Here is a 72,089-nt window from a genome sequence, read left to right as displayed (position 1 = left end):
AACACACTTCCTCCCTTGGCTTTCAGTTTCAAAAGTCTAAGGAGGAGGTGATTTCAGCGCAATGGGATAGGAAGAGAAATCACAAAGAGTGAGATGTGCTCAGGGGAGGGTCTGCTGAGCAGTGGGGAGAGAGCCCTTCCTGATAGGTGGCGGGCAGACAGCAAAGCCTCAGGGGTATATCTCTGCGATGCCTGCAGGAAGACCATATCCTAAGCTCTGAGGCTCACAGCATTGTCAGAATTGCCTTGCCCACAAAATGGAAGGGTGGCAGAGCCACGAGACATTAGGGGACAGTGAGAGCAGGGACAAAGCATACAAGAGAATGAAGTCCCCCAATGGCTTGGACCACCGAAGACCTTGAAGCTTTAGCACGACCCTAGGGGGAGGAGGAGTCTCACGAAGGACTGAGGCTAAATTTCCCGCCAGCCAGGAAGGAGGTTATCGTGTTAATTGAAAGGAAGAAAAGAAATGTGGTGTTTCTTGCCTGCTTGAATTCGTGGACTGAGAATTCTATTGTTACACCTATAGCCTTCTTGAATGCAAACACTTTCAAAGCCTCATAAGAGCTAATGAAAAAAAAATAGTACCAGAGAACATTAATATCTTTTCTGTCCTTCCCAATAGCAACCCCCCCCCAAAAAAAGGTGTGGGTGTGGGGAGAAAGAAAAAGAAGAAAAAACATGGAAAAGCAAACACTACAATCAGAGCAGAGCGCTATGATAGCAGTTGCCTACAGATTGTGATTTTGAAGAAGAGCAGAGCAGAAACACACTGCAAACAGTTTTCCTACTGTGGCCTACAATTGCATTATTAACAAGTATGCCAGATTCTTAAGCGTTGCCCCCAGTTTGTGCACTTCCAAGTGTAAATACTACCAAGGGCAGTCAAGAATAATAACATTCTCTTTTCTCTGTGACAAGAGGGTTAAATCTTAATGAAATATAAGTCTTGTGTTTAGGGTCCCTGAAACAGGTCAGTGCAGAACAGAACAAAGAACAGAATCAGGCAGCTTAAAAACCAAAGAAAAACTATAACTATATTGTGACTTTGCCTAATGGTGTGATTTTGCTCAGAGATCTCACCAAAACTGAAGTGGCTTTGCCTCACTTGACTCCCAAACATTCCCAGGCTGATGGGACATACTGAAAGGGAAGGGGGAAGCAGCTGGCTTTCCTCCAGATATAAGAAATATAATAGGATTGATACATATTTTTGAAATCATCCCAAATCTTATACCTGCACACAGACATGTAAACCCACATGTTTTCTTGGGGAACACTGCAGCTTTTATGATCAACCCCTTTGTTGAGCTCAATGATCATTGAGGTCCCTGCCAACACTGAGATGCTTTGATTTGGGGAATATTTAACTACCGATAAGTTAGAGGCTTGTTGGGGTCAAGAAAAATTGACAGCAGAGTATACTTTTGAAGGGGAAATAATATCTTTACTGTTGGGCCTGAGTTGGAGAAATACTTAAATGCATTTTGAAGGTATACTTTCACCTAGTAACTTCAGTTAAAAGACTGGGGTAATAACACAGCCATCAGGCCCACTCAAAGGCCCACAAAACAGAACAGAATTACCATCGATAGTAATATAAGTAAAGCATCAGCCCTGTTTGCTCAGGCCTTGCCCTTTCCCATAAGTGCTTGGCCGTGAGCCTTCCCAGCCCAAGTCTGGCCTGGCTTCAGAGAACATTCTCTACCACTCATGCATCTGACAGGCCCAGCACTCTACCATGTCCCTGCGGCAACCATGAAAACATACGACCTAAGCTTCTCTAACTATCTCCTAACACATATGGCCTGCCCTCGGCTGGTTTCTGCCCTGCACCAAGTTTTTACTCCAGTTCTCTGCTGAAGGTGTCTGGATCTTGAGCTCACGTGGAACCTGTGTTGAATTTTGACAGACTGCCCCTCTTGGTTTGGACCAGGCTAGATGTATCTCCCCAAATGCTGACTGATTAATGCAAGAACCTTAGTGGGGGTCCCTGGGTGTGGATCCAAAAGTAAGCATGGTCCTGGACTGCATTATGCCCTGCCCAACCCTGGCCCTGGGCCTCAGCCTGAGTCTGATGCCAGAAGCAGATGAAACCTCAGGGAAGTTTGAAGGAAGCATACCCTCCATACTTTAGCCTGCCCTTTGAGGGAAGGTGAAGTATGTGGAAGGGATCTGTATTATTGTGTTCGGACAGTAAGACTGTGACAAACGGTATTTTCTAAAAACAGCTGCATCTATGTTCTGGATTCCAAATGTTCTTCCATTATGTCGACATCAAGAGTTCAAATCTATTCCACTCCCCTTGAAACTTGGGAGGGCTTTGTAACTGCCTCAGTAAGTAGAATGTGGTGGAAGGGACACCATACGGTCAACTTCAGAGGGTGGGTTGACAAAGGCAATATGGCTCCCACCTGGGTCTCTGTCTTGAGATGCTCACCCTGGAAACCCAGCCACTGTGTGGAATGAATGCCTAGCTTACATGGAGATGGAGTGGGTAGATATTCCAGCCAGTGCTCTCAAGGGTTAAGGTCTCAGCCAACAGCCAGCATCAACCACCAAGCACGTGAGTGACAGAAGAGGAGTCAAGCCCCCAGTTGTCAATCATCCTATCCTTGAATCTTCCATCTGAGGCCCCGGACACCATGGAATGGAGGCAAATTGTCCTTATGTTCCCATCTGAATTCCTGGCCCGCAGAATCCGTGGGCATTAATACATAGCTGTTTTTTGCAGTAAGTTTTGGGGTAATTTGTTACACAGTAATAGATAACTCAAACATCCATAAAGGATGTGGGTGCCCACGGTGTAATCCTCCTTATAATTCCACCATCATGTTGCAAATAAGAGCTAAAATGGGTAGTAAGGAGGGCACGTATTGCATGGTGCACTGGGTGTTATATGCAAGTAATGAATCATGAAACTTTACATCAAAAACTAGGGATGTGCTGTATGGTGACTAACATAATAAAAAATTACTATAAAAAAAAAGAGCTAAAATGAATACCAAAGCAACCTTGAAGGGTGCAAACTATATCAAAAAGCATCCAGATGGCATGAGCACATTTCTCAGCAGTGCTTGCCTGCTTGATACCGAGCCTCGGCCTTCCGCAACACCAGAAGAACAACCTCAGCCTTCCCTTTTCCAAAGACAGAAAGGGCAAGTCCAGGATCACTTCCCACTGTCCAACCTGAGAAGCAGTTCTCCACAGGTACACGCATGCACGCCAAAAGTCACCCAGAACTTCTTTTGATACCCACAATCTTGTATGTAGAGACCTTTACAAACACTCCCAATACCCAGGACAAATTATAAACGGGGCCGCTATTTCACTGAAGACTGTTGCTCTCCTTGCATTAATTCCCCCTCTTGATACCATTACTTCATATTCTCTTTATGGTAGATTGAATGATTGGCCACACTCATTTGCCCCATCCTGTAGCCATTCCCTCTGTCATGTGACTCTGCTCTTCCCGCTGCTGGAGGCAAGACAGACTTCCCAGCCTCGTGGATGTTGGAATTGGCTGTGTGATTTGCTCTGGCAAATGAAGGTGAGTGAAAGGGTCAGTGTGCTGGTCTGAGCTCACGTTTTCAACGGCAGCGCTTACCCCCACTTTACCTTGTATCTCTGCCGCTGAATGGTGTAACCTGACAACGGAAGACTGTTCAAGGTCATTTACGCTGTCAGGAGTACCCTAAAAAAGACTGTTTTCACTGCCTCGATTCCCTGAAACCTCAAAGTTTCTGATACCTGGTTATTCCGCCTTGACACAATGAAAGCAACATGACTAGGAATGTTTGCAACAAATCTGTCCATTGGAAGAAATCTACATGGAATCCTCTTGAAGCAAAAGAGCCTAGTTCGGAAGGAGGCTGCTCTGGGTGAAAAGAAAAGAAAAAAAGAACTGTATGTTAAAAATCTGACCTTTGCAAAGTACTCTGGGAGATGGGGGAGGGGCTCTAAAATGTAAAAGAAACAAAATTTGACCTTCACCAAAAGATCCATGGCGCTTGATATTTATGCAAAAGCCTCCACATTCACAAAATGGGATTTGTACTGTGCTGCGTCAATTAGGAGAAGGAAATACTCTATAAATCAGTTAGAGGCTCTAGCTTTCTGCTTGCCAACCAAAGCAACTGAATCCCTAAGAAGCACACACAGTGCATGCACACATACATAACACACACACACACACACACACACACACACACACACGGCAAGACTTCCTAGCAAATGCAGCCCGGAGACCACATTAATCAGAAATACCTGAGTTATTTCACGCAATGTGACCTGGGCTCAACACTGTGATTATTTCTGGGACTGTTATACGTGATGTTATTTTTATACTGGTTTCAACAAGTCTTGTTATGTTTCCCAAGTGTAATCAATCACATTCATTATTTTCAGGTTTCTCTCAGCTGTTACCCTCCGCATTGGGGTAACCGTGTGGAATTTCACAGCCCAAGCAAGCTCGTTGGCTTGTGTGGCATTTCCATTTCTCAGTTTTGGCAGGCTGCAGAAAATGGGGTTCAGTGGCTGCGTGCAGTCATTCAGCCGGCAGGGACAGCATCCTTCATCTGTTGCTTTTTTTTCCCTTTGCCACGGAAATCTTCCCTTTTATTTTTCTGTACGTTAGAAGATGTGAGATTTTACCAAATCTTAATGTTAATACAAAGCACTCAAGTTTGACCTTATATTCTCATTTTTCATTTCATGAAAAACAGAGCAAAAGAAGCAGAAAATGGATTCTTACTAGTTTCACCTCAAAATACCTCCAGTTCTGAGTTTCGGGATCATCAAATGCATTAAATATTCAAAGCTAACAGGGAAAAAAGATCCTAAACCTAAGTCTATAATAAGAAACATATATTAAGACTGTTTCATAGGACACTGTCCTTAAACCCTTTTTATTCCCCACCAGAAATCACACAGGTTCCCTCTCCCCCCCCCCACCCAAAAGTTAGAGCATTCCTGTGAAACCTTTCATAAGCAGAAATGGCATAAAGCGAAGTTGCAGTTACCATTAATTTATGTGGAAACTTTTTTGAGCATTCCCAGACCCCAAAAATCACCTATGTTAAGCTCTTCTGATATCTTAGAACACATCTTGCTAACAGATGCATAAAATAAATCCAGATTAAGCACAGATGCTCACAGACACAGCCCAAAGCTATGGTGGCTTGATGCTGAGACCCTGAGTGCAGCTCCCAGGGAAGGAATTGGGCAAAGCCACTCTTGCCTCTATCACACTTCATTGCCATCAGCAAAAATCCTCTTCGGATTTCTCTGCATTAGCAAAAACGGGTACTTACATAGGTCATTCATAAAAGCAAAAGTACGTACGGCAAACTTTGGAAAAGCGGGAGAAATAGGTAAATTTGCCCTCTCTACAATGATAAAGCTTAACAATGGAAATTTTAAACTACTTTTCCTATATAGGAGACCAGAATCTAAATGTACTGGAAAAAATTCATAGACCTGGGGGGGAAAATGAATGGGAAGTATGTTCTAAGTAGGAGAATTCCTACCTAGAGTAAGGGGGCATTCCTGGGCTATGAAAAACCAAGTACAAAATATTGGTGGTGGGGTGGGGGCAAGGATTAGGAAGTTGATATACATTTTCATCACCTAATAGGTACAGTCTGGCCCATTATTAGGTCCCAATTATCAGAAGTATATAATGCAAGGTTACCACTATATAGTTCATTTAAAAATGTACCTACTAACACAGGCCTAATATATGCAAAACATCATTCCAATTTCTGGCTGAGACAGAGTTGAGCAAGATACAGACTCAGTTTTCAAGGAGGTTGCTTGGTAAGCGACCACCTACATACAAAGCAAATAAGTGCCACAGTGCTAGATAGGCAAAGGGTTATGTGGTGTCAAAGTGAGAAGGGAGGATGCATGAGAAGGGAGAACCAGGGAATGCTTCAGATATGGCTGGATTCTGCATTGCCAGTGCATACCTGCTGGCTAAATGGGGCCCATGGATTCTGCTCAGCTCCTGTGATATCTTAAAAATATTTTATGTAAATTTGTTCCCAACACTGAAACTTTGGAATATTGCTTGTTAATATCTGGAATTCTGGCTTCTGTTGCAAAACAAGATGATGTGAAAATTCTGGGTCCATGTGCCAGCCTGGCAATAATTACCTAGAGTGGAATGGAAACCAACACAGCTCTCCACTTTGCTACAGTCCCCACCACTCCCTGTTGGACCAATCCCAGGCCTGCTTCATTCCTTTCTTTTGTCTGCTTTGATCCTACACACTCCTGTCTGCTTTAAAGAACAGACAGAATATCAACAGACACAGCTGGACCGGGAAGATCAGAGCAAAGGGACGGAGGCAGAAGAGTTTAGGCTATGCTCAGGGAACTGTGAACAATCTGCTCACAGAATAAGCTTAAGAATGAGATGAGTTTGGGGCATTCGGGTGTCTCACTTGGTTGAGCACCCAACTCTTGGTTTCCACTCAAGTCATGATCTCCTGGTCATGAGATCAAGCCGCTCGTAGGACTCGGGCTCCATGCTCAGCAGGGAATCTGCTTGGGATTCTCTCCCTCTCCCTCTGCCCCTCCCCCTGCTCATGTCCTCTCTTCCTCTCTCTCTTCCTCTCTTTCTCTCTCATAAATAAATCTTTTTTTTTTTTAAAGATTTTATTTATTTATTCGACAGAGATAGAGACAGCCAGCAAGAGAGGGAACACAAGCAGGAGGAGTGGGAGAGGAAGAAGCAGGCTCATAGCGGAGGAGCCTGATGTGGGGCTCGATCCCAGAATGCCGGGATCACGCCCTGAGCCGAAGGCAGACGCTTAACCGCTGTGCCACCCAGGCGCCCCTCATAAATAAATCTTTAAAAAAAAAAAAAAGAATGAGATGAATTTAAAAATAGACAAATGGACAAGTGAATGGGGGGATTCCATGTACTTTTTCTCAGGCCAGGATGAAGCAGACTGACTTAATTCAGTCAGAATGTGAAGCCAATTCAGAATGTTAGATCCGGGCATTGGCACCATCTGAGGCAGCTTTCAGACTGATTAACCACAGGTGAGCGGAGCAGAGCTGGGGTCCTACTGTAGATGTTCGGGTATAGGAGGAAAGGAAAGGGGGGCACAGGCTGGGGGGACACTGAGGAGACGGTATAAATCAGGCTTGGTAACTGCTTAGATAGGGTGATGGGGAAAGAATAAAGCAGGCAGGGAGAAAGAAAAATCAAGAAGGCCTCTATGGCTGGAGTCCCAAGCTCAAATGTCTTCAGGGACAGGCATGTAGCAGAAAGAGCTAACTGGCAGGGATAAATGTCAAGGACTGATGGAGACTTTGGTGAGCAGGGGAAAGCGTATTCAAAATCAAATTATAAACTCAAAAAACAGGAAGTGGTGCCCCCATCAAGCACAATATGTCAATGCAACAGTATCAGCGAGCTGCCCACCACAAGCCTGGAAATTGATTAGCAAACATGAAAAGGCATAGTTATAGGGGGTCCTCCCAGTAGAGATGTCCACCAGGCCAGGGTAAGCACACATCCGAAGGTTAAGAGAGGGCAAAAGGCATGAGTTTTGATTTGCAAATTGATGGACAAATGATAGGATCTCAGGATTGGGGAGCATAAAGTTCAGGGCTTCATCCATGTGCTGATGACAGCTGAAGATATGGATGAAGGTAAGAGAACCAAGGCAGAGAACCAGAGGAGGGGAAGAGAATGGAAGATTCCCCGCATGGGTCTTTAGAAGCACCTGTTCCCTGGGAGCCAGACGAGAAAGCGGAGGCTGAGACAAGGAGGCAGAAGCAGGAAGTGAACTGGGATAACACAGTGTCATGAGAAATAGAGAAGGAAAAATGTTCGAGAAAGAGGAAAGGATCTCAGCATGAAATTCCCAATTCCCTTCTGTCCCCTTCTGAAAGACTCGTTTGATTAAAATACCTTTCTCCCAAAATTGATGATTTCTGCAATAACTTTTTACAGTGAAGGTAAATGGAATTCTACCTGTTCTTGGCTCTTCCTTGCTGTTCCTTTTGCCCCAGGGCAAGGCCCCATACCTGCATCAGGATTAATATGCAAAGCGATGTTTTCAAGGTAAGAGCTTGCCCCTGATGTGTGCAGATGAGGAGAGACAGTGTCTTTTATGTGATCTCTCAAATCCCTGTCCCCTGCCTTCTTTGATGACATTTGGGACTCCCCAGAGGAGCCAGATTTTCCTGTGCGTCACTTTCCTCTTTCCGGGCAGCTGGGAAGCGAGCTGTGAGTACGAAGATGCCCCCATAAGCGGAAATCCTTCCCTGGGTGAAGAAGTAGAGCTGAAATCAGGATATATGACAGAGGACCACGAACCTCCTCATCCCAGCCGTAAATCTGGACTCAAAGCCACTTTATGGGTTCCAACATCATCGCTGAAGCCGAAATTACTCTTAAATCATCCAACTTGTGTCCCAGATGACAACCTGCAGGCTTAGTGATTTTGCTTTAAAAATAAATAAATAATCGTTCTCCGCGCTTCCCTGAAAAGATGAAACCGCAAATCGGCAGGGGATACTATATTTTAATTCAGGGAACATCTGTTACCCAGCTGGCTTCAGCCCTTTTATGAGGCCCTGAATCGCAGAATGGCAGGAGCTCCTGAGATGTCCTTAATGTCAGGGCTCCCTATAACTTTAATCATGAGAGATGCCATTGCCCCATCCCATCCCACACCGGGTGACCTCCCTCACTGAGCTAGTTTTGAAAGGGATTCAGAAAGCTGGTATCTTCCACTTTTTCCGCCACTGGCAGTGAAGTTCCAATATGGATGATGGAGGCCAAAGTCACATCCCTGAGACAAGAAAGTGCTCCATCTACACCTAGAAAAGGGAGGGTTCTGTGATTTACAGACGGTGCCTTTGCTCAAAGGCAAAAAGTGTCTAAGACAAGAAAAGCTCCAACTTAACAACAAAAATTTGAAAAGGAAATTAGATGGCAAAGTCCACCATGAGAAGTGGTATTTCTAAAGGGCCCGGAGAAGCAATTGCTTCAACCCTGTTGCCACGGCCAAAGACAGAGTACCTTGCTCTCCTGGTCCCTCGGACTCACCAGGCATTTCCGCCTTCGCAACTGAGTCATGCTGTCCCTCCTCCCCAGGTCTCTGTGCCAGCAAAATCTCATCTTTCTTTCATGGCGTGGGGCAAACCCTGCCTTCCTTACAAGGCTTTCTTTCCTCTCTGGGCTACCTGCATCACTTTCTCTGAATCCCTACAGTATTTTTAAACTACAGTATTCATTTTGACTCTTAACGCCACTGTCTTAGATGCTGCAAGGGAAAGTCTTGTCTCCCCAGCCAGATGACAAACTTGATGACGTGAACTCTCCTTGGATGGCTTCATGTCTTCTGCAGTGGCAGCACCATGGCGTGCCACCAAACCCACCTAGGAACCACCCCTGAACACAGGACATTATGCAGAGATATACGGCAAGGTACAAGCCACAGAAAAACAAGAGGTTCAAAGAATTTTCTTTTATTATTTGAAAGAAATATGTAATTACATGCAAAATACTTTGCCAATTAAATTCATGCTGCTGCTTTCTGTGTAGCGAGAAACCCCATTTGAGGAAAGATTATTTTCTCGAGTCTTTCACAAAATCCAAGAAAGAGTCTCTTAACAGAGAACTCCCTTTTCCTTAATCACCAGAATTACCATAATTTCAACCAGAAGCTGTTTATCAGATCAGATCACCTGTCATTCTAAGTAAGCTGCAGATGTGCTTGCCTGCCTTCCTTCCTTCCTTCCTTCCTTCCTACAACAGTGCCACATACTCTCCTAGATCCTGAGAATACTGTGCTGAATAGGACAAAAACCCTGCTCTCATGGAGCTAACGTTCTAATAGGAGAAACAGACAATAAATGTATGAATAAGTAATAATTATCAGGATATGATCTATACTATATAGGAAAAAATAAATTAGGAAAAGGAGCTAGAGAATAATGGGGGAATACAGAGACAGAGTGATCAAGGAGGACTGGAGAGATGGCATTTGAATGGAAACGAAAAAAATGAGAGAACAAGCCAAGCTCAAGAGCATGCAGATGGAGAGGAGAGCAAGTGCAAAGTCCCTGGGGCAAAGCTAGTGTGGAGTATTCAGGGAATAATAACGAGACCAGTGAGCCTGGAGCAATGATTCTGGAGCAGAATAAGCAAGGAGAAGGGTAGATCCCTCACCGGGAACTGAATCAGATGGCACCTTGATCTTAGTCTTCGAAGTTCAGAACTGGGAGAAGTCAATGCCTGTTGTTTAAGCCATCCAATCTGTGATATTCGGTGATAGCAGCCTGAGCTGACTAATATAGGTAGTAAGGAAATAAGTTCAAAATACCAAGGGTGGGGGTGCCTGGGCGGCTCAGATGGTTAAGCATCTGCCTTCAGCTCAGGTCGTGATCTCCTGGTCCTGATATCGAGCCCCACGTCGGGCTCCCAGCTCAGCAGAGAGTCTGCTTTTCCCTCTGCCTCTCCCCTTGCTTGTGCTCTGTCAATCTCTCTCTCTCTCTCTCTCTCAAATGAATAAGTAAAATCTGGGAAAAAAAAATACGAGGGTGCCTGAAAGATGCTGTGACTGGTGGAGAAGAAGGTGACCGTTAGCAGACCCTCTTAGTTGCTTCTATCTCCAAAATAAAATTTTTTAAAAGATCTTATTAGTAACTAGTGATGTACTGTAAGGTGACTAACATATCACAATAAAAAAATAATAAATAAAATAAAATAAAAATCTTATTTATTTATTTGCAAGAGAGGAGAGACAGAAAGAGCACAAGCGGGGAGAGGGGCAGAGGCAGAGGGAGAAGACTGAAGTGGGGCTCAATCCCAGGACCCCGGGATCATGACCTGATCTGAAGGCAGATGCTTAACCGACTGAGCCACCCAGGTGCCCCTCCAAAATAAATTTCTACCATTTTCATGTAAGTGCTGGTTGAGACTGCTTAGTGTGAGTTCATTGTTCTTCCCAATGGTGATATTCTTATCGATATATTTTTAGATATTTTATACATTCTGAATGAACTCCCAGAATCCACACATCTGGTTCCATTACATATTTTTGCATCTCTTTTCATTCCCTAAATAAATAGCATTTCTTTGAACTTCAACTAAGTCAGTGATCATTGAATCTACCTCTTTTATAAGCTAAGAGTTGCATGAGTCTGCTCTTCTGGGGGAAAACTCTCCGAGCACATCTATCACTACACCGTATATTTTGTTCCACATTCATTTTGTTGATTCATCTGCCTAAATCCCATAAGCCCTGTAAATCCTAAGAAGAGAAAAAGGGGTCAAAATCCTTCTGTGAATATTTACTTTCAGCTCCTCCAATTCTGGTCCATGCGGTAGGAGCCTAAACATGCATACAGGTAAAGTCAATCTTCCATCATACACTACCAAAATATTTTCTCTCCCTGAAATTCAATAGCCTTCTTAGCGAGTAAGACTGAACAAAAAGGAATACATTCATCTTCTCCAAAATAAAGAAGCAGGAGAGGAAAAAAAAAAAAAAAAGCAGCAGGAGAGGAAGCACCCAAGTGGGCTTGCTTCTGGAGCCTTCTGGAACTGAAGTTTATATTGCAGAGATTTACAGATTTTGGAGGTGCTGTTTATGGTTTATAGTTTCACTTTGTGATCCTGTTCCACGGTAGGAAAAGTCACACCGCTTGCAAAACTGAGAAACTTATTAGAATCCTGTGGTGTTTGCCTGCTTCGATTTTCACACAGCAGAGCCAACATGAAATGAAGGATAGTGTTGCAAAGGGAAATGTGGAAGACTTGCAAAAACTCACAGCTGGAGATGGCATCACCTCGGCTGTGCAGAGTCTTCCAACGTCGGCAGCCTCCTTCTTCTCAAACAAAGGCAATGTTAAGTTAGATTTTGCTTGAAAACTTGCATCTAGAGGTGAGGTCTCAAGCGGGGGTTGGAACTATACAGTATAATTAAGAAAACCATGGTGAAAAATGCCCAGAGAGATTTATATTTGTTTTAATGATTTCAGCTCACCTCAAAGGGGCTTTGAATCATCAGGTGGTTCTAAATGCCAAGTAGGACTGCTGGGCAATTGGGCTGAAGTGATAAAAGGCTGTGCCCAGTCAATAAATGTGTTTGTTTTTTATTCAATTCTTTGTGAGACATCTTGGCCAATATTCCTAACAGGCACTCCAGGAAAAACTAGTACAAAAATCACAGAGGTGCAAAAATCACACCAAAAATCAATTAGAGAAATAAGCTTTGGGAAATGTAAATTGGAGCAGATGAAAAATTAGATAAAAATTTCCAGAAGCACTACAGAATGTGACAGATCTTAGCCAAAGAGAGAAGCCAGTGCATAACCAGGAAATTCATCTGACAATTAAAGGAAACATATGCTTAAAGTAACATATTTCTTTTTATTAAAAACTAAGCAAAAAAAAAAAAGGGGGGGGGGGCACTTGGGTGGCTTTTAAACATCTGCCTTCAGCTCAGCTCATGATCCCAGAGTCCTGGGATTGAGTCCCCAAGTCAGTCTCCCTGCTCAGTGGGGAGCCTGCTTCTCCTCCTCCCTCTGACCCCCACCTCCCCCTTGTGCTCTCTGGCTCTCTATCTCTCTCTGTCAAATAAATAGATAAGAAACAAAACAAAACAACAACAACAAAGAACCACCTCTCTAGCATGAGTCTGTCCAAATGGTAAAACTAGGACACTAGGCACAGAGAATATCACGAATGAATATTCTGAGTTTCCTAATAACACTTATCTGTTCTGTTGGGTTACTAAGTCTCCAAGGAGAGGAATATATGCTTATGAATGACAAATCTGTGTTGTTTGGCAAAGGAAAGCTGCCTTTTCTTTCACTTCCTTTGATTGGCTATTTCAACCTAAGGATGCAAGATTGGGATCCTTGGGGCACCTGGGTGGCACAGCGGTTAAGCGTCTGCCTTCGGCTCAGGGCGTGATCCCGGCGTTATGGGATCGAGCCCCACATCAGGCTCCTCTGCTATGAGCCTGCTTCTTCCTCTCCCACTCCCCCTGCTTGTGTTCCCTCTCTCGCTGGCTGTCTCTATCTCTGTCAAATAAATAAATAAAATCTTAAAAAAAAAAAAAAGATTGGGATCCTTTTCGAAGTGTCAACCTGATTCAGAACAGAAACTCTGACTCAGTCAATATCTGCCTTCATTAATTCCTGCTAAAACGGACCCTAGTGTCTCCTTGGAAAACATGCTCATTAACAAAACTTTGACAAAGCTTGTACATTCTCCTATTCTATTTTAAATAAATAACAGTAACATTTGAAAACCTTCTCTTTGCTAAAAAAATTAGAACCTTATAAAAATGCCTAAACAACTCTTTGGCCTTGAGCTCCAAACCTGGCTCCTCCCACTTCCTTACAGTTTGCCTGCTTTCTCCAATCCCTTGTCTCTAGAATATACACATTAGAGCACATACATTTTTGTGGTGTTTGTGTTTCATAAATTGAATGATATCATACACACCTTTCAGAATATTTGTTCTTGTTCACTGAACAACGAGAACTGGAACTTTCTATGGTAGTACAAATAGACCTGCCTCAATTTTTTTGATCAGCTGTATAGTATTCCTTGAGAAGTTTAGTATTTGTTTTGCCATTCTCCATTGGTAGATACTTAGGTTGTTTCTAACTATTTGCTTTTATAAAAACTCTTTAGTGAGCAGCTTTTCACAATACACCCTTGGGTACTCCTCAACATGTTTTTAAGTACTGTACTAAAATAGTAGGGAATAAAGAATGGAATAGAATGCACCTGTCATACACCATTCAGAATGGCTAAAATTAACAAGTCAGGAAATGACAGATGTTGGTGAGGATGTGGAGAAAGGGGAACTTTCTTACACTGTTGGTGGGAATGCAAGCTGGTACAGCCACTCTAGAAAACAGTATGGAGTTTCCTCAAGAAGTTAAAAATAGAGCTACCCTCTGACCCAGAAATTGCACTACTAGGGATTTACCCCAAAGATACAAATATAGTGATCCGAAGGGGCACCTGCACCCCAGTGTTTATAGCAGCAATGTCCACAATAGCGAAACTGTGGAAAGAGCCCAGATGTCCATCAACAGATGAATGGATAAAAAAGATGTGGCCCATATATACAATGGAGTATTACTCAACCATCAGAAAGGATTAATACTTACCATTTACATCAACTTGGATGGAACTGGAGGGTATTATGCTAAGCAAAATAAGTCAGAGAAAGAAAATTATCATGTGGTGTCACTCATATGTGGAATATAAGAAACAGTGCAGAGGATCACAGGGGAAGAGAGGGAAAAGTGAATGGGAAGTCATCAGAGGGGGAGAAAAACCATGGGAGACTCTTAACTCTAGGAAAAAACTGAGGGTTTCTGGAGGGGAGTTGGGTGGGGGAATGGGGTAATTGGGGGATGGGCATTAAGGAGGGCACATGATGTAATGAGCCCTGGCTGTTATATGCAACTGATGAATTATTGGACTCTACATTTGAAACTAATGATGTATGTTGGCTAATTGAATTTAAAATAAATAAATAAATAAATTGCACCTGTCACACTAAAAGAAATAAAGTTAGAACTTTCCCAAAGAAAACGAGAAAGCCACAGCAGGTTGGTTTAGAACAGATTCTTAAAAGTCAGAGACTCCTAGGTTCAAATCCTAGTCCCAGTTCCAACCTGAAAACAATCTTAGCATCCTTCTATGGGAATGGCAAAACACACATAAGTAATACTATATTGCTGATTTTTTAAAAATGAGGCAGGTCTAGATATATTAACATAAAAGAGTGTAACTTAGTATAACTTTTAAAAATTTACCTTTTTGTCAAGCTTTAGTCTCCCCATCAAAATGTGGAAATAACCATTTTAAAATGAATCTACAGCACAAATTAAATGACTGAATACTTGTTAAGCACTTAGTATACCACATGACACGGAGTAGGTGCTCAATAGACACCGGTTCCCACTATAATTTTTGATCTGTCCCAAGATGGTGGAGAAATTTCAACAACCCAAGGCCATTTGTTAATTTGTCAGTCATTTACTAAGCATCTATTAGTAGCAATGTTTTATGCTACCTGAGTTGAAGAAAATACAGATGAATGAAATAATATTTGCCCTCAAGAATTTTGGGCGGGGGGGGGGGTGCCTGGTGGCTCAGTTGGTTAAGCGTCTGCCTTCGGCTCAGGTCATGACCCCAGGGTCCTGGGATCAAGTCCCGCACTGGGCTGCTTGCTCAGCAGGGAGTCTCCTTCTCCCTCTCCCTCTGCTGTTGTGCTCTCTCTCTCTCTCTGTCAAATAAATAAAATCTTTACCAAAAAAATCTTGGAAATATACCTAGGAATATAAATCATGTCCCAAGTAACCTTAATTTAAAAAAAAGGATATGATAGCATAACAGATGTCATAATAGAGCAGAGAAGAAAAAATAGATGCAGATCTCAGTCTAGAGACTTAGACTCTAGCATATGGCTAAGACATGTCCAATTGTCAGGTGCAACCAATCCAGGACAAAAGTCCACCCACATGGGATCCAGCCATGATGAAGAGTGTCAGGTGAGAAAAATGTCAGAGTAAGGGCTTCATCAGCTGTTGAGGAAACAGCTTCTTTTCAACTCTCTCTCATGCTACCTTGACCATGACCTCCCATGCCCGGTCTAGCCATGGCTTTTGACTATTTTTTTCTTCTTCTTCTTAAGTCAAGGCACCTCTTCATGGCTTCTATAAACAACATTTACTGGCCTATAATGTAGTCACTTGGCTATTAACATAGCCTGCCCTGGGCAGGCTGCTCTCAGGTACATACCGCCTCTGGGACCATTTATTTGGCGTATCCTAGCCATAAGAATTACTGGCACCTACATTAATCTAAATACAAGGTAGAATGAACCATGAATGGACACTACAACAATTCTCATCAGCTGAATTAAATGGGCTTTGGTTTTGTTTATACAAAGTTCTAAAAGAGTACATTGCCAGTTATATGACATATATATGTATACGTGTATATCCATTTTATATGCACTTATCTATGGGCTTATAAACATGTGTTATGTTTATGTTATGTGTATGTTATAAACATACAGTTTATGTTATAAACATACAGTTTATGTTGTTGATCGTCCTGTGTGCCGATCAGTACTGTGGAAGGAAAACCAACCTACTGTGTTTATTGTGTATCTGCTCTGTATTTATTAGTCTACTTCTTTACCTATAGCCCCAAAATATTTCTTCCTATTTTGTTCCAATGAATTACCAATGAGAAAGAGAGAAACTGTACAATTATATTTCATTGTTCTTTTTCTCTTCTGGATCTTATCCCAAAAACCTTCTCCTAACTTTCTACCTGCAAATAAAGACACACTGTCTTATAAAGGCTCCAGTAAGTCTAACAAAGTTCAACAAAATAATTATTTAGGAAGCATATTCTTTCACTCTCTGATTCTTTCGACCAACAATAGAATTCAGAGGCAAGTCAAATATAAAATGAGAGACAAATGAAAACATTGGCATATTGCAATCTGCTGAGGAACTGCATACATAGGAAACCCTTGAACTTGTGCTTTAAAACCAGACCTGGAATTGAACTTCTTCAAGTGGGGATCCTTGACCTAGTTTCTATTATTCACTGAATAATTCAATATGATGACCAGTTTATTTAGATGGCCATAGCCCAGTATTTGTGGTCACTATTACCAGAAGGATTCTTCCAAAAGACAACCAGTAGGATCATTTCGTCCACAAGAACAATAAAATGGAGCTCTGCCACACTGGCATGTTGATAGTAGGTCACTGAATACTGATACAGATTAAGCCTAGAGATCATCTTCTAGACCACTGTTCCACAAAGTAAGGTCCTTGCACCAGCGGCATGAGCATCCTCTGGGAACTGGTTAAAAATATAAATTCTTGGCCCTACCCTAGACCAACTGACTCAGAAACTTTGGAGGTACAGTCCATCCATCTGTGTTTTTCCACATCCTCCAAGTGATTATGGTGGACACCCAAGTTTGAGAATTCCTGGTCTAGACAGTTCCTTATTTTGGAGGTGAACAAACTGAACCCCATAGAGGTGAAACGAGTTGCCCAAATGGATGACAAGAACCAAGTGGAAATCTCACACAGCACAAAGTAAGGTTGGTATTGGGATTCTAGAGAACTGACACCTCAAACCTCAGTATTTCTATTAGTCAGGGTCTTGACAGGAATCACTTGGTCCACTCAAATTTGGGTAATGTTTTATGTATTTACACAGGTATGGGTGAAGTATAAAGAAACCACACAGGGTAGACATAGTGGAAGAGCATATTCCACTCACAGGCCTAAAGGGCCAGAGGGCCAGGGCAATGTGGGGGTGGGGGTTGTGGGGGATAGGGGGAAAGAACTATGTAGAAAAGGCAGCCTTGAAAAGTGCAGTGATCTTTATTCATGGCACACAGACAGCCTAGGCCACCATATAAGAGAGAGCCAAGAGCCAATAAATCCCTGACCTCACTCTCCACCTTCTCTCTGATTCTGTGAGGGCTTCCTTTTAGGAAGCCAGAGGGCAAAGAATCTCATATGTACTATCCATACAGGCACCCTCCCCAGGCAGAGTGAGAAGGGCAGACAGTGGATTTAGAAGAGCAAATCGCAGATTTCTGACACAGTAGGAAATCAAGAATGGCCAGAAATTTCTGGAATTCACAACAAATACTAGGAATTCATCCCCCTCTTCTGTGCTCCAGCTACTTTCTTCTCAAGAAAGGATCCCTGAAACCACCCCACATTCAAATTTTTTAAAAAAGATGTATTTTATTATTAATATTCCCTTATTGACTGTTCTTTTTTTTTTTTAAAGATTTTATTTATTTATTTGTCAGAGAGCACACACAAGCAGGGGGAGCAGCAGGCAAAGGGAGAAGCAGGCTCTCCACTGAGCAAGGAGCTCGATGCAGGGCTTGATCCCAGGATTCTAGGATCATGAACCGAGCCACCCAGGCATCCCCTTACTGACTGTTCTTACCTTCTTTATCAGCAGCAGACCTGCTAGATCTTAGCTGGAAATGTGCCCATCACACCTAAAAGATAATATTTCCCAGTCTCACATGCAGTTTGGTATGTAATATGACTAAGTTCTAGCCAAGGGTACCGGTATAAACGATGTCCATAACTTCAGGGAGTTGTTCTTAAGATTCTTCCTTCCAGTTGACTGCAAATTCAGGCAAAATGTCTGGCTTTCCAGGAGCCATCTTGGATCATGAGTTGACATTGAGAAGGAATGACAGGTACAATGCAGCAGCAAGCTGGAAGGTGGCTGAATCTCTGACCCCATGCAATGCTAAGCTAAAGTTGACTGTTTTTAAACAGTCTCCACTTTTTAAACAGGAAAGAGAGGTATGTTTTTATATTTTAAAGCCATAATTACTTGGTGATTTCTATTACCTAGATCTCATTATAACTAACATCACCTATATATAGTGGAAAGATCAGCAAAGGCATGTGTTAAGGGTTAAATCATGCCACTAACACCCACCCAAATTCCTATGTTCAAGTTCTAACACCTAGTACCTCGGAATGTCACTGTATTTGCAGATAGAGACTTTAAAAGAGGTGATTAACTTAAAATGAGGCTGTTAGGGTGGGTCCTAATCCAATCTAACTGGTGTCCTAATAAGAAGAGGAAATTAGGGCACACAGAGACCCCCCCAGGGATGCTAGGCACAAAGGAAGGGACATGTTAGGACACAGAAAGAAGGTTGCCATCTGCAAGGCAAGGGGAGAAGCCTCAAAAGGAAAAACAAACAGACAAAAACCACTGTAGATGCCCCTGCACCGCTAGCCTCCAGAACTGTGAGAAAATAAATTTTTACTGTTTAAACCCCCTATTTATTATGCAGCCCCAGCAAACTAAGACAACATGTTATTAAGTTCAAGAAAAGAGCAGTAAAATGCAGAATGATATTATTTATAGGTAATATGCTTATGTATGCAAATGTATAGACAAAGGTCTGGAAATATACAGGAAAAAAGTAAAAATATTGATGACCAAAACTGGGGAGCTACTGAGGGACTAGGATTGGGGATGGAGGTTAAAGGGGAATTTCACCTTATATCGAAAACGTATTCAAGATTAGATTTTTTTTTTTAATCTATTAACTTCTCCTCTGGTTTTGGCAAACTTTGATTCTGATGAGCAATTAAAATTGAAATCTGTTGTCACTACCCTGCCCATGGTGGTGACATCCAGGGTAAAGAGAATCTCAGAGTGGGTGCTGTGTTTGGCTTTTGCTGTGTTTTCTGTAAGTGAACCATGGTGGCCCAGGCTGCCCCTGATTGTTGAAGTAAATTGTACTCTGGCTACGTGGTCTGCGAAGCTGTGAGAGTCATTAGGGACTGATGTCTATAGGGCTTTGGGGTCATGTTCATAAAGAGCACATGATGAGTTGTCTGGAATCAAACCCAGAATTATAGAGAAATGGCAAGAAATCCAGTGGGATAACATACAATCTGGTTATGAGACCAACAAACAGGAATGTGTTGCAATGTGACTTACACTGGAGAGGGAAAGAAGTCCTCCTGTTGGAAAAAATCATAATATTTTAAAAATTAGAATAACGATTTTGAATGACAGGTCTTAATTACCCCAGGAAGGACACATTTGAAAACCGCATGTGAAATTCTCTTGGTCTAAACAGGGCTGTAGAGAACAGCCCTCCTTGGAATCTGCGTGTCCCCACATCTGTGTTTCCACAGAAGTGGTCCCTAATGGAAGAAATACCCAGGATGTGGCAGATGGAGAACTTCCCTGAGCTCTGGTGCCTATAATAAGAATAGCATAAAGTTATAATTAGAGGAGCCAGTGAATCACAAAGGACCACGGTAACGTGGCAACCCTTGGAACAATGGGATGAGGAAATAGGTCACAGCTCTCTCTGGCAGTGGGACAATGTTATTTCTGAATTCAACACCTGGGCCTGGTTAAAAGGAGATTACCCTGGAAAGAAAGGATGATGGGCTGCAAGTTTACACTGTTTAGTGTGGGGAGTTTTACTAATAGGGGATGCAGCTATTCCTGATAATAACATATCCAAGCTGCTAAGTAATACAAAAGAAAAACGAAACAAGAGAAACAGATGGGGGAGAAAATTACAAATGGGATCTTTTTCATACAGTAAAATTTAGGAAAACACTTATAAAAGGTGAGTAGATGTTGTAAGGGTGGAATTTTGATCTGAAAGAGAATCTGGGAAAGGGAATAAGTCTAGCTAAAAGAAATAGACATTAAATTACTAAATATAGAAGAGATTGTTTAAGTGAGCCAGACCCGATGGTGGAAGAGACAAAATGGAGGAAGAAGGGGGCATCACTTTAGTGACAATACGATGACCTGATAAAGCTAAAGAACTCTAGGTATATTCCATTTCCGGTAGTCATAACAATAGGATACTGACCTTATGGGAATGGCATTGGAATAGAACAACATACAAATAGAGAGTTCTTAGAGGCAGGCCCACACAGTTAGCTGCCTTTTGGAGGAAGGTCTGGGAGGAGCTTCTGTTACCAGACCAAGAATGATGTCAAAGTGAAGAAGGATCCTGACCTAAATATAGAAAGGTTCCCTTGCACCTGGGGTGTAGGAAGAGCTTCCAGGTTCTGCGTACCCCTTGTTCCTGCTGAGTCTGATCGGTGTGAAGGTCAAGCAATAGGTCACATAGTGATACACTCTCAATGTTTCACTAGTTCTCTTCCAGGCTCAATGCTTAGAAGAAAATCCTTAAAATCAAGAGCAAGATCTAGAAAGGGCAGGTACTCATTCAGTCGGTTCCTGGAGCCAGGGCTAGGATTGTTCTTCCTATATTTCCACCACCTTAGAGTTCTAGGCCTGCCCAGAGTGGGGAGTTGGAGCGGAAGTCAGCAACTCTGCACTCACCTCTTCAGAGACTGATTCCACCCAAAACTTCTCCTGAGAATGAAAGATAAAGGGCATCCTCAAGGCAGACCTTCCCCATCACAACCCAACGACTATCCTGGTCAAGTCTCTTCCATCATAACCAAGCAAAATAAAATCATTCCTACTAAAAAAATGTATATCTGGTTGTACACCCCAAAAAGGACCACACCAAAAAAAACTGATGGTAACCAGAATACTGCCCTGTAGGCAGTGCCATGATAGTTTAAGGGATCTGGCAACCAGGGCTAAGAGTTCACATCCAAATGAGACAATCACACCACTTCCTGGGCTGTAGCTGTTTCAGGTAGCTTAAGTTGGCAAACCCATAGCTTTTCAATTCAAATGACAACTTCACTTGTTCCACTTTAATCTTTCACCAAATCTTGTTGCACCTGCCCCTACCCAACAAAAGTTTCTACCCCTCAGTCCCGCATTTGGCCCTATCCATGTTAGATGATACCTCTGAGAAAGTCATGAAAGAAATACTAGAGTCTCACAAACATCATGACTAGTTCCAGAGAGGATGTCAGCTGGAAGGACCAGAAAGGAAACCTGCCTTCTGCTTCCAGAACATGCTAGAATGGTTTAAATCCTTGAAATCCTGTAACTAAGCAAACTTGGAAAAATTTCAGCCTTGATCCCACTCACAGGATAGAGGGCAAGGAAGAAGAGGTATTCATTCTACCCCAGACCCTGTAAATGGATCCAGTCCCATGCACCATGCCACCAGATAGAGACAGAGCTGAAATCCAGTACTATTTGGGATCTCCATCTCAAACTCCCACCTCCAGCTCTTGCTTCTAGCTACTGGAGAACTTCTTTGGCTCTCTATACCCATCCCAGGCTTTTCTTTTTCAGTGTATAATAGGTTTGCACATTCTTTTTCAACTTTGACCCTACACCACTCTCATAGAATGCTGTAGTACACAGGTACACGGACTGTGTTTTGTCCACTTCCACAATGCCATTCATACACTTGTCTTTTAATACTATCGACACAGATTCTCTGGCTTCACACACTCCTAACTACTAATAAGAGGCATTCCCACCTTTTGCCCTGGTTTCATGAGAACGATACAGGCTGGTTTAGCCCCAACAAAGAAAAGTTCAGACATACTTCTCAGAGGTAGAGATCTGAGCCAAGAGAAATAAGCAACACGTGCCCTGTAGGTTACAAGTCGCCTGGCTGGTTTTGAGATGTGGCTGCAGATCAAATTTCAGAATCAAAGATTTCAAAGTTGCCTTTGTATTATTACTTTTCAAACATAGCCATATATTAACATTTTATTAATTCAGAAGTAGTGCCAGTTTTCAACCTCCTTTTTTTTTCTTTTTGCTTCAAATCTTTTATCTTTTCCAGGTTAAAATTTATGAATTCAGCTAAATTATGCCCTGTGACTCTACCTAGATTTATTTTCCTAGCTCCTTTCCTCCACAACACTGCTCTTCTGAAGTAGATGTGTGGCTATCAAGTCCTTGTGTTTATGCTTTCAATTTATATGTGAATCATGAATGATTTATAAGTTTGGGGGGATTATTTTAATTTTATATAATTAACATTACAAGTTGTCATTCTGTATATTGCTCTTTTCATTCAAAGCCAGGTTTTTGAAATTTATCTGTAAGATTCACATCTTTCAGCAGTTTTTTTTTTTTCTTATTCTTAGAGTTCTTTACACATTCTGGAACTGTTTCCTTTCTCAGATATATATGTTCTTCATACATATATACTAGTCTAGTTTTGCTTTTAAATTGTTTATGTTATCTTTTTTCATACATACTGTTAAAGTTTCAATCTAGTCAAATGCATCAATATTTCCTTCTGAATTCTGCCTTTTAAAGGTCTGGTTAAAATACCATTCCCAGTACTATACTTATAACAGTATTCTCTTTTTATCCCAAAAGTTTTATTTTTCTTATTTAGCGATCTTTTTATTCATTCAACTTTCAGTACATGTCAATTTTTGGCAATGATGTGCAATGGCTTCTCTCTTACTACAAAGTTCCCACATATGCAGGGATGTATTTCTGGCTTCTCTATCTTGTTTCTTTGATCAATTTCCATAACATTTCACCAATACCACATTGTCTTAATTACATCTTTTTAAAAACTTTGATATTTGGCAATGTACAGAAATTTGTTCTATTTCTACACACTAATAGTGAAGCAGCAGAAAGTGAAATTAAGAAAACAATCCCATTTACAACTGCACCAAAAATAATTAAATATCTAAGAATAAACTTAACCAAAGAGGTTAAAACCTCTGAAAACTATAAAACACTGATGAAAGAAATTGAACAGAAAGAAATGGGAAAACATTCTATGCTCATGGATTGAAAGAATAAATATTGGTAAAATGTCTATACTACCCAAAGACATCTACACATTCAATGTAATCCCTACCAAAATACCAACAGCATTTTTCCAGAGCTAGGACAACAATCCTAAATTTCGGTGGAACCACAGAAGAACCCGAACAGCTGAAGCAACCTTGAAAATTAAAAAAAACAAAAACAAAAAACTGGAGGTATTACAATTCTAGACTTCAAGTTATATTTAAAAACTATACTAATGAAAACAGTATGGTAACAACACAAAAATAGATATATAGATCAACAGAACAAAATAGAAAACCTAGAAATGAACCCACAACTATATGGTCAATTAATCTTCAACAAAGGAGGAATGAATATATAATGGGAAAAAGACACTCTCTTCAACAAATGGAATTGGGAAAACAAGACAGCAACAGACAAAAGAATGAAACTGGACCACTTTCTTTCACCACACACAAAAATAAATTCAAAATGGATTAAAGACCTAAATGTGAGACCTGAAACCATAAAAATTCTAGAAGAGACCACAGGCAGTAATTTCTCTGACATCTGCTGTAGCAAGATTTTTCTAAATATGTCTCCTGAGGCAAGGGAAATAAAAGCAAAAATAAGCTATTAGGACTACATCAAAATAAAATGCTTCTGAATAGCAAAGGAAGCAATCAACACAACCAAAAGTCAACCTACTGAGTGGGAGAAGATATTCACAAATGATATATCTGATAAAGGGTTAGTATCCAAAATATATAAAGAACTTCTACAACTCAACACCCAAAAAAACAAATAATCCAATAAAAAAAATTGGGCAGAAAACATGAATGGACATTTCTCCAAAGAAGACATAACAGATGGCCAATAGACACCTGAAAAGATGTTTAACATCACTCATCATCAGGGAAATGCGACTCAAAACCACAATGAGATACCACACCCCACCTGTCAGAATGGCTAAAATAAAAAACAAGTATTGGGGAGGATGTGGAGAAAAAGGAACACTTGTACACTGTTTGTGGGAATGCAAACTGCTGCAGCCACTGTGGAAAGCATAACGACAGAGGCTCCTCAAAAAGTTAAAAATAGAACTATCCTACAATTCAGTATTCATGCTACTGGATATTTACCCAAAAAATGCAAAAACACTAACTCAAAGGGATCCATGCACCCCTGTGTTTATTGCAGCATTATTTGCAATAGCCAAATTATGGAAGCGGCCTAAGTGTCCATCAGTAGATGAATGGATATAAAGATGTGGAATATTATTCACCTGTAATAAAGAATGGGTGAATTTGCAACATGGATGGAGCTAGAGAGTATAATGCTAAGCAAAATAAGTCAGTCTGAGAAAGACAAAAACCATATGATTTTACTCATATGTGGAATTTAAAAAACAAAACAATGGAGCAAAGAAAAAAGGAGAGAAAGTAAGAAACAGACTCTTAATTATAGAGAAAAAACTGATGGTTACCAGAGGGGAGGTGGGTAGGGGTATGGGTGCAATAGGGAATGGGGATTAAAGAGCATCTGTATCATTATGAGCACAGAGTAGCGTATAGAATTGTTGAATCACTATGTTGTACAACTGAAACTAGTATAACACTGTATGTTAACTATACCATAATTAAAATACTTAATAAAATAAAAATAAAACTTTGATAATTGGTACATCAAGGTGCCTCTCCTTTTTGTCTTTAAAATTATGTACGTTATTCTTGAACTTTGACTCATCCATATGAATCATGAGAACTACTTGTCAAATTCTATACACACACACACAAACACATACCTCTTTTAATTTTTACAATAGGTTTTACAATTTCTAAACAGTAATTCTTCCCATTTATGAATATATTATATCTTGCCATATATTCAGGGTGTGTATGCCCTTCAATAAATTATATAATTTTCTTGCTAAAGATCTTGCCCAAAGTTGCTAAAAAATATTCCTAGTGTTCTTATTATTATGACTAAGGTCATTTTAAATTTCATTATATTTTTGAATTGGTTATTCCTGGAGTATTGGGAGACTGCTGATTTTTAAAAAATTGCTCTGGATCTAGGAAATTTGCTGAACTTTCTTAATTAGTTTCAACACATTATCAATACATCCTGCTAGATTTATTAACCAAACAATTTACCAGCTGCACATATGACAGTCTTCTCTCTTCCTTTCCAAATCTTACACTGGCAATTTATTTTTTTTAATCTATTGCATTAGATAAGACCACCAGGATACTGATGAATGAATAGTAATAATTATAGATGCATCTTTATTTTGTTCTTGATTTTAATGGAAATTCTTCTAAATTGTTTGAATTAATTACAACATTTTCATATGTTCAAGTTTTTAAAAATCTTTTTTCAAGTAAAGGAAGTTCTTCCTACGTTGCTAAGAATTTTTAATCATGAATATTTGTAAATTTTATCAGCATCTTTGAAGATGATCATTGTTTTTTCTCCTTCAATTATTGATGTACCACTAATAGATTTTCTACAGTTAAACTATCTTGCATTCTTGGGATAAATTTTATGTGGTTAGGTTATGTTTTATATACTGCTAGATATGATTCACTGATATCTAGAAGGTTTTTCAGTCTCTGTATAAATCAGTTTCTCTTTTTTGTACACAGTGTGTCCAGTTTTGGTAACAAGCTGATATGAGCTTAAAATTAGTTGGAAAGCTTTCCCCCTGAAACAATTACATTAGAAGGGGATTATGCTTGAAGCCTTGATGAAATAACACCCTCTGTAGTTGGAAGCCTTAGACAAAGGTGGAAGAAGGAGATTTATACTCCAATTCAGTCTCTTTCATGGTTATTTGATAAATCCGGCTTTATTTCCCTTGAATCAATCTTGACAACCTATTTTACTAAAAACTTATATTTTTTATCAATTGATGAGTATCTCAAATATTCAGCTTTGAATTTTTGTTAATCATTTCAATTATTTCTTTAGCTATATCCCACAAATTTTGATATGTAATTTGTTATTTTATTACATTCTAAATATTTTAAACTGCCCATTGTAATTTTATAAACACATGAATATTTACAAGTATAGTTTAGTGTCCAAATACATGGATTTCTACTGTCTTTCTGTTATTTGTTTCTAATTTTATTACTTTGTGTTCAGGAAGCATGGTGTGTATGACACAGATTCTTAGAGTATCATTGAAATTTACTTTTTTTTTTTAAAGATTTTATTTATTTATTCGACAGAGATAGAGACAGCCAGCGAAAGAGGGAACACAAGCAGGGGGAGTGGGAGAGGGAGAAGCAGGCTCATAGCGGAGGAGCCTGATGTGGGGCTCGATCCCAGAACGCCGGGATCACGCCCTGAGCCGAAGGCAGACGCTTAACCGCTGTGCCACCCAGGCGCCCCTGAAATTTACTTTTGTAACCAATTTTTATAATTATACTTTGTGTATTTAAAACCTATATACATATATATGTATATGTTGAGGGTAGAAATTATATATCTCTGTCAACAGTTTGTTAAATCTGTTACTAAAATCTTAAATATCCTTCGTAATGTGTTTCTGTGACTTGTAAGTTTCAGAAATGCATGTATTACAACCTTTCTTTGGGCAACAGAGTTTTGAATTTCTTCTTGTAATTCTGCCAGTTGTTGTTTTATAGGTTTGGAGGCTATGTTGTTTAATGCATACAGATTCATGATGGCTATAGCTTCCTTAGTCAATTGTTATCATTAGATTATATCTCTATCATTATTAGCATTTTTGTGTCACATTATATTTTATATGATATAAAAATTATTAAACTGGCTCTTTTTTGATATCACATAAATTTATTTAAAATAAATTTTCTCCTAAAAATTCAAAATCTCAAATCACTTAGTTCAATTTCATACAACTCCAGTTCAAAGGTAAAATTAAGAGGTGGATATCTCCTTTTTCTTGATTGAGGTATAACTGACATACAACATTATATTAGCTTCAGGTGTACAACAAAATTAACACTAATTTGTTGGTCTTATCTGATTCCAGTTTACTTTCAAATTTACCAATAGTCTTTAAAATGTTTTTGGGGGGTTAGGTTTTTTGTTTGTTTGATGTTTTTTACAATTTGTTTATTCAAATGAGGATCAAAACAAGATTCACGCATTACATATATTTTTTATGGCTTTTAAATCTAGAGTAATCTTTTTTTTTCTCTTTTCATGCCTATCTTCCCTCAAGACAAGTCAGTTTTTCCATAGAATGGCTTACATTCTGTTTGCTTCATTTTCACTGTTACATCATTTAACTAGTTTTTCTATCCCTCTGTTTCCTGTAAACTGGAAATTATCTCTAAGGACTAAGTGCACATAGTTCAACACTTTGGGGCAACATTACTTCATATAAATATACTTCTGTCTACTTCATATCGCTTCACCTCTGGAGGCATACTGTAAATGATGTTTACTTCTCTATCATCTTTTTCTAATTTTTCCACTAGTTAGAAGTTTATATATTCTATATCTATCCTTTCAATGACTATTCTTAATTTTTCTATATGCTTATCTATGTAAGATTTAAGTCAATCAATATCTCCACTTTCTTCCCCAACAAAACAAGAAAATTAGCATGCTATAACTCTGAACACCTACCTCTATCATCCACATTCCTGCTTAGGAGTTTGATTCTCTTTTGCTTTAAATGTCTCTCCCAAATTAATGTCATTATTTTTATAGCTAATATTTATTTAGTATTACCAACATGTTTACCATTGTCTTTTTCACCCTTACTTTTTGCATTATATGGCTTCTTGTGGGTTTAATTTCCTTTTTAGTAAAATGCATCCATCACTAGCTTTTGTCATTTATTTTGTTTTGATTTGGGAATGGTCTGTAAGTAGTATCTTTTCAATATTTATGGTTTGAAAATGTCATTTTACTCTCACTGCTTAGTGATGATTTAGCTGAGTACAGAGTTGTAGACAGATATTATTCTCCTTCATAATCCAGAACCTATTTTATGGTTCTATGGAATATCTTTTTATGTCGAATAATTTTTTTTCAGTCTGATTATTGGGATTTCACAGGTGATGTCTTTGTGAGGCTTTTTAAAATTCTTTCTGGGGCGCCTGGGTGGCGCAGGCATTAAGTGTCTGCCTTCGGCTCAGGGCGTGATCCCTGTGCTCTGGGATGGAGCTCCACATCAGGCTCCTCCAGCAGGAGCCTGCTTCTTCCTCTCCCACTCCCCCTGCTTGTGTTCCCTCTCTCGCTGGCTGTCTCTCTCTGCCAAATAAATAAATAAAATCTTTAAACATAAAAATAAAATTCTTTCTGTCTTTGCAGTTTTACATTTGCATTATGATATATCTGGGTGTAAAACTGTTTTCCTATTTCAGAATTGTAATGCTACTTTGATCTCAAGACTAATTGAATTTTTCTCAATTCTGAGAAGTTCTCTACTATTACGATTTCAAATACTGCCTCTCTAACATTCTTTGCATTTTGTTATTGTGTAATTATATTGAAATACCTCATGTTATCTTCAATATCTCTCAGCTTCTCCCTCATATTTTCCATTCCTTTCCCTCTCTGTGCTCTCTTCTGAGTGACTTCCAAGATATATCACCTAATTCCATTTTTAGCTCTTTAGAAACTTCTATAGAAACTATCCATGAGGTTATTCAAAGTGCATATTTTCCAGGGCGCCTGGGCGGCTGTTATTAAGTGTCTGCCCTCAGCTCAGGTCATGATCCCAGGGTCCCGCTTCTCCCTCTCCCACTCTGCCTGCTTGTGTTCCCTTTCTTGCTGTGTCTCTCTCTGTCAAATAAATAAAATCTTTAATTTTTAAAAAAGTGCATATTTTCCTTTTCTTAAAATTTTCTATTTTCCCAAATTTTCTTTTTTGTTTTTTCATAATATTCATTCTTTTGTTCTATAATTGATAGTTATTGAAGTGTGAGTTTTGCAGTTTATCTGATTTGCTGATTCTTATAACTTTTAACTTGCAAACATGGAAATAGAAGTTGTATAGCAAGAGGTTCCCATAGGATCTGGGCTGAGGAGTTTCTTTATGCAGTCGTTTTGTGTTTGTCCCTATCATCATCCAACAGTTTCTCCAATGTCTGATCATTTTATAAGTGAATTATTCAGCTAGGAGTTCTCGCATGACACAGAGAAAGGGAATTGTGACCCTACAACCATAAGTCGTGAAGATATCACATTCCATTTTCCCATATGTCCCAGGAATTGGCCAACCTCCTTCAAGCTGGTAGTTGTAGACTCAACTGGTCCCCATGTGACAGATGGAGCAGACTTGAGTGACTCTCAGCTTTACTCAAGTGCTCTTGATTCTAGTTCTTCACTTTCCTGTGGGTCTTATCAAACCTCATTGAGCTCTTGGCAATTTTAAAATTTATTTAATTTTTTAAAAATAGGCTCCACACCCATGGAACCCAACATGGGGCTTGAACTCACAACCCCAAGACCAAGATCTGAGTTGAGATCAAGAGACAGATGCTTAACAGACTGAGCTACCCAGGTGTCCTGAGCCATTGGAATTTTTAAAGCGTCCCTCCATCATTATTTATATCAAAATAAAAGAAAATACCATTTTAAATCACAGAGTATTAGAAATAGAAAAATTGAATTGAGGGTTTTTTTAAAAATATGAGCAATATTAACATGGGAAGCATAAGTTTTAGCTTCATATTTTTCAAGGGGAAACTATTCTTTCAGAGAAAAAGAGAAAACAGGGAGATGTACTAAAGTACTGGTGCCACATGAAAGGTAGGGAGTGTGGGTACACCCTGGAGCCAAGAGCTCTAAAATTTAGGTCTGAGACTCTTTGGACCATGAGGTTGTACAAACTGGATTTCTCAGAGTTTCAGCTTTCTATGTATCAAGTCAGAAAAGTGAAGCTTAGGGGGAAACATGCAGCTTCAGAGATGTCTATAAAGAAAGGTAAATTCCTGTAGAAAAATGCATAACATTAATACAACCTTTTGAAGTCATACCTCGTAATACAAGAAGAGAAGCTTTGTGGATGATAAGACCATAAGTAAAGTCATAAAAGGTGACACTACTTTAGGCTCAATTAGTCTGACCCTAAAGAACCTGACTTTGGTTCTTAAAGTGTTGCTTACTTAGCTAAATCCAGTCTGAAAGGGAAACATCATTTTCTAGGCTTTAGCAGCTAGAATATATATAAATTAAGACTTTTCCCAGAGATATTACAATAACTCCATTTTTAAGCTTGTCTTGCTTGCCCTGGTCATAGAGGGAAAAAATGGTCTAAACCAGTGTCATTAGTCAGCCTTAAAAGATCAACTTCCTACATAGTTTTCTCTTGATTGAAGACCGACTTCCTCCTGGGACAAGAATGGCTTTGAGATTCTAGAAGATATTTCTCATTTTGAAGAAAGAGCAGATAAAATATAGACTGATTTTATCTGAGCAAAAACACTAATCAGGTTATAGGCACTAGAAAAGCATCAACAGCCCCAAAATGTGTAAAGGTCAAAATGTAATAAATGATGTGTCTTCTGCTGAAAAGCAACTAGGATCCATCTATTACCTAAGAGCTAATCTATATTAAGAGCTTAACCTGGGACAGTCTTCCTTCTCCTACTTCAGCAACCAAATGCTTTGGTCAGCAAGGCAAAGCCTTCCAAAGTAAAATGTTTTGTATTTTTCACCATTCTGCCTCATTCCCAAGATATTTACAAGACATTTGGAGATGATTTTAAAGATAAGATACATCCCTTCAGAAGAAAAGCAGATTAGGGCTTCCAGCACGTCCATTGCTAAAGATACTCACTGAAGTCTACTATCGTAAAAACATTTTCTTTCTGAAGGTGTGGGGATCTTCAAAAGGCTTTTCAGGCAAACATCCATTTTGTACCTACAGACAGGATGTAGGGCTGATGCCAGCTCCCATTTCCAATGAATAAGTGGAGTCCATTGTCTCCATGGGGAAGCCAATCAATATGTGCTGACCAAATCATAAATTCGGCAGGGATGAAGAAACAATGTGAAATGAACAACTTGGGCAGTCTTTAAATATTTTGACAATTACCCTGTTGTCAGCTAGATTTTCATCTCCAGATGTTGTTACTTGATAGTACCATCTGCCTTGAGTGTAAGTGCTTTTTTAATTTTCTGTGGCCAAGACAATTTCCAGATGTTCCCTCCTCCTTAAAAGTTAGCAGGGGGAAGAAATGAATACAGTCAGGAACCAAGAAGGCTGCCAGCTCAGCAGCAGCTGCGATAGCAGTCTGACCTTCTAGAACACTGATGCTTTACTTTCTTCCTTGTCCAGTAAAGGAGGGAGCAGCCTGTCAGCCAAAGGAAGGCCATTTTGAGTTGCAAGGAGACAAGGAGGGTGCCTCCCAGAAAACTCACATTCTAGAGAAAGGAAGGTAGACAATAAGCAGGTAAACAATTAATATCTGGCAATAATAAGTACTATGAAGAAAAGAAATAGGGCAATGAGACACAATAATGAAGAACGGAGGTTGATAGCTGTTTTGGATATTTTATTTTATTTCACTTTATTTTAAAATTTTAGAGAGCGTGTGTGCCCACATGAGGAGGGGGAGGGCAGAGAGAGAGGGAGAGACAGATTCCCTGCTAAGCAGGGAGCTAAACGTGGGGCTCCATCTCAGGACCCCAAGATCATGACCTGAGCTAAAGGTAGATGCTTAACCGACTGAACCACCCAGGCGCCCTTGTTTTGGATATTTTAGATCGAGAAAATTCTCTAATGAGAGGTGACATTTGAGATGAAAACTGAAAGTGATAGCCAAATGGCTTTGAACACTTTCGAATTTTTTTTTATGCTTTTAAATGGTCTTGCATACTTTATAACACGGTACTCAATCTGTTATGACAGTATTTCTACTTTTTAAGTCCTCTTCTGTAGCATCATTTTAACAATTTATTTGAAGAGAAATTAACACACCAAGAAATTAAATATCACCCATAATCCCACCACTTAAACACCATCATATAATGAAGTTAAAATTCTCCATTTTTCTGTTTCTTTCTCCCATCCTTCCAACATCTATGCCCCTGTGGCTAATCCCTGCTGTGCACTGGGAAGAATCACTAGTAACAATCTGGTTCATGGCTGGATTGCTGACAGCACTCTATCAAAATTCTTACATTTAATTCAAGTATGGTGGATAATCTGCAAAGCCTCAGGAGTTCTCTCACTGTCTTTTGCCTAGAAATCATTTTACCTTGCCCGTGGAAGTCCCAATGGCTGCAAAACCTGTCAGTTCCCTTTTAATGGCATGAATGGACTGTGAGCACCAAATAGCAGCTCCACAAACCACACTAATGATGACGAATGAAGAGCATGAACTATCTAATCTTCACAACAACCCTACTCTACAATGTCGATGTAAATGTCCCCATTGTAAAAGTGAGGTTCAGAGATTAAATATATTGCCCAACATCATGTAGTAAGCTGCGAGCAAAGGTTTATGTGCACATCTGACTGACTCTACCAGCCCTCCTCTGGATTAGGAGTTGGCCAACTACAGCCCAAAACAGCTCGCCATTTGCTTCTGTACAGCCCATGAGCTAAAAATGGATTTTATGTTTACAAGTGGCAGAAAAAGGTTTTTTACAACACATAAAAATTATATAAAATTCAAATGCAAGTTTTATTGGCCCACAGGCACATTCATTCATCGTGTATTGTCTTTGGTGGCTTTCATGCTGTTGTACAGCAGAGTTGAGGAGTTGCAACAGAGACCAGTTGACCCACAAAGGCTAAAGTATTTACTACTGTCATATAAGAGAAAGTTTTTCAACCCCTTCTCTAGATAATCAGGCACCCCTAGGCAGTAAATGAGTAATTAGATGTCTCATTCTGTTTGATGAGCAAAACAGAGCTACTACGCTATTATGATAATAAAGGGTCTGATATAGGAATCACGTTTACAAGAAAGAGGAAGCAGCTGGAAGAGCCAAGATCTCGAGGTTACAGCCAGAATTTTAAGGAAACAGCCACTTTTAACCTCAACTTGAAGCACCGGGGTAGGTGGAGAAAGCAGAGCTGGTGGGGATCTCTGAGGAACCACTACATCTGGCTGCACAACCACAAAGAGGGAGCTTGTGGAAAGGTCTACAAAGCTCTCATGTCTGGCAGTCAGTACCTCCTGAGAACAATGACTTCTCCTTCACTTTCACTTTCCAAAGCTCTGCAAGTTCCTCCCAGTGGTAAACTCTAACCCAGGACTACAGAAGAAGAGGGATTCTGGGAAACATAGACTGGGCATAGAAGGGGGAGGTGATCATGCAGAGCTGAAAACACAACTCATCATGCAAACCAAACTATAGTTGGGGATACCATAGGCAAGATTTACCCAGTGGTAACCAGTACCTGCAAAGAGCCTGCCATCTTGCCCACAGTGATGGGGATGTAGATTGGAATCCTGGGGTACCTTTTTGCCTGTCCTTCTACCTTATTCACAGTACCTACATTGCTCTTTTTTGGGAATTGTGATCCAGGCTTAAAACTCAATCCAGCCAACTGGTAACCCAGTATTTTATCATCTTTATCATCATCATCATTGTCTTTATTGTCATGAAAAGACACTTCCACTTAAAAAGTGCCTACTTCCTGCTTTGGCCCATACTGGATGATTTATAAACTTCATCTCATTTACTCTACCCACAGTCCTTTCAGGTGATGAGGTTTAACCTCTTTTTACAGATGAGAAAACTAAGGTTTGAAGAGGTTACAAAATTTGCTGAACTTCACGGCTGAGCTGGGACTTGCATCTCCACGTTGTGTGACTCCCAAACATAGCATCCTGAACCACCATGTTATCTGCCAAAGCCAAGTTTCTCTCAAACCCTGTTTCTGGTACCCTGCTTTTCATTTTGGCTTACAAGTTGGAAAATGTTTGATTGCTGGTCTTCTAATTATCCACAACTATGCTCCCATGCTCCTTCCCTCGAGTGAGTTCCTTGGGAAGTTCCAGATTCAACTGGATTTCACTAAACTTTCTTGATCATAATATTAACTGCTGATTTCAACCTAGATGAGAGTGAGGATCACATATATTGCCCTTCTGGTTCTTTTTTTTTTTTTTTTTTTTTTTTTTTGCAATGCAGCACAGCATAGCATCTGCCCTGCTAGTTCTCAAAATACAGCTTGTTCCAGGGTATTCCTGACTATGACAATAAAAAGCTATCTTAACAAGTAGTCTTCTTTCCCAACATTCTGTAGGGTAACAGTTCAAGGGCAGACTCTGGCATGAGACTACCTGTTTTAATCCAGGCCCTATCACTTACCACTTATGCATGACCTAACCACTGAGTCTGTGTTTCCTCCTCTCCAAAACAGAGATAGTAATCATATTTACTCCATACAGTGTTGTGAGGATTACATAAATCAAGATATAGAAATAACTTACTGCAATGGGATACTTACTATAAGCACACACAGTTGGCTATGATTGTTATGATTATCTTCATAAATCAAAGACATAAAAAAAAATACTGGCTTTTCAAAATGATATACAGTGCATTTTCTATCCAAGCAAGCCAATTTGAACAATTGTTTCTAGTATGATGAAGCGGTTTCTCAGTATAATGATGATAAAAATAATTAATAGTAGTTAGCCAGTATGGCACCTTGTGATTTTGAAATAGCTTCCTCATTAATCATAAGCATGCACAATCATTTTTGTTCATGGACTAAAACTCCAGTTAATGGATTCTGAACTGGGGCTGTGTCAGAGCAGCCAGAAGGTGTGTGAATTTTTGACGAAGCAGAGAAGGGTTTGGCAAGCTGGTGTTCAATAGCTAATGCATGCAGGACCCCGTGCAGCTGATCTGCATGCTAATTGCCTCACCAGAAACTAGATTCTGCAGGGCAGACACCTTGTTAGTGAAATGCTCTTTCTCCCTCTCTCCCTTCCCTCCTTGTCTCTCTTCATCTTGCTCTCTATTGCCATCACTTAATCTTATTGTCCCCCAAAAGGGAAAAACACTCCACCCTATCCCCAAAATGAAGCAAGAAGTCTGGAAATAGTGGTTCTTTTATGGAGTTTCCACAGCTAGAAAGCAATTGTCAAAATGACCCTTGGGATCCAGGCACACTAAACAGCTTTAAGCATGAGAGTAATATGGTCAGATTTGGGTTATAGAAAGATCTACTTGGAAACATGGGGGAAAGGGATTGAAGAAAGATTAGCCTGAAAGCAGAGAGTATCTGTTAAAATAATCCAGGGTGATATTATGTTCAAGGGGGCCTGAACAATGTGTTGTAAAATGGAGAGAAATGGACAGATATGAGGGACATTTAGGAACAAGAACTAAAGACTGATTGGACATGGGGCTGAGGGAAAAGGGGAGTCAAGGATGACCCCCAAGGATGACCCTGTCTCAGTCAATTGGATCCTCTGGGCCTAGAGATAATTAGTAATTTAAATTATCATTTGATTAAGCTGCCTCGTATGCCCAATTCATTAACACCGTAGGTCAATATATTCGTATCAACATTGAGACTACTTGCCCATTAGACGCTGCAACAAAAGAATCATTGACAGGGCTATTTAGGAAACAATCTCCTACTACCTATGCATGCTATTCCAGGCACCAGCAAGGATATAGAGATGAATATGACATGTAACACGACATTTGCAAAGCAAAATTATTAAATGTTACACTAAGGTTAAAAAAAATGCATTCTCTATTGAAATATACAGGAATGGTAGATAAATTTCAGCCTACCAAAATGAACACTGGCTCCAGAAAAAAATGTGTCTAAACTGGTCCTTGAAGAATGAGCATAATTTCAACAGGCATAGATAGATATGCTATTCTTGGTTGATGAAAAGATTTGAGCAAAACCTCACAGGTATGTGACTGTACTTGCCATGCAACAGAAAGCCTGAATATTACATTTCTCCTAGCCTTTAACATTAGATGCATTATCAACATAACATGAGCTGGAAGAAAAGCATTAAATATACAGATCAATTTTGAAACGCATCTCACTTCGAGTAGATAAAGGGGGAAAAAAGTAATCATGAGATCATGTAAAGCCAAGTATAACACAGGGAGCAGGGGGAGTCCAAGTAAGGGATATGTCTGGAAGCAGGGGTTTATACTTGATTTGGGGGACAACGGTGGAGCATTCAAAAGCTTTTGAGAAAAAAAGTGATGCTATCAGATCTGTTATTTAAGATGAGGTGTTCAGTGCAAAAAGTCAAGAAAAAGACATAAAAGGCATAAAGGTCAGTAAGGGAGAGGTAAAATTCTATTTGCAGATGACAAGGATTTTTATATAGTAATTCCTAAAGAATCTATAAAATAACTACAAGAGGGACACCTGGGTGGCTCAGTTGGTTAAGTGTCTGCCTTCGGCTCAGGTCATGATCCTGGGGTCCTGGGATTGAGCCCTGCATCAGGCTCCCTGCTCAGCAGGGAGTCTGCTTCTCCATCTCCCTCTGCTGTGCTCTGTCTCTGTCTCTGTCTCTCTCTGACAAATAAATAAATAAAAATCTTTTTTAAAAAAGAAAAGAACAAATACATAAATTGATCAATGCCACAGCATACTAGGTTAATATTCGAAATATATATGCTGGCATCAAATATTGGAAAATAATTTTTTAAGATTATTTCGGTACTACCACCAAAAAGCAATATATACTTAAGAATACATTTAACAAAAGACATGAACCTACCAAAAAAAAAAAAAAAATGACATGTACCTACAAAAAACTGAACTTACAAAACATTGTTAAGAGAATTAAAGAAAAATAAAGTAACCCACATGCCATGCTGACGGAATGGCAGAGTCAATTTTGTTAAGATGTTAGTCTCCCCCAAACCCTTGCAAATTCATCTATGCATTCGGTACCAAATCATAATGGCAAAGGACTTTTTCATAAAAGTTGATGAGATGATTCTATAATTTATATGGAATGACAAATGACCTAGAATATCTGAAACAAATCGAAAAAGAAACACACCTATACTTACTACCCAACTTCCAGATTTATTATAAAACTACTGTGAGCAAACTGTATGGAGCTGGCATAAGACAAATAAATATATAGGGGCTCCTGGGTGGCTCAGTCGTTAAGCGTCTGCCTTCAGCCCAGGGTGTGATCCTGGCATTCTGGGATCGAGCCCCACATCAGGCTCCTCCACTGGGAGCCTGCTTCTCCCTCTCCCACTCCCCCTGCTTGTGTTCCCTCTCTCGCTGGCTGTCTCTCTCTGTCAAATAAATAAATAAAATCTTAAAAAAAAAAGATAAATAAATATATAGAAGAGAATTGACAGTCCAGAAAAAGCCTCACAAGTATATTACTATTTCATTTCCAACAAAGGCACCTAATCAATCTAAAGAAGATAGGAAAATTCTTCAGTAAGTGGTATTGAACAACTAGATATTCATATAGAAAAATGAACCTTAATCTCCACATTGTACTCAAAATTAACTCAAACTGGCTCATAAGCCTAATGTAAAAGCTAGATTACGTGGGAGAACATTTGCCTGAGGGTACATTAAGTTTTCTTAGGACAAAGCAAGCAATGATAAGCAAAGCTCCTTAATATTTACCCAAAGAAATAAAAAACTTATGTTGATACAAAAACCTGGACATGGATGTTTATAGCAGCTTTGCTAATAATTTCCAGAACTTGGAAGCAACCAAGATGTCCATCAGTAGGTGAATCTCATTATCATTCAGTGGGTAAATGGAGAAGTAGTGGTACACCTGTACAATGGAATATTATTCAGTACTAAAACAGAAATGAACTACCAAGCCCTGAAAAGACATGGAGGAACTTATGTGGATATTACTAAGTGACAGAAGTCAATCTGTAAAGGCTACATAGAGTATGATTCCAACCACATGACACTGTGATAAAAGCAAAATTGTGGAGATTAGAAAAAAAAAAGTGGTGTCTGATTTGAAAGGAGGGAGGGATGAATATGTAGAGCACAGAGGAATTTTAGGACAGTGAAACAATTCTGCATGATACAGTAACAATGGATTCATGTCACTATACATTTATCAAAACACATAAAATTCACACTAAAAGTAAATCCTAATGTAAACTATGGACTTTGAGTGATAATGATGTGTCAGTGTTGACTCACTGACTGTAACAAATGTACAACTCTCTTGCCAGATATGTATGGTAGGTGAGGCTATGCTTGGGGCTTGGGGTGGGGGACAGGGTATATATCAGAACTCGTGTACTTTCCACTCAGTTTTGTTGTGAATCCAAAACTACTCTAAAAAAATTTTTTTTTTAGTATAGTCCCTGAAAAATAAAGCCTCAACAAATGTAGGGTTTATTTCATAGGATCATTAAACCAAAAAAAGTCTTAGGCCAACTCCATGCTATATTCCCTCTTAGAAATTTTCCATCAGAGTCACCAAATAAGGTAATAGGGTATAAGGGGATGTTAATGGGTTACCATACAAAACATCATTATATTAATTAAAAGGTTGATAAATATGCCAGTCGATATAATTTAGGAATTTGGGGACTAATTAAGGGTAGGCAGGGTTTGGAGAAGGTCTTGAGGTTATAGGCATAGCTAGACCTATCCTAGAAGAAGATGAGCTCAGGGTCCTGAGACAATCTGGTTACCAATGAATACCACTTCCTCCTTTAATATTTTCTAGGACTAAGTTCTGGGGTCTTCCCAGAGTTTATAGACCTAGGGTGATCTCAGTAGATATGTCTATGCCCAAGCACCCAGTAAAATATATACACTTTTAAGGACAAGACAGTAGGTCTGGTATGATTTCAAATTGCCAATGAATAAATTAATTTCTATTTCCCCATCTTCTTCTGAATGCCTAGAATTGCCTTTACTTGGCTGTGGGGGAAAGCAGGGCTTTAATCCATTGAGTTAAAAGACTTAAAATGCAAATACCTGTGTGAGTTCACTTTTTAGACAGAATATATTTCACAAGGGGAAAAAAATCTAGTGAATTGATTAACCAAAGGATTAATTTTCAGATAAATTCCTATTCTTGGGCAGACAGAAAAGTGAGCAGGAGGCTATCATAATGGGTCCACCAGCACTTGGCCCTAAGTAAAATTATATTGCACATGATATTCAGAAATGATGCTGATTATATCTGGTTATACCAGGGCTTGGTTATCTGCATGCTTGAAGATCTCCCCAAGGGATTCTGATGTTTACCAAAATTACATACTCATTGCTCAGAGTGCTTAACCCTCATAGTAACCTCCAAGTTGGAGGAAACCTGTTGTTTGGGTGGTATCTGGAAAACAAAAGTGGACAATAATGTGTTACTTTTATAGTAGATATAAGAACTTCTTTTCAAAAGGAAAGTGTCTTTATTTGCAATGCACCACTTGGAAAAGTAGGAGCAATTTAAAGGCTTGAATGGTCAGAGGATACAAAGTGGCTGAAAGGCTGCATATGAGCCAAGAGGAAACTGCTTTTGCTCTTGGATAGATGGGACAGAGAAGAAAGGAAAGGAGGGAAAGGAGGAAGAGAAAAGTTCATGTGTAACGATCAACTTGAGGTTGTGTTACTGAAATATAACCCCTAATTCTGGATCTCCAAAGGCATTCCCACTCCCAAATCTTCACTTAAGTCTACTGGGCACAGAAATTGTCGTGGGGAAAGAAGCTTTTGTGGAAATCAGAGGTTCATTTCTATGTCCACTGGTAGAGAACAAAGAGAGCATTAGAGGACTACTCACTGGTCCGTAAAAGGAAGGTTGGAGACTTTCAAAGCCAGGATTTCTACAAAGTGAGAGACCCTCTGGAAATTTTCAGCAACTTATAGATAGCCACAGGATAAGATACTTAAGGTTTAAACCAATCTTTCTGAAGAAGGACTATCTGACAGCATCCAAGCATCCAAGTCAAAAGAAGCTAAGGAACGTTTTGAGAGATGCCTTAGCTTGAAGATATAGGTTTTGAAATTGGATTTTGCCAGTGTAAATTATTGATTTTTGGCCATCTGAAGGACAAACTACAAACACATCCATAATAAACATGCTGGTTACTCCTCTGCACAAAAAATCTACTGCTTGACTTTTTAACAAATGACATGAAGGGGGATAAAGGCAGCAGCAAGGCATCAATTCATAGAATGAGATTCTAAAAATAAATACAGTTGTGAAGACTGACAAATAACAAAGAAAGGAGGAGGAGAAATAGCCCTTACTATTCCTTTGAGTCAAGCACTCAATCCCCCAGAGTGTTTGTTCTTTATAGATATGTCATTTGAACAGCCCTTAGGTAGAGCTGTTTTAAACTGGCATATTTCATGATAGGCTGTGAGCACCAGTCCTAACACAGGGCATATCCCCACTGCAGTTCCCTACCAGTTCCCTACCATACTACGTGATTGTAAAGCATTCCACAACTGCAGCTTTTCACAAAGGAAAACATACAGCACTGTTGTGATAAAGGTTATAGATATTAAACTTGGTTGAATAGTGGCTAGAAAATCAAGCATGCTAATCAATCCACTTTAATCAATCTGTTGCTAGCTCCCCTGATGTTTAATTATGTGAAAACTTTGCCACAGATCCATATCCCTTCTGATACCATTCTAGGGTTGGAAAAAAGCCAGGGTCAGTATCAAAAATAGACTGAAAAATAGTTATAAGTACTTGAAAAGCTTCGTATAAAAACTTCACCCCCGCTTAGAGGCCAATGTGAAATCACTGTGTCCTTAAAATGTCCTATAATTCCAGGGTAGCATTTGCCATAAATTCTCTTCCCAGAGAAACTCTGCAAACAACAAAAGAACAAAAGACCTTATCACTGGCCTTTGGAAAAGATAAAATTGCAGCATTATTTTTCCACCACACAATCAGGGGTCTTTGCTCAAGGTCAAGCATATCCTTCTGCACTTGATGAGTTTGCTATAATTGCAATTGGCACCACAAAAGCAGGTGCCCCCAGAGCTCCAGTGTTTGTCAGCCAGGAGAAGAAGAAAAGGGGCTGAGGCTGCTGCTTGTGTGACACTCTTCTGCTTTGAAAATGTCTGCAGTTTCTCTAAAGGAAGGCTACACATAGAAAAAGAGAAGACTACTCTCCCAAAATTTAAGGCCAGTTGATTCATCAGGTTTGACCAGCTAAGGTGGTTTCTGTGCATGCTACATTTGCACTCAACTGGTACATCTCTGGCTCTCTGACAACATGAGAAATAAAGAGAATGGCCTGATAACACAATGACAGCCAGGGAACATGTGAGTTAGACTAGCAACAACCTCCTCCCTGGATTCTGTGCCAAAATCCTGTCCCACTGTCTTAACCTGTTTGAATACAACATCACAACAAGAAATCTGAATTGTACGAAAATCATGGTATCATGCCATTTCTTACGATGTGCTATGTGCCATCTGAGGTTTTTTGAGCTGAGGATTTATGAATATTCTCCCACCTTCTCCCGATTTTCCACCTACACTCCCTGTAATCACTCTGATCTGATTCACCAACTTGGAGCACAATTAGGACATCTTTCATTTCTTCAAATGATCAAACTCTCCTCTGCCTTATTGTTTCTCAAGATATATTTATTTATTTGAGAGAGAATGAGAGAGAGTGTGTGAGCAGGCGGAGGCAGAGGGAGAGAATCTCAAGCAGACTCCCTGCCAAACACAGAGCCTGACATGGGGCTCGATCCCACAACCCCAAGATCATGACCTGAAGGGAAATCAAGGGTCTCTCACCTGCCTTATTATCAGGAAGTGTGGATTCCCTTCCCATCACCATTCTGACTTATCTTAGTACCCAAAGGGGATTGGTCCCCCTTACAATGCCATGCATAGAAAAAATAAAATGAAATTCCAAGCAATCCACTATCTCTGACACATATAGTGGCTCCGCATCCTTGTCAACTCTTGTTATTGCCCATCTTTTATATCTTAGCTATCCTAGTGAATGTGAAGCAGCATCTCATTTTGGTTTTCATTTGCATTTTTCTAATGATAAATAATGTTGAGCATCTCTTCATGCTGAATGGACACTCACATATCTTCTTCAGATAAATGTTTATTTAAATTATTACACAACTTATAATAATGCTATACAATTTATACAAATTATATATATGTAAATGTAAATTATATACATATAATTTACAGGTACTTTTTCTCATGGTTGTCTTTCCATTTTATTGATTTTGTCCTTTAAAGTACATAAGGTTTAAAAGTTTAAGTTATATAGCATTCAGAATATACAAATAGCCTGTACAACTCAATAATAAGGAGACAAAAATCCAACAAAATTTGTGAAAAGGATTTAAATAAATATTTACTGAAAGAAGATAAGTGTAAACAAATCAAAACCACAATGAGATATCACCTCAAACCAGTCAGAAGGGCTAAAATTAACAGGTCAGGAAACAACAGAAGTTGGCAAGGATGTGGAGAAAGGGGAACCCTCCTACAGTGTCGGTGGGAATGCAAACTGGTGCAGCCACTCTGGAAAACAGTATGGAAGTTCCTCAAAAAGTTGAAAATAGAGCTACCATCTAACCCAGCAATTGTACTACTGGGTATTTACCCCGAAGATACAAATGTAGTAATCCAAAGGGGAACCTGCACCCCAATGTTTATAGCAGCAATGTCCACAATAGCCAAACTATGGAAAAAGCCCAAGTGTCCACTGACAGATGAATGGATAAAGAAGATGTGGTATATAGGGGCGCCTGGGTAGTGCAGTCGTTAAGCGTCTGCCTTAGGTTCAGGGCGTGATCCTGGCGTTATGGGGTCGAGCCCCACATCGGGCTCCTTCGCTGGAAGCCTGCTTCTTCCTCTCCCACTCCCCCTTCTTGTGTTCCCTCTCTGGCTGGCTGATTCTCTGTCAAATAAATAAAATCTTTAAAAAAAAAAAAAAGAAGATGTGGTATATATACACAATGGAATATTATGCAGCCCTTAAAAATTGAAATCTTGTCTTTTGCAATGACATGGATGGAACTAGAGGGTATTATGTTAAGTAAAATAAGTCAATCAGAGACAGACAATTATCATATGATCTCACTGATATGTGGAATTTGAGAAACAAGACAGAGGATCATAGGGGAAGAGAGGAAAAAATGAAACAAGAAGAACCAGAGAGGGAGACAAACCATAACAGACTCTTCATCTCAGGAAACAAACTGAGGGCTGCTGGAGGGGAGGGGGGTGGGAGGGATGGAGCGGCTGGGTGATGGACACTGGCGAGGGTATGTGTTGTGGGGGAGTGCTGCGTACTGTGTAAGACTGATGAATCACAGACCTGTACCCCTGAAGCAAATAATACATTATGTGTCAATAAATAAATATATAAATAAATAATAAAATAAATAAAATAAGATTTAAAAAAAAGACACACATCTATATAAATGCACCATTGAGCCAAGACTCAAAACCAATTATTTCTATCTTTCTAACTATAGTACCTCCCTTTGCCTGGACAGTGTATACTGTGCTGTGTGGGGTAACAAACAAAGCAAGTACAGTTCCTGAGACCATGCAGCTATGGTTTTCTAGGGGAGGCAGTTACTAAATAAATAGAAAACAAATACATTCAAAGTTTGTGATAGGAGATATTTTGAAACCTAAAGCAGGGCAGAGTGGCATATCCAGAATAAATAAATAAATAAATAAATAAATAAATAAATAAATAAAGATATGTGTTATTGTGTTATTCAAGTTTTCTATTTCTTTGTTGATCTCAAGTCTAGTTACTCTATCCATTATTGAAAATGGGATTTTGAAGCCCCCAACTATTAATGTTGAATTGTTTATTTCTTCCTATAATCCTGTCAGTTTTTGCTTCACATATTTTGGGGGTTTTTTTGCTAGGTAAATATATATCTATAATTGTATTTTCTTGATGGTTTGATTTTTTAATCTTTATAAAATACCCTTCTTTGTTTCTAGTAACCATTTTTTCTTGAAGTCTAGTTTTTCTAATAATTATATAACCACCCTAGCTCTCTTTCAGTTACTATGTGCATGGTATACTTTTATCCATCCTTACACTTTCTACCTCTGTGTACTTGAATACTTTGAATCTAAAGTATCTCTCTTGTAGACAAAATATAGTGAGATAATTTTAAAATCCATTCTGTCAAACTCTGCCTTTTGACTGGAGTGTTTAATTGACTTACATTTAACTAATTGCTCATAATGAATTTATACCTGCCATTTTGTCATGTCTTTTTATACATATTATGTCTTTTTTGTTCCTCTATTCCTTCATTACTGCCTCCTTTAGTGTTAAATAAATATTTTCTAGTGCACCATTTTAATTCCCTTGTTTCTTTCACAATGCATTTTTTAAGGTTTTGTTTATTTCTTGTTTGTGTAGTGATTACTCTAGGTATTAAAATTAATCTTACATTATAACAGTCTAGTTCAGATTAATACCAACTCAATTTACTAGTTTACCAAAATGTTCCTCTATATTCTTTCTCATCCCTTTCCTCTGTGCTATTATTGTCATACAAATTCCATTTTATACATTGTATCACCATCAACACATGTTTATGATTATTTCTTTATGCAGTTGTCTTTTAAATCAATAGGAGGAAAAAAGGGTTATCAAAAAAATTCTTGTCTTTTACATTTACCTATGTAGTTACTTTTACTGATGGTCTTTATTTCTTCATGTGGATTCAAGTCACTATGTAATATCCTTTTATTTCAGCCCGAATGGCTCTTTTTAGCTTTTCTTACAGGGCATGCCTGTAACAACAAATTTTCTCAGTTTGTGTTTGTCTAGGAATGTGTTAATATCACCTTCATTTGTGAAGGATAGATGTGCTGGAAATCAAATTCTTGATTAAAATTCTTTTTCTCTCAACACATTGAATGTATCACCCTCCTCGCTTTTAGCCCCATGGTTTCTGAAGAGAAGCCAGGTGTTAATCATATTGAGGATCCCTAGTACAGGACAAGGCATTTTTCTCGTCTTATTTTCGAGAGTCTTTTTTCGTCTTTGACTTTTGAAAGATTGACTATGATGAGTCTAGGTGTCCATCTCTCTGAATCCATCCTACCTAGGGTTTATTAAACTTCCTAGATATATGTATTAATGTTTTTCATCAAATTTTAGGATTTTCTGTATACAAGATCAATGCCATCTGTGAAGAGAGGTAGTTTTATTTCTCCTTTCCAATCTGAATGCCTTTTATTCAGCTCATTTTCCTGACAAGATCCATTATTTACTCAAATATTCTTTTTGTTCCTTTCTCTCCTTTCCTTCCAGAATTCCCATGATGCATATGTTCTTTAACTTGATGTCCCACAGGTTCTCTGAGATTGTTCACTTTTCTTCACACTTTATTCTGTCTTTTCTCATAGGAGATAATTTTAAGTGATCTATCTTTAAGTGCACTGATTCTTTATTCTGCCAGCTCAAATCTGCTGTTGAATCTCTAAGTTAAACTTCACTTCAGTTACTATATTTTTGGACTCCAGAATTTATATTTAGTTCTTGTTTGTAATTTCTATCTTTTCACTGACATTCTGTATTTGGTAAGACATTATTCTTGTATTTCCTTTAGTTCCTAGACATGGTTTATCCTCCTAAATTTCCTTTCTAAATAGGTTCTTTGAATAGCTGCTTAAAAACCTTCATTTAATAAATATAATGCCTGCACTTTCTCAAGGACAGTTTCTATTGACTGTCTTTTTTTTCTCCTGTGTATGCATCACACTTTCTTATTTCTTTGTATGTCACATAATTTCTTGTTGAAAACTGGACATTTTAAGTAATATAATGTGGCAACTCTGGAAATCAGATTCTCCTCCCCAGGATTTGTTGCTGCTGTTTGTTATTGTTGCTGCTCTGTGTTTATTTAGTATTTCCTGAGCTAATTCTGTAATTTGTCTGTATTCTGGTTCTAATTGTATTCTGTATTATGTGTGGCCCCTGGATTCTTTGCCCGTTTAGGTTAATGGTCATCATATGCTTGGATAGATTTCCCTACATGCCTGGAAGTAGTTAGGCTCCCAGACTCTGCTGAGGGTCTCCATGTATATGCTGGGGCATATTTTCAACACTCACGCAGGCAGTTTACAACTTTTGTCTTAGCCTTCACTTCCTGCTTGCACGTAGCCTTAAAATTAGCTGGAGAGGAGAGTTTAGAATCGTTTCAAGTTTTTTCTGGGAATGCACACAGCTCTACACATAAGCGTAGTTTTCGAGATTCCTAGAAATAAGCTGAATCCTTTCAAAGTCCTCCATATACATCTTATTTCCCAGCTTTTCCTTTTAGGTTTTTTGTTCGGCCTGTTGTTTGCCCCAACTGTTATTTACCACCTCAAGTAACTGCAATGTTTACTAATTGCCCCTGATGATTTTAGATAAATGGCCCTGGAGAAAAGACTATAATGAGTCAGCTTTGAGTCAGTTCAAATAAAAACAAGCCTTGTTAGGGGGATTGTCCAACGGACTGACATACTGGTCAAATAATGTCAGTTATATGGTAACTGAGCCCAGAGAAGTTCCAATCCCATTCTGTCCTTTCAGAGGCTGCTGGGTGGCTGGCATTCAGTGTATGCTACTGGTCTCCAAGGCTACCACTGAGCTGGCAAGAGGGGAATAAGACTAAGCAAGTTAAAACACCACAAAGCTTTGTGTTCTTTCTTATTCTGAATTTTCTTGAATAAATATTCTTCAAATTGTTGCAATCATTTGGTTAATTTCCAAGGTTTTGAAAATGTTGATTTTCCACTGTTCTCATTGCTTTATGGAGGAGAGGATTTTTGAAGGTCCTTCCTCTACCATTCCTGCTAATGTCACCTCATCCCATAATTTTTAAATAGCTTTTTCAATGGTTTTATTATCTGCCTTCATACGTACCCAGTTACACACCCTTTCTTTTCCTATAACAACTAACGGTCAGTCAGGATCAAACTGAAAAAGAAAAAAAAAAAGCTCTATATAGATCAATAAAAGAACCCTTTTGATCACCATTATCCACCCTGCATAGACATGACAATTTGTCATGCTTCACTATCAGCGTCACCCAGCAAGTGGACACAGAGCAAACAACCTCTTCCAGGTTAGAAAACATGCTTTATCCACTCATCTCTCCTCGCTACTTGGTTCATTTTTTAAAAATCTTCTAAAATTTTAATCAAATTAAAGATGCTCTTCAACAGATGACTGGATTAAGAAGATGTGGTCCATATATACAATGGAATATTACTCAGCCATCAGAAAGAATGATTTCTCAACATTTGCAGCAACATGGATGGGACTGGAGGAGATTATGCTAAGTTAAATAAGTCAAGCAGAGAAAGACAATTATCATATGATTTCTTTCATTTATGGAACATAAGAAATAGGAAGATCAGTAGGAGAAGGAAGGGAAGAATAAAGGGGGGGTAAACAGAAGGGTGAATGAACCATGAGAGACTGTGGACTCTGGGAAACAAACTGAGGGCTTCAGAGGGGAGAGGGGTGGGGGACTGGAGTAGGCTGGTGATGGGTATTAAGAGGGCACGTATTGCTTGGTGCACTGGGTGTTATACGCAAATAATGAATCATGGAACATTGCATCAAAAACTGGGGATGTACTATATGGTGACTAATGTAACAAAATAAAAATTATTTTTAAAAAAATAATAAAATAAATAAATAAATAAATATAATCTTTAAAAAAAATTAAAGCATGCCCAAAGTTAAATACACCCCAAACATTAATGACAAAAAAACAACAGTCCTCTGTCCCAGAGTGAACCACTCTCAACAATTTATGTTTTAAGTTCTTTGAAAGATTATCTCCACATTTTAAATAATATGCTTATACTACTAACTCTTCATTTATCAAATCTAGATATTATTACTTCCTTACTGTTATGATAACTTCAAAAATGCTAATGCTTAGGTCATTATTTTAGTTTAGTTTTCTATTGGTTGTCTTTACTTTAGATTATTAATACAATATAGTTCTTTATCCACCAACTACAAATAGAATCTTTTTCCCCACATTTGTAAGAAAAGGTTCTTTGCAACCCCATCTTTCCTCCACATTTCTTCCCTCTTCCATTTTCTCAACTTCAGTTAGGAATACTTTTATTTTTCCATTGTCAAGGTTGATAATATTTACATTCTGTTCTGAAACATTTTTGATTTTTGCACTTAGTCTGTAGGTTTGCCCTAAATGTTGAAACCCATAGACAAGATTTCCATTACTATTACTCTGTTGTTCACAGTGCAGCTGAGTAGAAACTATGATGAAATTTCCTTTCCTGAGATTGCAATGTGATTATCTCTGTGACACTCAAAGGGCAATGCTCCTAATGACAAGGTCAAATGAGTTTTCTGTTCTTACTTCTCCCTCTCCTACTCCAACTAATTGCTCAAACTTTGATGCATTTCAGTTTGCCACTTATGTGACCAATTTTTCTATACTTTTTTAAAAGTCAATTTTGCCTTTTGTCATGATTCTGATGGCCCTCCTTGAACCATAAGCCCCATAGTTAGTTCTCAGTAAATATTTATTGAAATAAAATTATTTGAATTACCAGCCTATCCCCACTAAAAAATGAAATGTTAAAATATTGCTATTTTCCAGAGATTCTGTATGTGATTACTGGCAGAAGAAGAGAGATATTATTCAGTATGTCCCTTTAGGATAAATTTCAATGCAATTTTTGGCAGTACCAAGCTTTCCTGAAATGTTTGTTGGCAATATTGGTATCATCCCACATGTGTATGGGATGTATGACTTCCAGAAATCACAATGACTTTGCTGTACTCAATATTAACTAGCCAAAGGGGAAATAAATATTTTATTTTTTCCATAATTGAACTAAAATTGTTGTATCTGTCAGGTTCTAAATAAAAAGCACCTGGCTCCATTTAAAAGGTTTACCTAAGGAGTTTGATTCCCAAAGAGCATGCGCACAATGAAGAATTACAATAATCAAATCCTGAGAAGGAAGAAAGAGCCCATGAGCAAAATACTGACAGTGACTAAAGGTAATGTCATTGAGGAAATAAGCAGCCTTAATTGCCAAGAGAGAGGATGATTTCTAGCTTCCTAAGACGAATTTTACAAAGCCACTCACATAGCCTTTCTCATTCAAATATATAACCTTGCCAGTTCTCCCGGAGCATGGATTCTAATGTGGATCCTCAGACCTCTGTGAATGAGCTTCAGCAAGTTGGGGAACATCCTGTATCTACTTAAAGAGTGTCATGATTATAATCTTTCTGGTTAGAGGGTTTACAGATTTAATTGATTTGTAAAGGGTTCCAAGACCCCAAAAGTGTTAAGCTCACTGCCACAGATTAAATATGCTTCTTGGGGGGTGCCTGGATGGCTCAGTCCATTAAGTGTCTGACTTTGGCTCAGGTCATGATCTCAGGGTCCTGGGATCAAGCCCCATGTCGGGCTCCCTGCTCAGAAGGGGAGTCTGCTTCTTCCTATACCCGAACCTCTGCCCCTCCCCCGGGTTGTGCTCTCTCTCTCTCTCTCAAATAAATAAATCTATAAATAAATAAATAAATAAATAAATAAATAAATAAACAAACAAGCTTCTTAGATGTCATATGTTGGCCGGCCAACTCATAAGCAAATATACCCAAGACTTCTTTAAAAGGGCTACTAATTCTGTCACAGCCCCTTCTTTGTGAATTAGTCAAGCTACCACACTAGATACATTCCTTTCATTTTTCTTTTTCCATGACTGTTAGAAATATCACATGGCCTAAAGAAAATTTAAAATAAAACCTAAACCTCCTGAACAGTATCTTCATAACATTCAGAGCCATTGGGTAATAGCAAAATATCTGCCAAAAATCTCACTAAAAAGGTAAACAAAACATGGTAACCATCTGTTCACTCTATTAAGGCCTGAAGAACAGAAATTAGTAAGTGTCCTCGGCCTTCTTAGGTAAACACATGCATTCCAGATTGAGGACAATACATTTCATGGAAAGACATAGGAGCCTGACCCTCCAGTGAAGTTTCTGGAAACCAGTGCTCTGGGGTATGTTGAGCTATCCCTCCAAGTGGCAGAAACTTGCTACCACTTGAGCTTCCTACCATTAAGAAAAAGTCACAATGTTTGGGGGCCCTCTTGGGTTTTAGAGGTAACATACACCACACTTTGGTGTACTTCTCTACCCCATTTCCTGTTGATTCCAATGGCTATCAACTTAAGTGAGGCTAAGAGCAAGTGAAGATTCTCCAGCTCGTTCCAAGCTGCTTGTGAGCAGCCCTAACACTTGACTCAACAAATCTAAGACTTGATGGGCTTATGGCAGAATGTAATACTCTATGGAGAATTCCCTAGGATTTGAATGGCAACCTCTTGGTTTGAGGGACAAACATGCCCTTTTCAAGATAGTATCCGTTTGAAAAACATCTCTTGGTTTGCTACTGGGGAAAATGAAGTCCCAACACCTCCCCCATGGGATGCCAGCTGACCTTGTAACTTCTCCTTGTAACATCATGTATTAAGTATTATGTAATTAATGGCAACACCATAAATTCAGGCACAGTCAACAAAACCGTAATCATATAATTGATATATATTGGTATATTTACCTATATTGAAGATAGATAGATGATATAGATAGATAGATGATAGAATTATATAGAGAAAGAGAGACAGAGAGAAAGAGAGAGAGATAAAGAACTGGGACACATCTTAAAAGTATGAGTGATTTGCCTGAGTAAGTGGTTTACACTGAATATTCACTCATGTCTTCTGCCACCTCTCCCTCAGCCCTCACTTATGGTCTCCTGAGGAGTTTCCTCTGACCAGTGATCTGAGGAAAGAAAGATGTAAGTTTAGCTTACAGACAGTTTCAGAATACAGTGCCATCACCAACCAGAAGGGGACTGTGGACAACCTGATAACCATCCTAATGGGTAGCCACGAAAGACAGTAAAGAGAAGTTTTCCCCACGGAGAGAAGATTGAATAGGATATTAGTTCTCTTTTCTCAGTAAGTTGTGGTTCAAACAACCCCAAAACATGAGTGCTGACAATAAAGGTTATTTGTCACTATTATCATGTTGGCTCTGGATGAGCTATAGCTTTGTTCTACATGTTTTCTCAGTCCTATATCCAGAATGAAAGAGTATCCCCCAGCTATGGCATTGCATTCTTATGTCAGAGTGAAAAGAGACAATGTCAAAGCTCCTAATTCTGATGTTTTATCTGAAGATGCCAGATGTTACGTTTTTTTGTTATTGTTGTTTGTTTTTTAAAAGATTTTATTTATGCATTTGAGAGAGAGAGAGAGAGAGCACAGAGGGAGAGTGAGAGGGAGAAGCAGACTCCCCACTGAGCAGGGATCCCAATGCGGGGCTTGATCCCAGGACCCTGGTATCATGACCTGAGCCAAAGGCAGACATTCAACCGACAGAGCCACCCAGGCACCCTGCCAGATGTTATGTTTGGCCACATTCCATTGGTCATGTCACATGTCAAAGCCTAATCAACTGTCTCTACATGAAGAACTATCAATCACATGACAATGGATAGGCTCTATAATCCTTTAATAGGAAGGAATGTGAATAATTAGGAAAAGAGTTTAATCTACCACAAGCAGTACATATCATTGTTCACTTATACTGGAAATAGAAACTTTTCATGATATGATTCAAGACCTATTACAGGGGGTGGCTGATAGTTTAGCTGGATCAGAGAGAGTCCCATTGTGGAGGAAACTTAGTAATCAGATGATTTATCTAGTGAATGTCAGTCAGCCTCTGTCTTCAGCCAGTGAACTCCTGAACTAAGTGGCTATGCCAACAGGCATAGAGATATCTCCCCCATGAAAGTCAACTGGCTGTGACCACCAGTGAGTTTGCCAATTGCCAGCAGCGGCAACCAATTTTAAACTCTGATTATAAACACATTTCCTTGGAGTGAGGGCAAAGCAACCTACATTAGACCCCTTCCATCAAGGTGAGGACATTGATTTTTTTCGCCCACTGGAATAATCACTATTTCTGGATTTGGGTAGTGACAAGGTGTCCTTACAAATTGTTCCTGCAGTCTCTCAATCATTTTGAAACCTGGCTCTCCAGCCTTCCCACTGATTCTGGGGGCTACACGATTTTCTCCCGGTAAATCCCTTTTCAGCTCAGTCAGTTTCTGCTACTTGCAACTAAGACTCTAGACTGAAAAACAAAGCCCGTGGGATTTCTACTCAGTAACTTTCCTTCTGAAATAAAGCCCTAAATTCCCAACTTCTCAAAATCCTACCATTTACAAAAACCACGGATGAACCTTGAGGGCATTATGCTAAGTAAAATAAGTCAGACAGAGAAATACAAATATTGTATGATCTCACTTATATGTGGAACATAAAAAAAAAAAAGACTCATAGAAAAAAAGAGCAGATTGGTGGTTGCAAGGGTGGGAGGTTGGGAAGTGAGAGAAATGGGTGAAAATAATCAAACTTCCAGTTATATAAAATGAGTAAGCTCTGGGGATGTAATGTACAGCATGGTATTGATATATATATAATTAACAATACTCTATTATATATTTGAAAGTTGCTAGAAGAGTAGATTCGAAAAGTTCTAACTCTGAAAAGAAAGTGTAACTATATGAAGTAATGAATATAAAGTAACATTATTTTGGTGTCCGTTTTGCAATATATACACATATCAAATCATTACATTGCACACCTCAAACCTACACAATGTTATATGTCAATTTTATCTCAATTAAAAAAATTCCCAACATCTCCATAAATGAAGAAGAAAGGAGTTTCCTGTTTCTTAGAATTATAGGCCTGACACCCAAGCTATGATAAATCAATCCAAGAGGAATTTCTTAGAGATTCAAGTTTAGACTGCCTAGGCAAAACAAGAGCTAAATTGGGCAATTCTCCACTGAATTTGCGAAGTGCAGGGAGCAAAGCTGTCATTCACTTTATAAAATGCTTCTTTTTCTTTAAACTATTGTATATTTCCTTAGATATTCTGGCATCCTTTCTATATACTTCATTTTCTCTGCATAAAATAAGTCAAATTAGGCAGCTCTATGGAAAATATAGCAGTAATTGCTACCATGTCTGGAAGTTTTCCCCAGGCATCTTTGCAAAGAAGATGTGCATCTAATAGCTGCTTAGTGACCAAAATTAAAAGGAATTCAGGTAGTTCCCAAGCAATCTCTTAGCACCTGTCTGGATCTGTTGGTTTTTTTTTTTTTTTAATGTCCTTATACTACACACTCAAGCCTGCACCAAACTTCCACTGGCCTTGGTGTAACATCTTAATTAAGATAGACAAAATTCTGGCGTCTTAGAGACTAACACAGCAAAGTTTCATTTCATTTATATCTCATTCATCTAATGTCTGCTTTTCTCCATGCAATGACATAGAAATCCAAGATGCTCACGTGTGGTTCCACAATCTCCCTATAGGACCTCTAGAGCCTTTTGGGCAGAACTATCACATGTCCTCAGCCTAATGGCTAGGGAGGCTGCACAACACAGGAGAAACACCAACTATGGATGTTCTGCTACGGATGAAAAAAGAACCAGGTATTATGCATTCATTCTAGCATCTGAAAAGCATTATTTTCCTTAGTAGCTGGTGTAGGTCTCACACTTTGTATGCACCAGGGCTATGAACTGGAACTATACATGGGTCTTTCCTCAGGATTATAATTTAGGGAAATGGGGAGAGGTGAGAAATAAATCAAACAGTTTACAACATCATGTGATAAGCACAGTACTACAGGTTAGTGGTAAAACAGAGGAAAAAAATTGGGGTAGGGTTTTTAGAAGAGGTGATTTTTGAACTGAGTTTTTAAGGATATAGTTTAAATTTTTTTTTAAGAGAGAGAGAATGTGCGCAGTGGGGAGGTGGGAGAAGGAGAGGGAAAGAATCTCAAGCAGACTCTCCACTGAGCATGAGGCCTGACATGGGGCCCTATCCCAGGACCCCGAGATCATGAACTGAGCCGAAATCAAGTCAGACACTTAACTGACTGAGCCATGCAGGCACCCCAAGGATCTAGTTTAAAGTAAGAAGATGATGGAGGGAGAAGAACATTCTAGGCAGAAAAGCCAGGATGTGAGGACACTTAGAAAACAGAAACAGCATGATGATTTCAGAGACAAGCTGGATCAGACCATAGAAGAGACAGAGTCACAGAAGTTAAGTTGAGTCCAGTGTTCATGAGAATTATGAGTCTCCTGAAATACTGTGTGATGAAGGGAGTCAATGGTTAAATGCATAAAATGTTTGGGAAATAGAGCAGGTCATATGCACGTTTTAGCATACTGGAAGTTCTGAGAAACTCTATGGTATGCAAAGCAACTTAGCCTTTTTTGACTAGTATTTACCAAACCCAATGTTAAATCTTATTAAAAGTTCATCAAATTGGTAGTCTGGGGAATGGAGAAAATCTGGGACTAGATGTATAGGTAGGTGTTGGATCAAAAAGGGTATCATCTAAGGAACTAGAATTTTATCCTGAATGTTATAGGGACAGTAAAGTTTTCTAAATAGAGTAAAAATTTGAAGGTGCTATGGCATATGGTAATCCAGCCATGGGGTTATTAGGGACTGACCATGTTTGTTTTGGCTTTTTTTTTTTTAAATCATTTTTTATATGGCTGAATCAGGTAGGTCTTTTGTTCAAAGTCAGGTTCATAATTTCTTAATCTCTGCATACATACATTCCAAACCCAGGGTTTCGCACATAGTAGGAGCTCCACAAGTTGAAGAGTGATTGGATGCTTTAGAAACCTTCTTTTTTTAATTATAATAATATTTTTATTATATTATGTTAGTCACCATACAGTACATCCCTGGCTTTTGATGTAAAGTTCGATGATTCATTAGTTGCGTATAACACCCAGTGCACCATGCAATACGTGCCCTCGTTACTACCCATCACCAGCCTATCCTATTCCCCCACCCCCCTCCCCTCTGAAGCCCTCAGTTTGTTTCTCAGAGTCCATAGTCTCTCATGCTTCATTCCCCGTTCTGATTACCCCCCTTTCTTTATCCCTTTCTTCTCCTACTGATCATCCTAGTTCATATGTTCCATAGATGAGAGAAACCATATGATAATTGTCTTTCTCTGCTTGACTTATTTCACTTAGACAGCTTCTGAAATGATTCACAATGACCTCTGCTCTCTTGGCCTCCATGGCCTTTCTGTCACCCCCTCCCCTTGAGTTGTGCCAGACCTAGTGACTTGCTTCTAACAAACAGAATACAGCACAGGATGCCACTCCTGGGATTAGGTGACACAAGACTGTGACTCCCACCTTACTTTCCACTCTCTCTTGCCGGAATTCACTTGCACTCTTGCTGGCAAAATGTTCTAATATGTTCTGTCATGGCAGGGAGCTGAGAGAGACCTCCAGCCACCAATTCATGGGGAACCGATGCCTCAGTTTAACAGGCTGCAGGAATTAAATCCTATCAACAACCATAGAAGTAGATTCTTCTCAGTCAAACCTTGATATGACTGCAGCTTATAAGAGATCCAGAGCCAAGGGACCCAGTCAAATGTGATTCTGGACTTACAGAAACTATGAGATAATGAAGTGGTATTTGTTTTGTTTTGTTTTTTGAGCTGCTAGGTTTTGGGGTAATTGGTTATGCAGCAAGAGATTACTGGTACAGTTAATGAATAGACGAATGAAACAAAACATGGTTTTTTCTCTATTATGGCCTTGATGTTTATCAAGTCTTTGACCTTCCTCTTTTACACTTGAATGACACAAGAATTGTGTGTTTGATGGTATTACTAACCCCAAATTTTCACCTTCTCCTATATTCCTACACTTTCCCATATGACTTTGCCATTTTTCACATAAAAGAAGTGAAATATATTTTCCTATCTCTTGGCTTTGGGTTTAGCTATATAACTTGCTTTAGCTAATAGAGGAAGGCAGATGACACAGAGTATCAGGTATGAGCCTAGGTCTAAGAGACCCTGAATGTTTTCATTCCAGTCTTCTTGCAATTCTGTTGCTATAAGAAGACTGCACTCAAACTTGTCTGTGTCCCAAAAGGAAGAGGAGAGGCATGTGGAACTGAGCCACATGGTCGGGCCTCCTATCAATCAGCTAACTCCCAGACCATCCACTGAATCATAAGCTGGATAGATGCTTAGTTGTGTGTGCTACTGAGATGTTGTGATTTTGTGGTTGTGGTGGTTACACTATTATGCCCACAGTTGACTGGTACATACTATGTTCAGAAAAGGAGGATGGGAAACCTCCTGCTGAAGAACTGGTCTGATTAAGTAAACCTTGAATCTAAAAATGTGCTCAGGGGCGCCTGGGTGGCACAGCGGTTAAGCATCTGCCTTCGGCTCAGGGCGTGATCCCGGTGTTCTGGGATCGGGCCCCACATCAGGCTCTTCCACTGTGAGCCTGCTTCTTCCTCTCCCACTCCCCCTGCTTGTGTTCCCTCTCTCGCTGGCTGTCTCTATCTCTGTCAAATAAATAAATAAAATCTTTAAAAAAAATGTGCTCAAATCAAAAGGAAAAAGGATACTAGCTTAACTTTCAGGCAATAGGAAGTAATTTGAGCAATTTTTCCAAACTCTGAAATTTCTAGATCCTGTTATTGCTTGCTAACACCCTCAGCAAGTTGTGAGAGAAAAAGTGGATTCCAGTTTATCACTTATCTTAATGAGTTACGGAAATATATGCAACAATTTAAAAGAAAATCCTCTTCTCTTAGATAAAATTACTTTTACTAGGGTTTCCTTTGGTCTGGTTAGTATAAAGTCAATAGGAGAAACACTTTACTTAATTCTCCCTTTTCCATTACCATGGTTCATAAATCTGATGCTTTTGAAGAACTCATTAGCTCTTTGGGATCATACTTAGCTGCAGGCCATAAGAATGTAGAGTGACTTTCATTTTTCACAGGTTTTTTTTTTTCCATTAAAATTGTAAACATAGGGAGGACAAAGTGGTCAATTGAAGGGAAACTTAGTCCATGAGTGTTTTACATGCAGTCTAGGAAAATTCAACCTTTGGTGGACTGAATTGTATTGGAACAAGACTCCTCTTTGAGCTTAACTGCCTTTAAGCTACTTGAAAGAAATTACTATGGTTTGCATGTTACTGTTTTTCTTTCCAATTTTTATCCCATTACGCTTATTTAGTTTGAAAGCATTTCCTATTTCTCTGCTCGAATTGCCAAATCCTCTTCCTAAGATAGCTGAATCATGCCATAACATATCATATAGTAAACTAGAGCCTTTCTGGTTGTTTGTTCTCTGGCCGAATGCATTATCGTAAGCTATACATTTTCCAGATTTCTGTAGCACTGACAGTAGAATGTTTTGAAATTCACAATATTGGAAAAAAGTGTTTACCACTCAAATCACATGGCAAATTGAACCAATTTTAACAATGATGTGGAAATACTGCTTCTTTGAAATACTAGTCTAGGCTTTAATTGCTGTAATTATCCCTCAGCAGGGGGTTGGTATAGATTTCCCAGCTGCACCAGCTGCATGGCATGCTGGGACTAAGAGGAGGGAAAAGCTGAAGGGATCATGGAGTTTCTGGAATAAACAAAAATGCAGCTCCAAGAAGGAGATGATCCAAAAATGACCAAATTCAAACAGAGACATAGCAAAATCAAACTAGATTTAATATGGAGGATCCATAGGAATGGAATATGCCATTTGGGAGTGCAGAGTAGAGATCTTTTCAGAGCCAGTTGTTGGGTTGGGTTTTTCTGAGAGTTCCATGAAAACAGAACACAGAAAAGCCTAAACAGTGTGAGCCAGATTCCAGGTGTGATAGAATAATATTATGAAGAATTAGCTCATGTGTCTCATATTCTTTAGCACCCTTAGGAGTAAACTTACCATCCCCTTCTTACGTCCCAGGAATAATAAGTTCTCAAATTAAGCCAGTTAACAGTACACACAATGCTTTGTCTTCAAATATTTAAAAGCCAATGCAAGACCAAAATGAATGTAGTAGATATGTAATTAAACAGAATGGATCCTTGCTCCCCAAGTATTTGAATAGGGAACAATTAAAAAGAAGGAGAAGGAGAAGAAGAAGAAGGGCAGGAGGAGGAAGAAGAAAGAGAAGAGAAAGTTCAGATGGTGGTCCATCTCTGTGCCACAGCTGCTATTTCCAAGTCCCAGAGTTGGTAGAAAGGAAAAGTGATAGAGTCTTCTAGATAGATTTGAGGAATACCAGACCAAGAGACCTGTGTTTCTTATATCTTTCCTGAAATATGGTAAGTTGGCTGTCTTGATGATATCCCTTATGAAGCAACGGCATGAGATTAACACAGCAGGGATGGCTGGGGTGGGGGGGAGTCCATGTCAAGGTAGGGGTCAGTTGACAACCCAGGCTTTTTCATGGGTGCCCACATAGGAGAACAGCTGGAATTTCCTTATGCCCTTGAAAATAGCAAATCAGAGCCAAGCAAGGCCTAGCTGAACATGTCCTCTTCTTTCCCCAACCTGCAAGAAAACAAAAACAAACAAACAAAACCAAAAAACCAAAACCTGGCATTTGGAATAAGAAGGAAGCTGGTAACCTATGTTGACCTGATGGCTAGAGACCATGGAAGATTAGACACTTAAATCTTCTATGAGATGATTTCTATCCCTTGGTGGGCAACTTGTGGAAGATGGTCAGCCTGAGGACCAAACTGGATGGGCTCTAAGTGGAGCAGGAAGCCAGGAAAAGAATGAAAGAGAAGGAGAAAAAGGAAGAAAGAGATCTACTTCCACCAATGGCTCAGTGGCCTTTTAAACTTCATGGAAATACAGTCAAAGGCCAGATCACTAAGATCTGGTTAGAGTTTTAACTTTACTTATGAGCAACGGAAAGCTTTTGAACATATAATTTTTTTCTACAAATGACAAAAATTCAACTAATATTGACATAAACAGACAGATGTCTCTCATTCTCAATATCCAAAAGTCTGGAGGAAGATAATTCTGGGCTGCTGCAGCAACTGAAACATGTCATCAAGCACTCAGGTTTTTCCTATCTTCCTGTTACACTATCCTTAGTACGTGGCTCTCATCCTCATGAATGAAAGATAATTTCAACACATCCAGTAATCAAGCCTGCATTCCAGCCACAAAAGGTAGAAGGCCAAAGAGTAGAAGACAAAAGAGTTTTATCCTGGTAAGATGTTTCATTTTGTCTTATTTTCACATATTGTCATTATAATCATGGTGTATTTTCTTACATTCTTCTACTAAAGAATTGGAGAAATGTTTTAACTACTTCATTTTCCTTTTATTATTTTTGACAGCTTTACTGGGATACTACTTATACACCATTAAATTCACCCTTTTTGGTGTATGATTCAATAAGTTTTAGAAACTTCACAGAATTGTGCAACTGTCACTACAATCCAATTTTAGAGCATTTTCATCCCCCCAAAAAGATTCTTTATGCCCATCTGAAGTCATTCTCAATTCACATCTCCAGCCATAAGCAACTACTTTCTCTCTCTGTAGGTTTGCCTCATCTGGACATTTCATGTCAATGAAATTATATAATATTTGGCATTTTGTGTTTGGCTTGTTTCACTTCACACACTGATTTTGGGATTCATCCATATGATACATGTGTTACTAGCCCATTCTTTTTTGTTGGTGAATTAGGTATTCTATTATTTGGAAATATCACATTTTATTTATCCACTCAGCAGTTGGTGGACATTAGGGATTTTCAGTATCAAGCTGTTATGAATAATACTGCTATGAACATTTATGTACAAGTCTTTGGGTAGACATGTTTTCATTTCTTGTAGGTAGATTATTAGGAGTGAAATAGCTGGGCCATATGATAAATTTATGATAAACTGTCTGATTTTTAAGAAATTGCCTAAATAAATGTTAAAGAACAAAAGAATTAAAAATAACTATAGCTGAGGCTGGGAAAATGGTCAAGTAGGAGGACTCTAAGCTCACCTCCTTACAAGCATATAACTAGATAACACTCACATCACTGTATATAACCCAGAAAACACCCCAAAGATTGGCAGAACAAACTTGAGAAGTAAAGGTAGAGAAGAAGCCACATCAAGAGGGTAGGAAGGGTGGAGACTCAGTGGAGAGCTGTAGCCATCCTAGGTGGAGAGGGAAAGAGAGAACCATGGCCTAGATAAGGGCAAGAAACAGACTATTACACTGGGGAGCCCCCATGGGAAGACAAATCTCCATATTTGGCTTTGAAAGTAGGAGAGGCTAAATTTTGTGGGTTCTAACAACTGGTGGGACTTAAAGCTTGGAATTTTAAAAATCAGCAGGATTGGCTCTGGGAAACCCCAGAGAGCAAGAGGAATCTGAGCTCCCACCCTTAAAGAGATGGCGTGATAAACAGCCTGCTGAGATACAGCATAGAAGCAGCAATTTGAAAAACGCCTGGGACATATGAAAGGGAGAGAAGTTTACTCATTTTGGAGCATGTCCCAGAAGGGCAGGGATCACTGAGGGACTCCTCCAGGAACAAAGGAGCTAGCAGGCACCATCTCCCTCCCCTGCTCCTCAGCATAAAGGCAGGGCCACCCCTCCCATCCCCACATACTTCAGCAGGTCCACCCTCCCAGTCAGTCCGTGCACTGCATGTCCCCCCCAGAAGACTGGCACTGCAGTTCTGCTCCCCCACAAACCTTGCCCACACCTCTTCTAACCCACACATTTTCCTGGCAGCAGTGCCTGAGCCTGCAATGGACCCTGTGGAAGCCTGAGGCATACCTTGTTAAAATTGTGGGCCCCATCCACTTTGCAAGCTTTGTGGATCCCCCTAGGGTGCTCCCACCCACTGCTAGGGTGGCCCCATCTCAGTGGCTGCAGCAGCAGTTTCCTTTCAAAAGCAGACCAGTATGCATCTTGTTAAAACTGCATGCCCCACTCTGGCCAGGGACCAAACACTGCCCACAATAAGAAAAGAGAGTCTCTACAGATGACTAGATCAAAGGAAAAAGTGGCCAGGACACAACAGCAGGGTGCACACACACACACACAGGAGACATCCCCTAAAGCGCCAGGTTCTGGTGAACAGGGGACACTGCACTGCAGGACACTAGAGGACCTCCTCTTCATAAGGGCATAGGTTTTGAGAGCAAGAGACCTAGCTGACTTTCCTAACACAGAGAAACAGACACAAGAAGTTAGGCAAAATGAGGAGGCAGAGGAATATGTTACAAATGAAAGAACAGGACAAAACCACAGCAAAAGACCTAAGTGAAATGGACATAACTAATATGCCTGATTGAGAATTTAAAGTAATGATCATAAAGATACTCACTGGACTTGAGGAAAGAGTGAAGGACATCAGTGAGATCCTTAACAAAGAGATAGAAAACATAAAAAAGAACTAATCAGAGACAAAGAATACAATAAATGAAATTAAAAATACACTAGGTGGAATAAGTAGCAGGTTAGAAGAAGCTGAGGAATGAATTAACGACCTGAAAGACAGAAAAATGGAAAGTAATCAAGCTAAGCAAATGAGAGGGAAAGATTATGCAAAAATGAGAATAAACTTAGGGAACTCAGCAACCCCATCAGGCATGATAACATTTACATTATAGGAATCCCAGAAGAAGAGAGAGAAAAGAGGGAACAAAATTTATTTGAAGAAATAATAGCTGAAAATTTCCCTAAGCTGGGGAAGGAAACAGATATCCAGATCCAGGAGGCAGAGGAATACCCAACAAAATCAACCCAAGGAGGTACACACCAACACACATAGTAATTAAAATGGCAAAAAGTAGTGATAAAGAGAGAATTTTAAAAGCAGCCCCTGTAAGGCTATGGGGAACCCCATAAGGCTATCAGCAGAAACTTTGCAGGCCAAAAGAGAGTGGCATGATATGTTCAAAGTGCTGAAAGAAAAAAAAAAAATCTGCCACCAAGAATACTTTATCCAGCAATGCTATCACTCAGAATAGAAGGAGAAATAGAGTTATTCAGATATGCTAAAGTTAAAAGAGTTCATGACCACTAAATTAGCCCTACAAGAAACGTTAAAGGGGACTTTTTGAATGGATATGTAACACCATAAGTAAGAGTAAGAAAAACAGGAAACACAAAAGCAGTAAAAATAAGTATATCTGTAAAAATCAGTCAAGGGATTCACGAAATAAAAGGATGTAAAATATGACACCATATACCTAAAACATGGGGTAGGGGGAGTGAAGAGTGGGTTCAAACTTAAGTGACCATCTATTTCATATAGACTGCTATATGCAGAAGATGTTATATATAAACTAATGGCAACCACAAATCAAAAACCAGTAATAGATATGCAAAACATAAAGAGAAAGGCATCCAAGTATATCACTAAAAAAAGCCAGCAAAATGTGAAAGAGAGCAAAAGAAGAAAGGATCAGAGAAGAACTATAAAAATAACCACAAAACAAGTACCAAATGGCAATAAATACATATCTATCAATAATTACTTTGAATGTAAATGGACTAAATGCTCTAATCAAAAGACCTAAGATGACAGAATGAATAATAATAAAAAAAATCAATCTATATGCTGCCTACAAGAGACTCATTTCTGACCTAAACACATGCAGATTGAAAGGGAATGGAGTGGGGCACCTGGGTGGCTCAGTCAGTTAAGTGTCCGACTCTTGATTTCAGCTCAGGTCATGATCTCAGAGTTGTGAGATTGAGCCCCACGTCAGGCTCCATACTGAGCTTGGAGCCTGCTTGAGATTCTCTCTCTCCCTCTGCCCTTCCCCTTCTCTCTCTCTCTCTCTTTCTCTCTCTCTCCCCTAAAAAATAAATAAATAAAAGAAAGAAAGAAAGAAAAGGGATGGAGAAACATTTCTCATGCAAATGGATGTCAAAAGAAAGCTGGGATAGAAATACTTATATCGGACAAACAGACTTCAGAACTAAGATTGTAACAAGAAACAAAGAAGGACATTATATAATGATAAAAGGAATAATCCAACAAGAAGATATAACAATTGAAAATATCTATGCACCCAACATGAGAGCACCAATACATAAAACAGTTAATAACAAACATAAAGGAACTAATCTACAATAATAGTAGGGGACTTTAACACCCCACTTACATCAATGGACAGATCATCCGAACAGAAAATCAACAACAACAACAAAACGGTGGCTTTGAATGACACACTGGACCAGATGGATTTAACAGAAATATTCAGAACATTCCATCCTAAAAGAGAAGAATACACATTCTTTTCAAGTGCACATGGAATATTTTCCAGAATAAATCACATATTAGGCCATAAAATGAGTCTCCACAAATTCAGAAAGATCAAAGTCATACCATGCATCTTTTCTGAATATAACACTATCAAACTAGAAACCAACCACAATAAAAAACCTGGAAAGAGCACAAATACATGGAGGATAAATAACATGATTTTAAACAATGAATGGGTCAACCAAGAAATCAAAGAAGAATTTAAAAATTACATGGAGAAAAAATGAAAATGAAAACACAAAAGTCCAAAATCTTTGGGATATGGCAATAGCACTTCTAAGAAGGAACTTTATAACAGTACAGGCGTACCCCAAGAAGCAAGAAAAATCTCAAATTAACAACCTAACCTTACACTTAAAGGAGCTAGAAAAAGATGAGAAAACAAAACCTGAAACCAGCAAAGAAAGGAATAAGAAAGATTAGAGCAGAAAAAATAATACAGAAGCTAAAAAGATGCAATAGAACAGATCAATGAAATAAGAGAATATTATTTTAAAAATTATATGCAAACAAACTGAACAACCTAGAAGAAATGGATAAATTCCTAGAAACATATAAACTACCAAACTGAAATAGAAAGTAATACAAAATTTGAACAGACCAATTACCAGCAATGAAATTGACTTAGTAATCAAAAAATTCCCAACAAACAAATGTCCATGACCAGACATCTTCTCAGGTGAATTCTACCAAATATTTAAAAAAGAGTTAATACCTGGGGCACCTGGGTGGCTCAGTCAGTTGAGCATCTGACTCTTGATTTCAGCTCAGGTCATGATCTCAGGGTTGTGAGATCAAGCCCTGCATCATTGGGCTCTGCACTCAGCATGGAGTCTGCTTGTTTCTCTCCCTCTGCTCCTACCTCTGCTTGTATTTTCTCACTCTTTCTCTCTCAAATAAATTAATTAATTAAATATTTTTTTAAAAAAAGAAGAGTTAATACCTATTCTTTCCAAGCTATCTCAAAAAACAGAAGAGGAAGGAAAACTTCCAAATTCATTCTATGATGCCAGCATTAACCTGACACCAAAACCAGATAAAGACACCACACACACACACACACACAAAATTATAGGCCAGCATTTCTGTTGAACATAGATGCAAAAATTCTCAACAAAATACTAGCAAACCAAATCCAACAATACATTAAAAAAATCACTCACCATGAACAAGTGGGATTTACTCCTAAGATACAAGCATGGTTCAATATTTGCAAATCAATGTGATACATCACATCAATAAGAGGAATAATAAGAAACATATGATCATTTCAATAATGCAGAAGAAGGATTCAACAAAGTGCAACATCCATTCATGATAAAAACCCTCAACAAAGTAGGTTTAGAAGGAACGTACCTCAACATAATAAAGGCCTTATATGAAAAACCTACAGCTATCATCATATTCAATGGGGAAAAACTGAGAACTTTTCCCCTAAAGTCAGGAACAAGACAAGGATGTCCACTCTCACCACTTTTATTTAAGTCCTAGACACAGCATCAGACAACAAAAAGAAATTACCAAATTAGAAGGAAGAAGTAAAACTTGCACTGTTTGCAGATGACATGACACTACATATAGAAAACCCTAAAGACTCCAGCAAAAAACTACTAGAACTAATGAATGAATTCAGTAAAGATGCAGAATACAAACTCAATGTACAGAAAGTTATTGCATTTCTATACATTAATAATGAAACAGCAGAAAGAGAAATTAAGAAAACAATCCCATTTATAATTACAGAAAAAATAAAAAAATATTTAGGAATAAACTTAAAGGAGTATAAGACATGTACTCTGAAAACTATAAAACATAGATGAAAGAAACTGAAGATGCCACAAAGAAATGAAAGGACATTTCATGCTCATGGACTGGAAGAACAAATATTGTTAAAATGTCTATACTACAATCAACACATTTAATGCAATCCCTATCAAAATACTAATAGCATTTTTCACAGAACATACAATGTTTCACAGAACATACAATCCTAAAATTTATGTGGAGCCACAAAAGACCCTAAATAGCCAAAGCAATCTTGAAAATGAAAAACAAAACTAGATACATTGCAATTTCAGATTTCATGTTACATTACAAAACTGTGGTAATCAAAACAGTACAGTACTGGCACAAAAATAGATACATAGGTGAGTGGAACAGAATAGATAGCCCAGAAATAAGCCCACAATTACATGGCCAATTAACCTTTGACAAAGGAAGCAAGAAAATGCAATAGGAAAAAGATAGTCTCTTCAACAAATAACATTGGGAAAACTGGACAGCTGCAAGCAAAGAATGAAACTGGACCACTTTCTTACACCATATACAAAAATAAACTCAAAATAGATTAAAGATCTAAATATGAGACCTGAAGCCTTAAAAATCCTAGAAAAGAGCATGAGCAGTAATTTCTCTGACATTGGTCATAGCAACATCCTTCTAGATATTGTCTCCTGAGGTAAGGGAAATAAAAGTGAAAGTAAACTATTGGGTTACATCAAAATGAAAGCGTTTTGCACAGTGACGGAAATAACCAACAAAACTAAAAGACAGCCTAAAGAATGGGCAAAGATATTTGCAAATAATATACCTAATGAAGGGTTAGTATCCAAAATATATAAAGAACTTATATAACTCAATATCCAAAAAACAAATAATTTAATTAAAAATGAGCAGAAACATGAATGGGCATTTCTCCAAAGAAGACATACAGATGGCCAATAGACACATGAAGAGATGCCCACATCACTCATCATCAGGGAAATGAAATCAAAACTACAATGAGATATCATCTCACATCTGTCAGAGTGGCTGAAATAAAAAACTCAAGAAACAACAAGTGCTGGAGAGGATGTGGAGAAAAGGAACCCTCTTGCACTGTTTGTGAGAATGCAAACTGGAGCAGCCACAGTGGAAGACAGTATGGAGGTTCCTCAAAAAAATTAAAAATAGAACTACACAATGATCCAGGAACTGCACTACTGGGTATTTACTCAAAAAATACAAAAACAAACAAAAAACAAAACAAAACAAAAAACCCTCCAAAGCAAACAAAAAACGGTAACTTGAAAGGATATATATGCACCCCTATGTTTATTGCAGCATTATTTACAATACCCAAATTATGAAAGCAGCCCAAATGTCCATTAACAGATGAATGGATAAAGAAGATGTATTTATATACAATGGAATATTATTCGGCCATAAAAAAGAACGAAATCTTGCCATTTGCAACAATATGGGTGGAGCTAGAGAGTACAATGCTAAGCGAAATAAGTCAGTCAGAGAAAGACAAATACCATATGATTTCTGTCATATGTGGAATTTAAGAAACAAAACAAATAAGCAAAGGAAAGAAAAAGACAAACCAAGAAACAAACTCTTAACTATAGAGAAGAAACTGATGGTTACCAGAGGGGAATTGGTGGGGTGATGAGTGAAATTAGCAAAAGAATGCAACCAACATGATTAAGAACATCAAGGGGGGTGGGGGTGCGGGGGTGGTGCCTGGGTCACTCAGTTAAGCGTCTGCCTTCGGTTCAGGTCGTGATCTCAGCGTCCTGGGATCGAGCTGTGCATCGGGCTCCCTGCTCAGTGGGGAGCCTGCTTCTCCCTCTTCCTCTGCTGCTCCCCCTGCTTGTTCTCTCTCTTCCTCAAATAAACAAACAAAATCTTTTTAAAGAATCAGCAGAGGACTTAAGTAGATATTTTTCCAAAGAAGAATACAAATAGCCAATAGGTATGTGTAAGGTGTTCAACATCACTCATCAGGGAAATATAAATCAGTACCAGAATGAGATATCACCTCCCAACTGTTAGAATGGCTATCATCAAAAAGACACGAGAGAACAAGTGTTGAGAAGATGAGGAGAAAATGGAACCCTCACGCACTGTGATTGGGAATGTTAATTGGTGTAAACAGTATGGAGATTCCTAAAGAAATTACAGTAGAGCTACTACATGACCCAATAATCCCAGTTCTGGGTATATAGCCAAAGAAAATGAAATCAGGATCTTGAAGAAATATCTGCACTCCAATGTTCACAGCAGAATTATTCACAATAGCCAAGATATGGAAACAACCTAAGTCTTCACACACTGATAAATGGATATAGAAAATGTAATTTAAATACACAATGGAATATTATTCAGCCATGAGAAAGAAGGAAATCCTGCCATTTGTGACAACAAGAATGGACCCTGACGGCATTTTGCTAAGTGAAATAAGTCAGAGAGAGACAGACAAATGCTGTATAATCTTATTTACCTGCAGTATCTAAAAAAGCTGACCTCATAGAAACAAGGTGGTAGAATGGTAGGTGCCAGGGGTCGAAGGTTGGGGAAAGAGGGAGATGTTGTCAAAAGATACAAACTCCCAGTTATAGAATAAGTAAGTTCTGGAAATGTAACATATAGCATGGTGACTCTAGTATGATATACTTGAAAGTTGCTAAGGCAGTAGATGTTAAATGTTCTCAACACATACGCACAAGGTAATTAATTACATGAGGAAATGGAGGTGTTAACTAACCATACTGTGGTAGGCATTTTGCAATAGATATGTACATCAAACCCTCACGTGTATATCTTAAACTTATATGATGTTATCTGTCAATTACATGTCAATAAAGCTAGAAAACAAATAAATCTTTAAAAAAAAAAAAGGAATTTCCAAACTCTTCCAAAGTGGCTGCACTATTTTACATTTCACCTGTGATATAAGGATTCCAAAATCTCTTCTTCCTTGCCAACACTTTTTATGTTTGGTTCTTAATGATAACCATTGTAGGAGGGATAAAGTGGTATCTCATTACAGTTTGAATTCACATCTTCCTCATGACTAATGATGTAGAGCATCTTTTCACAGGCTTGTTGGCTATTTGTGCATCTTCTCTGGTGAAGGGCCTATTCAGATCTTCTGCCCACTTTTTTTTAAATTGGGTTATTTGACTTGCTATTGAGCTTTAAAAGCTCTTTATTTTATTCTGGATAGGAGTTCTTTACCAGATATGTGATTCAAAAAATATTTTCCCTGGGCCTGTGGCTTGCCTTTCATTTTTTTTAATGATGTCTCTTGAAGCATAAAATTTTAAACCTTTAATGAGGTTCAATTTATCACTTCCTTCTTTCGTGGATCTTCCTAGTGAAGTTTTACCTTTTTATTTAAGAAGGAAGTTCCTCTCTAGTGATTCCTGCCCAGATATCACTGACCAAAACCATATCACACAACCAATCCTAGCGATAAGGGAGTTTGACTTTAACAAAATTTGCCCTCAATGAAATCAGGTTCTGTTATAAAAAGGACAAAAAAGGACAGACCAGCCATTTGGAAGGCAATTAGTGTTGTCATAGAGTCTTTTTGTTTGTTTGTTTGTTTGCTAGATATTTTCACTTTATTTTTTTATTGTTATGTTAGTCACCATACAGTACATCATTAGTTTTTGATGTAGTGTTCCATGATTCATTATTTGCATATAACAGCTGGTGTCCATTACAACACGTGTCCTCCTTAATACCCATCACCAGGCTACCCCATCCCCCTACCCCCTCCCCTGTGAAACCCTCAGATTGTTTCCTGGAGTCCATAGTCTCTCATGGTTCATTCTTAAGCAAGATGACCAGATTCTACTTTAGAAAGTCTATTGGTTTCTCTATCACCACCATAATGCTTCATAACAAGCAGAAAACTCTTATAAACAATGAATGAATGTTTATTGCCCATGTGTCCAGAGTCAGCTGAGCTTTGGCTGGGTGGCCCTTCTAATCTTGGCTGGCTCTCTGTCTCTCTCTCACATGCTGAGGAGTGGGCTGGCTATTGATTGAGCTAGGCTGCTTTCAGTGGGCTGACTGTGGTAACTCAGCTCTACCCCATGCATCCCTCATCCTCCAGCAGGCTAGCCTGGCCTTGCTCTCCTGGTTATGGCAGAGGTAGAAGAGAGCAAGGTAAACAAGGCCTCTGGAGGCTTAGGCTAGGGAATGACAGTCTTCCACTTCTGCAACATTCTGTGGTCCAATGCAAGTCATGAGGCCAGCCTGGACTCAAGAAGTCGAGAAGTAGTCGATTCCTCTCTTTAGTGAAGAGAATTGCAGTCTCGTGTCAACTAAGTGTATATAGACAGGGATGAAGATTTGGAGCCTTGAAAGCAGCCAATCTAACATACAACACAATCACCATCAGACTAGGGAAGTGGGGTAAGGGAAGGAGCTAGCTTTAAGTAAAAACAAGCAAGACTCTTTCAGTAACCCAAGGGAGAAAATGGTAGCCCAAGCTGAGAGAAACAGACCAACGTCAGAGACATCTAGGGGCTAGTGAAGAAGAGTTGGGGTTGATTAAATCACAGGGAGAGGAGAACAGGTAGGGGGCAAGGAGCAGTCAAGTACTCCACGTAATATGTCCTCTTTTCGCTTTTCAGTGGGGCTCTAAGTCATCAGATATTTTTGTTATCAAAGAGAATGATGAGAGAGAGAAAATAGCATATGTAAGGAACACTATGACATACATTTGAATTTTACTTATTGCCAAAACTGACCCATTTGTCTTATGGCTTTAGTTTGATTTTCCACTGATCTCTTGAGAGTGTTTCAAGGTACAATAACTTGTGACACGTGTCTATCACTGAGACCTAGTTTAATGAGGCATTTTATTCTAAACGATATACTGTGGGCGAGGTGAGAAGAGAAATGTTTTCCCAGAGCCATACGGAAATGGTTTTTGGTTGATTAGCCCTGAAAATTGTCCAAAATAAATTAGTACTTAATGTTAGCCAGAAAGCCAGATGCCAGCTTTAATGGGGAGTCACAAAGTAGCATGACAACAGCGAGCTGTTGGGGCCTGCGAATCAAATGTTGCATTCGCGGATACAAGGTTTGTGCATTGTCAGCGCTATAGACACCGGCTTTATTGAGACTGAAAATTTCCAAGGCTTATAGTCAGGGAATATGGTATTCCCGGGGGTTCATTCAGCCTTCAAATGCAGACATTCCAGCCTGAAAACGAAAGCTGGAAGCAGCTCTTTTGCTGGGTCTTGATCATTGCATTCTCCAGTGGAAATTCCAAATTGCATTCTTAAAGAAAAGAATGCCACTTTCCCATGCCCTTACCCAAAGCCCTGTTACTTTCAAGAACAGGAAAGTAAGAGATGACAGCATGACCTGGTACACCCAGGTGAGAGGCATCATCAACACATTAGAGGATGCGCTGGTCTAGGGTACCTGGAAGGAGATGGGGAGAAGGATAAGATTCCTTTTCCAGAGACCCCCACACACTTCATCATTTGTCCCCCCAAAATAAAGAAGCAGAAGCGGGAGTGTGAATATTATACCAGTCCTCACGACAACGTCTCTAGTGGACACCACCGTTTGCTTACTCACTTGCTCTTTCATACAACGAGTTTTTATTGAACACTTAGCTAATATCACTGACATCATAGATGGTGAGTTCTGCTGAGTGATATGAAAACACAAAGAGTAATAAGATGGACTCTTTCCCTCCTGAATTGAGGTAAGAATGATAGCAGTCTTCACCGAGATCTCTGTAGCAGGCATTTTGCATATTTATCTTATTTTTCCCTCTGAAAACTCCAAAATGTACATATTTGCTATTATTTAAATGATAAAGAGAATGAGATTTAGAATGGTCAAGAAATATGTATCCAAGATCATGTATCTAGAAAATTTATTCAACCAGGATTTGATTCTCTTCTATTCTGTTCCCAAATCCCTTGCCCTTAGTCATGTCTACCTCAGAGTCTAAAAGGGGAGAGGAAACATGGATAAAAGGTAGATATAATGATCCTTATAATGCTTTCTAAATTGTCCAACATTTTTCTAAATACTTTACATGATTTAATTCACTTAATGCTCATAGTGCTGTCATAATGTAAGTACTAGTATTAACTCCATTTTAAGAGTAGGAAAACTGAGGCACAGAGAGATTTACCAAAAGTCATGCAACCAATGAATGACCATGCTGGGATTTGAACACAGGGAGACTGGGGCTCCAAGAATCCATGCTGTCAACACCTTGCTATGCTGTCACTCTCAAAGGAAAAACACAGATTCCAAGCTAGAGGAGAGAATGATTTCTTGAGGCTGTAAAGTAGAATAGCATGTGGGAGAAAATAAGTTTTGGGGGAAGATGAAACTTTTGAACTGGTTTTTGGAAAACAGGTGGAAGGAGGCTGAAGTTCAAGTGGAAAACATTCTACCCCCTCTCTACCACCCTGCCTTTATTCTCTATCTTTGGCATTATATCCTTCATAGCAGTTTGTGGTCTGTAATTATTCACTTATATATTTCCTTACTTCCTTATAAAAAGACCAGGAGCGCAGGGCCCAGATTCTCTTCATCACTGCAGGCCCAGTACCAGGCACACAGAAGACACTCAATCATCACCAATGACCTTGAGAAAGGAGAAGAAAGGAAATCGGAAAAGTTAGGAAATAAGCAAAGAGTTGGTAAGTTCTACAGGAATTCAAAAAATCTGTCCAAGATTGGTGAAGGAGAGCTTCATGTGGTTAGTGGAATCTGAGCCAAGCAACAATTTTTAATTATATTATATTGCATCAATTCTAAGACTTACATATTTTCCATGTGAAATGAGTGACATTGAAATTAGAACCCACTTTTAATCAATGGTATATTTTAGTTTAATTGGCATCATTTTTTCTACCTTAAGTGATAAATTTAAATGAT

This window comes from Ursus arctos, unplaced genomic scaffold (assembly GCF_023065955.2).
Source record: "Ursus arctos isolate Adak ecotype North America unplaced genomic scaffold, UrsArc2.0 scaffold_20, whole genome shotgun sequence".
Lineage (NCBI taxonomy): Eukaryota > Metazoa > Chordata > Mammalia > Carnivora > Ursidae > Ursus > Ursus arctos.
This window is presented reverse-complemented; position numbering follows the sequence as displayed.